This window comes from Diabrotica undecimpunctata, chromosome 2 (assembly GCF_040954645.1).
Source record: "Diabrotica undecimpunctata isolate CICGRU chromosome 2, icDiaUnde3, whole genome shotgun sequence".
Classification (NCBI taxonomy): domain Eukaryota; kingdom Metazoa; phylum Arthropoda; class Insecta; order Coleoptera; family Chrysomelidae; genus Diabrotica; species Diabrotica undecimpunctata.
This window is the reverse complement of record NC_092804.1, coordinates 121,151,226-121,223,314: the sequence shown is the minus strand read 5'-3', so window position 1 is coordinate 121,223,314 and position 72,089 is coordinate 121,151,226. Positions and strand designations below refer to the sequence as shown.

The following is a 72,089-nucleotide window of genomic DNA, read 5'->3' as shown; positions in this document are numbered from 1 at the left end:
AACCAGATTATACAAGCTCGACGGTATATAACTCCCTCCGAAAGAATTATTATCTCTAATGTTTGCCCATCCATTCCTCATGATGTATTAATTAAAGAAGTTAAAACCATGGGGCTTGTTATTCTATCTACAATGTCCTTTTTAAAAATTGGTGCACCGTTACCCGAATTTAATCATATAATGAGCTTTAGAAGACAAATCTTTATCAGTCCAACAGATCTCACAATTCCAGAATCGTTTTTAATTAATTACGATAATACTTCATATAGAATCTTTTTGTCAAGCGGCAACCTAACGTGTTACAACTGTAAACAAAATGGGCATACGGCAACTAACTGCAAAAACCCTATCAATCCAAACCCAAATCCTACTTCTCCAACCACAGCAGAAGAAATCTCAACATGTAGCCCTCCAAAAATATCAACCATCACACCGACATCTACTTCAAGTCAAACAGACACCCCAACTACAGAAAATCAACTAAATATTAAACAAACTGCGAACGAAACAACTACCTTACATATGAAAATTGAATCTTCGCAGAACAGTTCAAAAAGAACTATTAACGGTACCTTAAGTCCTTCTCCGCCTTCCAATGATACCACTAATAAACCGAAGTTTACCAGTCCAGCAGAAATACCATTTAATCCTAAGAAAAAACAAAATAAAGGTAAATCTCTAGAAGCATTCATAAACCAGCAGTCACCACCATTTATTTTAAGCTATGTTCAGATAAAAGACCTATTCGACAACATAAAGAATTCACCCGATCTACTTACTACCGTTGAAAATTATACAAACAACTTTACAGCTCTCATGGATATGTTAACCAAAATATATCCCTATACTCAAGACAGATCTACAAAAACACGAAATACCAAATTAAGAAAATTTCTTCTAAATCACTTACAGATGCAAATCCCACACGACCTAGTATCCGATACAGACAGTGACTGCTCACAAACCAATCATTAAATAAATTTATTTAATAAAATAGAGTTCAATAAATTAATACAGTGGAATATCAACGGCTATTACAATAATTTACCTATGCTACAGATTATTCTTTCAGAACAAAATCCAGATTTTGTATGTTTACAAGAGACCAATTTTAAACAAAATCAAAATATAAACTTAAGAAACTATTTGTGTGATGGCGTGGGAGCAGCAGTTATATCCTCTAATATGTGTCAAAAATATAAGTTGCCAATACACTATAGTACTCTTAATGCAGAATTATATGCCATATACGAGGCACTCACATATATTATATCGTCACCAAATCAGAAATACATAATTTTGACTGATTCACTAAACTCATTACAATCTATAGGAAGAATATACCTAGAGAATCATATTCTTGAAAAAATAAAACAAAATCTGATAGAGATAGAAAATTGTAATAAGGAGGTAATCTTTATTTGGATCCCATCACATAATGGTATTAGAGGTAATGAAGAAGCAGATAAGTGTGCGCGTGAAGCCGTCAATTCAACTGACTCTATTATTGTGAAATACGTAATAGCTAGTGATGTTTCAAGTGTTATCAAATCGCGGATCCTAAGTGAGTGGCAAAACCAGTGGGAACTTTCAGTGTCCAATCTTCGGAATATTAAACCGGTCATTAAACCATGGAGATGTTTCCCCACTAAAAGAAGGGATCAAGTGACAATAACTCGTCTTAGATTAGGTCATACCAGTGCCACGCACAAGTTCTTAATTACTAAAGAATCCGAACCAAAATGTGAGCAGTGTAACGTTAAACTCTGGGTAAAACATGTTGTTGTAGACTGTCCAGTTTTCTCTACAGCAAGAATCAATTATGGTATCTCAATATACTTAGAGAAAGCACTTGGTGCAAATTGTTCATTCACAAATATGTTAAACTACTTAAAAGCTATTAATTTTGTTAATATATAATATATTTAATATTGTAAATCTGATTCTTGCTAATAACCTTTTTGGTTGATGCGAATTTGTAAATAAAAAAAAAGATCAATTATTAAAAGTAAAAACATTAAAGAACTATTAAAACCATTGTCATCCGAGTTAAATTAAATGATCAAAAAATGATAGAAGACTTCTTAATACTTTATTAGTAAAAATAATATTTGGGTAACAAAAAATGTGTAAACTAAATAATTATATTGTTAGCTAATAAACAAAAAACAGTAAAGTTTCAGAAAATAAAGTGTTTTTTATTAATGCTATTAAAGTAAGATAAACACATCCCTAGTTGTCCAGGACATTCATTGCAGTAATTTATTGCTTTTGTTAGATATTACTTGCCTGTTTGCCTGAATTGCTCTCTTAATTTATGATAGAATCCTTGGCATTGTCTTCTTCTTTTCTTTTCAGGAGCTAACGGTTTACCAAAAGTATGTAGAACTCTTTTGGGAGTAGTGGTGTCTTCGTGTACAACTGAAGTAATAAGTAACTCCCGTGCCAATCTTCTTCTAAATTCCATTATAGATTATGGAACAACTAATCTTGTTATAAACAATCCGGGAATTTACAATAGCTGTTCCAAGCAAAAATTCAAAGGTAGTTTACAGTACCATTTTAAACTTTTTCTTAAAATGGAATTATAAGTACTCATCTCATTTACAAAGTCTACTCCTTTTATAGCTTGATTTTAATAAATAATTGCCTTTGGTTTTAATACAAGCTCACGTTGCCAGTTTCGCTTTTCTGTTGGTTCTAAGGTTGTTGTATGGGTTGGATCGGTACTTAACATCAGAACTTTCAGTTTGTCCATCCATGTTAGAATACGTAAGGAGTTGTTCTTGGTAGGTACCCCAAATTTCTCCCTTTTTCATTTTTTTAGGTGCCCTTTTGGGAATACCTCTTCTGTTGAATCTCAGGGTTCCACAATAAATTATTTGTTTTTTGAATAATGATTTGGCTAAAGGTTAGCTCGAGTAATAATTATCAGCATACAAGAAGCGATAGTAGCCATTTTCGAATTCAACATGTTCAAGAAGATTATACACTATCTGCTCTCTCAAATAAGTATATGCATTGGTAGTCGTATTTTTACTATGATAAACGATTATGTTGTTAGTATATCCATCCAATGTACATAACTTATATAATTTAATTTCATACGGGTTTTATTTGCAGTTTTCGTTGATAAAGTACTATACTTTCAAACCTTCACCTAACTTATAGAGCTAATCATCTTTATTACACTGCTCACTATTACAAAAATGAATGGAACGCATCAGCAAAATGAACCTGACTCATCTTATTGGATTCGTAATAAACTCATTTTTGAACATAGGATCTTTCGACCAATATAAATTTATTGCGGAACCATCAACTAAACAAACAAATATATATATATATATATATATATATATATATATATATATATATATATATATATATATATATATATATATATATATATATATTATATATATCGAAAAAAGAAGTACGACCGTTAATCCAATATAAATAAGGATCACTCGAAGAGTGGTCCTTACAGGTTTCTATTCAGTTTGAGAGCTATTTTTATACGTTTTTTTTAATGCTATTTAACCCTGCGGCAGTCCCGTCTTTAATTGTCGTTCGAGCGGTCGCGCTGCGGTCCTTAGGTCCGCATGATGAACTATCAGTTGTTTCGTGAGAATATGTTGCATGTCATACAAAACAATTAAAATAAAACAAACGTTAATAAAAATTAAAATTTTATATAAATGAATTGTATTGATTCAACAATTTAGAAAACAAAAACGAATTCTACTTTAGTATTATAACTGTTAATCTTCATCCGTTTCGGTTTCGAGGCAGGTAGCGCAGGTAACTTTTCTTTGGCAATGCTCTAGACTCTAGACATACAAATTTGTTACAGGAACCGCAAATAATTGTCGTTTTTCTGTTCTTGTGGGAACCACACTTGTGGCATGGTCCTTTCTTTCTTGTATTGTCTATGGTAATATTTTCTTGAACGTTCTGTCTGTATTTTTGTAAAATAGTTTGAATATCACTGGAAAGATTATTCAGTTGCGCTCTTTCTTTTTAGATGGGGGCCCATGAGTTCAAGTGCCAAATCGTTGAGGTATTTTCGACGTCTAATCAATTTTTGCGACTCATTATTGGCGTCATAGATAATTTTCGAATTAATACCGGCAATATCTAAGATTTTAAAAACTAAACCCAATGGTCGCATTCCTGTAATTCTTTGGGTAGTATATGATGAACACATTTGGTCAACTGTGTCGACAGCACCTTTGGTACTATTGTATCTAAGATTATTTCCGGTTTGTTAGTTTCAGGATCAATTTTTCCAGTGATGCATTGTTGACAGTAAAACACCCAACTTACTCTTTTAAGGAACATAGGATACAATAGTGGTATCATATTGATATCCAAAAAGGGAAGAAACAACTAGTCTACTTTCAGTTTGGAGAAATTCTATCGGTATGTCAGCTTTATTTTTTCTTAAAGTCCCAATAGTAGTAATTCTATTTTCTAGTAACTTTTGCGACAGTGGATGGCTTGAATAAAAATTGTCAGTAGTCAGATTTTTATTTGATTTTAGTAATGAATCAATTAGTCTCATTACTATGTCAAATGGTTTATTGGACGTCACATATGGTCCAGGTTTTTGTGTGCTGCAGTATAGTTCAAACGTCCAAGTATAAAATGTTTTGCTGTCAACCAATGCATAATATAATTTAAGCCCATATTTTGCCGGTTTCTTTGGCATGTATTGGATAAATCCACACCGTCCTCTAAAGGGATGTTACATTTCGTCTATGGTAATAAATTCTTTAACACAATAGTTTTTTTGGCATTTTTCGACAAATTTACTGTAGATGTCTCTAATGGCGGCAAGTTTGTCAGACGTTTCACAGTCTCTTCTTGTCCTAAAGTCGTCAAATTACAGAGACCGTAATAGAAATAAAAACCTTCTATAACTAAAGACGGCTCTAAGTATCATCATTCCTGTACCGTTTTTTGCCCATAGCTCTAAAACATTGACAGGTTTCCCTTTTTTTTATAGAAATTTAAAAAAGTACACCAAAAAGGGCTAGTATTTCATCTCGATTGGTAGGTTTGTCATCTCTCGGTCTTGAATACTTCATAACTACTTTTTCCTGAATAAATAAGTTAGTCGGTGTAACAATTTCGTTAATCATTTCAAGAGAAATGAATTTTTAAAATGCTTTCATCTTTGAATATGTCTCTTTGGCATGTATAGTTGGAATAGGTGATATTTTTACAAGATTTTTAGATTTAGTTTTAGTACCTGATACAAGCTCCTTACTACTCCATATTGTATCATTATTTTTACCTATATAAAATCTGTTGTTTTCATCTTCTACCTCATTCGATCTCATGTCCATATCTATCTCCATAACTTCCTCTTCAAATTCAATTTCAGGTAGCTTGCACTCGCTATCATCAGAAATATGATCACTGTGCTTCTCTTCGCCGTCGCTTTCATCACTAAAATCCACTATTTCTTCTTCGACATCACTCCATATATGTGCTGCTAACTTTACAATTTGTAGCATTTCTGTTCCTAAAAAATATCTATACGCAAATACCATTTGCTTTATTTCACGAAAAATACGGTCATATAAAAATAACTAAAATCACTTACATGATTAGTCGCACAAGGGCACAAAGGTCCGAAGAAACGTACTACTCTGTATCAAAGACTGATACATACTGAAGGTAATTTTCTAGTCAGGCGATATCGGTATAAAGTGTTGCCCACCATCATCAGGAAAACATACCTAGAGACATCATTCGATATAATGATGAATATGTAAACAATTTCAAAATGTATCAACAGTGCGAACTAAATATTTTATTAATTACCGTAGAAATTACAGTTTTAAAAACAGCCGTAGTCTGGTAGACTACGCGTCAGTACTTAAGGGTTACATAGTTTATTTAAAAATATAAATTGCTGAGTTGCAACTAAAGCATTTTAAAACAAAGTTAAGTTTTTATTAAAAATGACAAAGACGCTGTAAATAAGCGTTAAACGTAAACTAAGCACAAAACTTAAAAAAATCAAAATAAATATTAACACTGCCTTTTTGACACTTTTTCATTTAAATCATCAAAATCTCAAGTTGTTTTAACTAAATTTAAATAATTTAAATAATTATTTTAAATTAATAAATAATTAACTATTTTCTTTTAATATTTACAAAATGCATAATAACAATTTCGGTTAAATGTTTAGAAGTACTTATTATAATCGTTAAAAAAAAGAAAAATATTAATCTAAACATGCATAATTAATCGGCAATTGCATAAAAAATAAAAATAATACCCTAAACTATTAAATTTTACTTATATAAAGGGGTAACCCGATATCGATCAGTGCAGTTGTTACTGAAAAATATAAGTAGAATAGTAGAAACCTCGAAGTGAATAGTCTGTTGTCGAATTGGTCATAACCCCTAACAAAGTTTGTTCTAGATTATCGATCTTCCAAAAGTTTCTCCGACGCTGTGCAGTCGATGTTCCACTGAGAGACCTACGGCCCTGTCGTGTAGTAAGTAACCTTATGAACATTTCTAAGATCACCGTGATTTAGCGAAAGCTTTTTTTTTAATGAAATGTGTAAATAATTATTATTTATGTTAACTAAATACTAGTATTATAGCTGAACGAACTGTTGTAAATTGTTTTACATTGTAGATGTTTTATTTCAATACTATTGTAAAGACATTCTGTTCACCGATCAGTGTTTAATTATTGACTTCTGATCTGAAAGCGAAAATGCTGCTAAAGTTTTTTTTATTTTTGATTTAATTAACATTAAAATCCAACTGGTATCGTCATTTTTGTACTCGTAACTGGTATCAGTTACCAGTATTTTATATATTTATAAATTTATTCAAGTAAAAAAAATCTAACTAAATTAAGTTGAAGTTTTTATATATTTATTATTATATCATTATGAAAGAATATTTTGTATATAACGGGTTGGCTGCAAATGTTGAACATAAACGTGTATTATGCAAAAATAAAAAAGCAGTATATTTTATATCTAAAAATGTACAGGTTTAGAACAATGCCCTAAAACTAAAAAAAATAATTATTCAGAAAATTTGGTTTTAGGCTAAGAAAGAGTTAGAAAGGTTAAAGTCCCATTTTCATAAAACTAAAAACAAACAAAATCTGCAAGGACTTTTTGGGACATATTATTTTTCAACGCAATTTGAACATTGCATTAATTATATACTGTGATTTTTACAAATATGATTTTCAGATGTGTTACAAACAGTTTAATGTTCACTGTCTTTACTTAAGTGACAAATATAACATCTATGCCGTTTTATGGAAGGCTTCTGTTCCTACTGTGTAGTAAATTTTGGCTTTTCTGTCGGTGTTACAAATTCATCAACTTTGAGTTCTTAACCAATTATCACCGAAATTTCTCTAGGAAGCCTGTTTAGGGTTAGGCGGCGTTGCATATGTGCATTAATCATTTATGTTCCTAAAGTGATCAGGAATCTCTCCGAGTCATGTCACTGTCAGTACCAGTTTAAGAAAGGATAAACGAATTTACAGAGGCAATATTCATAATAGCATACCACATCGCACATGGCTATCTTCTTGTTCTTCTACCAGTATTATATGTAAAGCATTTCGGATCCAGACTATCTCCCCCCGATTTAGTGGAATTGTAAAAAAGCATAATATCAGATTGCTTTATAACGTGAACTATACTGTCATCATGATGCAATGAGAACAGAAGAAGTACAAATTTATTTTGATTCGTTACAGCAGAAACCATTGCTTTTGATGAAGTCAAAACAAATTTAGACGAACGAAGTGCATCTTTTTCATTTGGAATTATATACTATGTTGTTCGAACATAGGTTAGTTTTTGTGTGAGCAATTGGTCTACTAGTTTAATTAGGATAAACCAGTTATCTCTAGTTATGTTTGTTCCAGTTTGTTTTACCGGTTCAATAAGAGAAAATATTGATGATGTCGGAACATAAAGCTTCTGGGAATTGGGTACTTTCTTTGTACCTGCATAAATAAAGACATTTAACAAATAATATGTCTTGGCATCACAGAGACACATCACTTTTAGACCATATTTGTTAGGTTTACTTTTTATGTAAACAGAAAAGGAATAAGGGCCTCTAAAACCAACAAACATTTCATCGGAAGTTAAACAGTCGTCTATTATATAACACCTTTTACAGTTTTCTATAAATTTATTAAAAATTTCACTGATATACGCAATTGATGACGCAATTTGTCATTAAGTCTCTCATTCCTTGTAGTCGCGCTGTCAAACCGTAAGGCAGCTAACATAAATCAAAATCGTTTAAGTGACATCGTAGCACGAAATATTTCGTGTCCCTTACCGTCACTTGTAATTAGTCCTATAGCATCCTCATTATTATATTTAAAGACCGACGTGAGATATGATAGTCCAAAGAATACTTTTATTGCTAAAAAGTCCGATTTAAGAGGTTCCACACATTATACGGCGTTTTTTCGGCACAGACTTTCGCAGCAGACTTTAAACCAGAAGGATGTATTACAATGTTGTGATTTGGTGACTATTTTTGCAATAAACGTACCTTGACAATTCTTAAAAAACTTTCACTATCTTCATCATCACTACTTACTACTGAAAGTACAGGACACTGATCGCTGATATCTCAAATGGTCAGTGTTAAAGGACTTGAATAATCAATCTTTTTATTCTCTGGAATATGGCTTTCACACACAATATCATATTCTGGATGACTGTCATAATCACTGTCTATAGTTGGGAGGTCACTAATATCACCATCATTATTGTTTAAAAAAATTGCCTGTACCTGTTTACTTGTTTTCCATCAATAACAAGAGAATCCATGGTCATAAAAATATATACGCATCTAGTATGGTTGGGTCAGATTAAACCCCAGGCTGTGAAATCACATACTTAGGGCCGCTTTCTCATATGGAGTTCAACTCAAGTTTAACCTGAACTTTTATTGAACGATAATTAAAAGTCAAAATAGTCTTTCTTAATTCCCGTTCAACCAATTTTGACGATTTAAACTGCGTTCAGAAGCCAGTTCTGAATTAATTTACGCATGCGTAGTGTTATTGCAATTTGACATTGACAATCAAATAATATAACCTATTATTATCGATGTGTTTTGGTTAACATAACCAATATATTAACTTCATTTTATTATTTGTCATGTCCGTTTTTTTACATTCTAAATAGTCCTTATATTTAAAAACTAAATCTAATAAAACTTTTTCCTCAGTTTTTGAAAAATTTTAAACCATTTTCGCCATTTTATTGTTACAAAGACAAACTAAACAAACAATAACAAACATAACTTCTGACCTCTGTTAAAAACATTAATGTTTTTAACTGTCAAATATCACGTCATACCTTAACAATTTACCAATAGCTGAGAATCATATGCACCAATGTATCATCTTAAACTTACTAGAAACTAGGGATTTTTGCGTTGCCAACGATCATTACAATTAAAGTCAGAAAATTGCAATATCTGGGATATTTCATGAGGGGCGAGCGTTATAACTTGTTGCAATTAATAATGCAAGAAAGAATACAGGGTAGAAGGAGTTGCGGAAGAAGACGCATCTCCTGGTTGAATAAATTGAGAGCTTGGTTTAACTGCATTTCTGCTGACCTCTTTAGAGCAGCGGCGTCGAAAGTGCGAATTGCCATGATGGTTGCCAACCTTCTTAGAGGAGATGGCACGTGAAGAAGATGAACGATCATTAAGGTGTTGAACGTGAACTACACCTGAACTGCCAATGAGAAATGTATTTGCTGAAATAACGAAGTTCAACGTTTACTCGTTCTGAACCTTAGTCAATTGAACTATGGATTAACTTAGTTATGAGAATGGCTGGTATTTAACAGCTTGACGCCTGTGCATGATTTGGGAGAACTCCGTTAGATGCCGTTATTTGGCGCTTGTGCGAACAAAATACGAAGAAAAATTTATTCGGTTGGGTTGAAAATGACCCGACGTTACCAGTTAAGAGTTTTAATATAAAAAAATTTGAAATTTAATTTTCAATTCAAGTTTTGTATGTAAATAAACTACACGATACGTCTACACCAGGGATTGAATTTTGAAATTTTGCCCGTCGACGCATAGGGCAGATAGAGAAAGTATTCGGAGAGAAAGAGTTGACAAACGCCGAGACTCGGTTACGTCCTTTGATACATAGGTAACAGGTCGAGTTTACTTTTCCCTCTAAAATATTTCCTGTAATTGTGTTGCACATCAAATGGGCGTGCCAATTGTAGAATTTTTTAAGTCATTCCTAGTTTTGACAAAGTGTACATGAATCCAAGGAGTTTTGACAAAGTATATAAAATCGAAACAAAAACATGTTACTATTTAAACAAATTTTACTTCTAAAAAAGAATAAAATATACTGAGACAATAATTGTTATATTTTATCTAAGAGCTAAACAGTCCTATTATTTTTCTGTTCTTTTAGAGAATACTTTCAGTTTAACTTCGTATCATTCATGGGCCACTTTTGACTCTTCGTCTATGGTTATGTTTTCTAGGCACACTGTCATGTTACTCCTCATATTTTGGAAGGGCGACAAGCAAAACACTGACTGGATGACGGACGTAATCTTAAACTTATTGGATGAAAAAAAAATTAAATAAGCAAAATCCAGTTAAATACAAGGAAATAAACCAAATGAATAAAACGAATATAGAGTGGGCCAAACAAGATTAGATTCGCAGGATATGTAAAGGGATTGAACAATAGGGACGGAACTATGATAGCTTCAACCTTCAGAAATAAGTCAAAGATGAAGTATCAAGAGCTCAGAGGCAAACTAAAATTAAAAACAAAAATGGTTCAAGGAAACGAGGGAGAGCAAGCAAAATAGACCTGTTGAGCTACCAGTAGAGCTTCTTACACCCAGTGATAAAGATAATCATTTTAGTTGACTTTTTCAAATTAATATATTTAGCGGGAATTAATCCAAAAGACTGGTTATTATCGACAATCGTAACACTGCCTTAAAAACCGATTGTCTAAAAATGTTGCGACTATAATACAACTGCCCTCGTGAGCCACACTCTTAAGATTTTGCTTGTAGTTATTTACCAGATATTTGAGAGAAAAAGACTCTGAAAGCAGCGAGAATCAAATAGGGTTTAAAAGAGACATGGGTACTAGAAGGATGTTGTTTGATATTATTGTATTAGCGCAGAAGTGCTTTGGATATGAATAAGAACGTATATGGCATATAATGTATACTTAATAAACTTTAAAAAATAATTCCATAAAATCCAATCGCGAGTTTATAGAGATACTTATAGCAGCAACATTGACAGACGAGATATAAGAATCATAGACAGCTCTTTTATTATTATTATAAGTAAATAGCAGGAAATAAAGTAGTTATAGAAATGTCATGCTTACGAAAAATTCACAGAAATCTCTTAAAACGACAAATGAAAATTGAAATGGATACTCATAAAATGATTATAAACAATAAAATAATTAACAAGAAAGTTACACCAGTATTTAGTTGCATCAAGTGCAAAGTAAAAAAATAACTATAAATTAAAACATACAAAAAGGGTTGTTTAAAGTGTTGAAGCAATGTATTATTAATTTTATTTGGAAGTTACATTTAATAATTTTCAAGTCATTTAATTAATGTAAAAACGCTGTACTACTAACAAAAGGGATTTAGTAATTGCTTTTTACATAAATTTTTGCACGTTTGGTGTAAAAACGAGGTCTCAATTCCCAACATCAATAAAATCCCTGAAAACTCCCAAAACAAAGTTTCCATCTCCAGCATCGATCGCGAAAACTTTTCGCCGGAGCATACCTCTGGAAACTCTATACAGTCACCCTGTTCGTACAAAGTCCAGACCGATTCTGAGTCCAGAGAATATCTGAATTTTCTGAAGCACGGCGCAGGGCTACCAACCCTTCCATATACACGGTTTTCTCCACGCCCTGATGTGCAGGCTTACTAACTTATTTTTCTTTTTTTGCAAGCTTCAGAAAAAGTTTTAGAGGGAAAAGTACAGAGGTATTACACTTTAATATATTAAAATCGGGATCGTATGATGTTATTTATTAAAAAATATCTCAATACTGTACATTTTTGAGATCCTTTTGAGGGATTCCTCTTGAGACCTGTTTAATTATGTAAATGAAAAAAATAGAATTATGTGAAAGCGCATCGCATAGCACAGCAGACTGTAGTTTTTAATTAGTCAGATCATTGTATATATATATATATATATATATATAATAGTAATAATAATATATAAAAATAATTATCTCTGTATATACGACTTCTCTTTGTATACTCTGTATTTTCTTCTTCTGGTACGTTTTATTGATAATATTTTTGTAAAAACCCACGACCATGGTTTGTTGTAACTTATGTAAGGGTATGTTTGCTGCTATTAAAGTTGCATACAGTTCTTTTTTAAAGTTGTCTTCATTGTTTTTTGAGCTTTGGTGTTTAAAAAAAATTAAGGGACCGTTTAAAGATTACAATTTAATTTTAAACGCGAAATTTGATGCTTAAGAATTTAAATAGTGTATATATTCTAAAACTTTCTTAAAATCTAGTTTACATATACCTACATAAAACACAGTTTATGATAGAGCAACACAAATTATATAAATATTCGTATACCTTTATTTATTAATCTAAGGCACCAAATTAAATTAGGCAACACCAAAAATTTAATTTAAAGTTATTTTTAAACATTCAAAGATTAGTGGGTATAATTCATAAGTGAATAATAAAGTAAATTACATCAATATAATAAATTTAGGGACAATTTATTGAATATTTAAATGAATCTCTTGAGAATAACCGTAAGAACGTAAGATGTGTAAGCAAAACATTTGTACCAAGCACTTTTCTAGAAATCCTAAATTATTAGCAAAAAAGCAAAATGCCTATAATCAGTATAGGAGACGCTACTAACCTGGAGACGCTACTAAATACAATTTAAGTTACTTAAGTTAGTTAAGGTTTGGCAACAATTTGGTATAACAGTAAACATAAAGAAAAAAAACACTATGGTTATCAGTAAGAGGGGTAAACTCATCAAAAAATGGTGATATTAAACAAGTGGATAACATAAAATACTTAGCAATCAATAGTGGCCTTTTTGACGTTGAAGGAATTTCTCAATGTCGGATGGTAAAATATTATATGTCTATTATAAAGTCTATTCTTCTTTACGGCGCGAAGCTTGGACTGTTAATGTTGACTTAGTGAGAAAGTAGGAAGGTTTTGATAATGTGGCTTGTTGGGATACTTTTAACATCACAGATCAGATTTTAACAGAGCAGATCCTGTTACGAATGAAATGGTGTTGCACAGAATGGGAAGAGACAGAAAACTTTTAAGCACCATTAAAAAAAAAGAAGAAAAATTTAGAGATGAATTGGCAATGGTTATAGCCAAAATTTATATGTCGAGTCGGCACTAGAAGAAGAAGAGAAGAACAGTCTTTTAATAGTTTAGTTTAGTTTAGTTAATGGAATATCTCATTATGGTTACGGATGGCGATATAGAATTTGTGAAAGAGTGGATATCTCAAATTGCAGATTTTGTTAAGAGATTTGCTAGTTAGTGGCCAAACAAAGTAAGGCCATACAAGATAATCTGACTTAAAGCTGAAAATGTTTAAGAAAAAAAATAAAAAAAAAAGTTTTAGGAGCATTATGTTTTGCGTCTGCCTGGACGAAACAACTCAACAAGCTCTAGTTATTGGTAAACAGTTTTAGTACACTGGCTCTTAATAACAAAAATGCATTACTAAAATATATGTAATGTGCATTCGTTTATACATTCTTTTACTATTGGAATAGGCCGAATGTCATAGAAGGTCATTCCGATTGTTTTTTAACCCAAACCATTTTAATCCCAACACTGGCTATTAATCAAATAGTTATATAAAACGTAATAAATTAGATACAGCAAGTGCTTCAGTCCTTCATTGTAAATATACGGTTATCTGAATAGTTAGTAGATTTGGTTAAAACATAACAATTACAGATAAATTATTATATATATATATATATATATATATATATATATATATATATATATATATATATATATATTATACAATATATTAGCTAATACAATATAATGTATTAGATTATATTATAAAAATCTTGTGTCACAGTGTTTGTTATCAAACTCCTCCTAAACGGCTTGACCGATTTTTATCACATTTTTGTGTATATTTGGTAGAATTTGTAATAAGTAGCAGGCAATTTCTGATATTCCTAAGTAATAAAGGGGCCTTCTTCAATTTTTTTTATTTTTTCGACTTTTTTTTTACTTTTTTATGATTTGGAATAAAAAATACTGACAACCCCAAATTTTATACTTCTATCACCCATTCCTATTTTTTAATAGTAATTTTAGAATTTTACATTCATCCACAAACAATTCCTACACAGCTTTGTGCCATAAATATTGCTTTTATAGAAGTAATAGTGACGTTTATTCATGACATTTGTTTAAAAAAATATATACATGTCCTATGATTTTAACAGGTCAGTAATTTAATAAAAGAACAAATATATTATTAGTATACTGTTTTTCATCATTATGTTTTATAATTTCATCTATTTGTGTATATTGTGTATAGTAAACAAAGTCAGCAAGACGCTAGGGCGACAATTTGGACCGTCAAACGAGCACAGCTACAAACATGCTAAATAGGAGAATACAAAGAACATATAAACAAATCCAACAAAATTAGAAAAATGTGCGTGTGAGCATGACGTAATTGCGTAAATTACAATCACAAGAGGCATGGGCTGAACGAAATCAAGAACGACGATTCAATATTAGGCTCATTTGTCAGTGACGATTAGTGCTATGAACAAGAAATATTCTCATTTTTATACGGTAAAATTAAAAAATGAGTCAGCAGGGATGTGTTGTGCGTCAAGAAAAATTCAAGTACTAGAAATTGAAACGCCACCTGAACGATAGAACGGCTTACTTATCGGTACAGATACAGAATCGAACCTATTCCCAAAGTTCATTCATGCTTTTAAATTATTAGAAGCGACAGAAAGAGTTCAAACTATTGCGGTGGTCAACAATGAATGGTTGATGATTTGTTATTTTTATAGGTCGTCATTCTTTACATCGGTCCATTTCTCTTTCATTCGTGACTCCATATTTACATACTCACACGAAGTTAGTTATTTTTTATTTATTGAAATAATTATATTAAACCCAATTGCGTTAAAATATATTTTGTGCGTGGAATTAAGCAAAAAAAAAATCTTTAAATAATCTAAACCGACTGTCAACAGGAACTGAACGAGTTAAGTTCTGTGTGTGAAGTGCCGAAATTTTGTTAAAATTTGCGAAAATAAACAAAACTGTTATATCTAAAATTTGAACCATATAGTTGATGGAATACAGTGAACCGTGAAATGATGTTATTACTGCCTCAAAGTGAGTTGTACATTAGTTAATTTACTTCATAGTATCTTAACGACATAACCAACAAAGACACTAGTTCCCTCAATTTTAATAAATATTGTTATGTGATACTAACTAGCATATCAGAATAGTCGCTAACTTCCTGGTTCGTATAGGCAACCAGTTTTACGGTATGCCGCATTTAAATTTACCTATACCAAACACAACCCATAAATGTTAGCGATCAAGCTATTGACTACCTCTGACTACAGGGGCGAGATGAAATCGAATATAAGTTCTCCAACTGCAAATAACAGTATTACAACTGAAAGTAACAGCCCTCCAGTTTTATATGTTGCTGCTGCCAGATCTATACCTAAAACTACGTACCCAAAAAAATAGCAGGGTATAGTGTTCCATATAACTGATAACAATCTTAAATTATTTGACTACGTCAAATCAATTGGAAATATTATTGGGCCGAAAAACATCAGCTTCGCTTCCAGAATCTCGAACAACCGATTGAGCATTTACCTAAACAATATAGAATGTGTGGCCCTATTACTCACAAATAATCCTGTTGTTCGCGTAGGAGACATAGACCATAGTATTAGAAGACTAGTTACATCAGCTAAACGTCTAGTTTTATCAAATATATGTCCATCTATTCCACATGAGCTTATCGAGTCAGTACTTAAAGATTCTGGCCTGCAGATTGCTTCACCCATCTCATTCCTAAGGGCAGGAATTCCAGACGACGAATATAACCATACTCTTTCCTTCCGTAGACAGGTCTACATAGTCCCCCCGAATAATAACTACGAGATCCAAACTTCATTGGTCATTCTATTTGAAGGTGATGCACATCACATATTTCTGTCTACCTATAAAATGCTTTGTTTTTTATGCAAAAAATCTGGACATGTAGCTAACAATTGCCCAAATACGAACGTCCCTTCAGTTACTACAGAGAATTCATAAACAACTGAAGAAATACCATCCTCATCTGTCCCTGGAATGAAGAGAGCCTTTTCGAATTCAGTAGATTCCAACGTAATCAACTTATCAGAAACACAAGAAGTAATTTCACCTGCAATGCCTTCTCCTTATTAAGATACAAACAGAAAACAAATGAAACAAGCTAGGAAGAAGTTAAAAAAGCAAACTAAATCAGCTGCAGTTATCAGAAGATGCGAATGAAAATATTGGCGCTTTTAATAACTGTATAATCTCCGCTGCTGAAGCAAATATTGGACAAATAGCAATTTCTTCGTCTCGTAAAACAACACCTTGGTGGAATAAAAGATGCTCTCTGGCTTACAACAAAGTAAGGCAGCATTAAACAAATACCGCAGAGACAGTACTAAAGCAAATTTAATTACCTTAAAAAAACTAAGAGCCAAATCTAAGTATGTAATTAAACAAAGCAAAAAAGACTTTTGAAAAAAACACGTCTCATCCATAAATACTCACACTCCTTCTAACATAATTAAAAAAAAATTACAAACACATGACAGGAAAGAAAACTTATTCAGAAATTTCTGCAATACTTCCTCAAAAGAGCACAGTCAATTGTAGTAAACAAATTGTTAAGATATTGGGTGAAACTTTTCATAAGAAAGCAACAAATAGACTTACTTCAAATTCAAAGGCAGCTTCCCATGTCTACTAATCTAAACTCCAGTTTATCAGATAGCAGAAAATCCGATCAAATTTTTTTAAATATGCCATTTTCATTACAAGAATTATCAGACACATTGTACTGTTGCAAAAATTCAGCTGCAGGTCCATATAACATTCCCTTTATCTTTATTAAAAATCTTTCAAGGCCTAGCCTAACTAAACTGCTGGAAATTTACAATTTAATATGGACCAAAAAATCATTTCCATATTTGTGGCAAGAATCCATAATAATTCCTGTTAAAAAACAAGGCAAACTTTCAACTGATCTAAATCCCTACAGACCAATTTCTCTTACATGTACAATGTGTAAACTTATGGAGAAAATGGTCAATAAAAGACTCCTGTGGTTCCTAGAAAAATATAAAATAATAAATTTGGCACAATCAGGTTTTAGATCACAGCGAAGTACAGCAGACAATCTAGCAATCCTCAAATCATCAATCATTAACGCCTCTCAGTGCAAACAAGACCTAATAGCTGTTTCGTTTGATATCGAAAAACCATTCGATACTCTGTATAGGCCTCTTATTATAGCTAAACTCGACAGTTTAATCTCAATGGGAGTATCCACAACCATGATCTGGATTTCTTCTCATGTAGGAATCTCAGGTAACGAACTAGCCGACCTCTTTGCAAAACAAGCCTCGTGTTCTAATATGGAGACTGAAAACATACAACTACATACAGATTTACAGTCTTATTTTAAAAATATCATCCAAATGTCTTGGCAAGATCACTGGAATAAAATCCCTTCCAAGCTTCGTGACATCCATCCCAGCATTAAAAATCTTGAGTTTCCTTCCATGACACGAAAAAACAAAATAATAATTCGCCGACTTAGAATCGGCCATACAAGACTAACTCATAAACATTTAATGACTTTCCAAGATCCACCTTCATGTACACACTGTGGTAATATTCTATCTGTTAAACATATTCTCGTAGACTGTCCCCACTTTAACAACGAAAGAAAAAAGAATATTTTGAGTCAAAACCTACAAAATTATCGTACTTCGCCAGATCAATTCCAAAACCTTACCAATTTCCTCTATGAAACCAAGCTTTACCAGGAAATTTAGAAGAAGAAACGTAGTTTAGAATTTGATAATTAATAATTGTATCAATATTTATTGTATTAAATGTATTTCTTTATTGATTGTAATGTTACTGTATATTCTTGTAATGTAATGTAACAAAATTGTATCTGTGTACCTTAACAACAAAAGCTGAATTTAAATCCTTATAGGGACTGGTATAGAATTACTATATGTAGTTGTTTATCCATTCTTTGCAACTTTTTTATAGCTTTATATTATAATATACCGTCTGATTGGTAGTCCAAGTATACAATTTTTTATTTGAGTATTTCTTCTTGTGTAATTTACTAGATTCATTAAATTTATTTTTTTCGTTGTATAAACATTGTTCAAATTACCCTTTAAACTTTTAGTCCCTTGAGCGACAAGATAATTAACCGATGTGCTTTCAATAAAAATATGCAGAAGCTCACGATCTCCGAAAAAAGATTGGTGAGGGTGCTTAGGAAGTGGCAAAATAAAAAAGCCGTCTTTGTCTTACGTCTTACACTGTTTGTATTCAAGAGTCTTCTTACATAAATCTGAACGTAAGCGATCGGTTAACACCGACCCCAGTCTGGGGATTTTTTAAGCCCCCCAAGGCTCGATTCCAATCTCTCTTTTTCTAGATTTATTATTGAACTCAGTACCGGCCTCGCGCGACTAACAATTATAGAAAGTGTAGTAGACTTCAAGCCCTTGAGAGAATTTTAATGGGTCATTTGACCTAGCATGAATCACATATAAAACAATACTAATACATGTAGTATTGTAACTTAAGAAACTGTGCTGTCATATCTTATCGGTGCAGGTGAGTCTTAGGTGGGGGCAAAGGGGGGGGGGGTTTGGTTGGCCAAACATATTTGTACGTCATTTATAACTTAACAGTAGGTAATACAAACATAATGACCTACAACCTAATGCGATACAAAAATTTTGGTAAAACAGGGAAGTTTTTTTATTTTCGGAAAACTTTTTTCCGGTTTTTATACTGTAATATATTAATTTATATGTGACTCATGATTCATGACCCCATATTGTTGTATAGATTTATATGTGATTCATGTTGGATAAAAAAATGCGCTGAATGCTCATTTGTAAAAACTGTAAAATAGGCTTATAGTCTCTAGCCAACGTTTTAAGAGTCTAATTATTCCGATTTAGAACTATTGAATGCTTCCAGAATAAACAATTTTGCAATATCTAGATGGACACTAGTAAAAAAATCAAGTTTATGAATTTATATTACAGCAACAGAGCTGTATTATATATACAGAAGCAAATGGCTTTACTAAATATTTATATAAAAACTCATTCGAACATTTACATTGAAATGTATAGTGGTGGTACTCAAAATAACTCAGAGCGCATATTGGTAATGAGTATTTTGAATATTATGCACACTTCAAAACAGTTTGTTTCTTTTATTAAACAAAAACGAACTTTGCATGTAGAACTTTGGAATCCATGAATTGGTTGATTATCAGCTCGTGTTGTCGTGACATGTTTGGATATGAATAGCTCATGTTTTTGATTATAATTGGAAAGGATTTTGATGTCAAACTTCGCTTTCTTTCGGCTTTTTTAAAAGAAGATTAACTATTACTGATAATCCTAAGTCTTTTAGACGTAAATTTGTCCTACTAAAGTGTTTTATGAAGAAACAGGAATATCTTCTTTGTTCTCATCTTTATGTTTTCACTTTATTGATCCAATTTTTTCTGATTTGTGGCAATAAGAGAGTAAATGAAGAGTTCTCTTATATTTTCACTTCACAACTAAATGTCCGTTATTACTCGTAATTAATCTGACATGCCCTGTTTTAATTTCTGATCTTCAATAAACAAAAAGCAGATTTTTTCTTAAGGATCTACAATAATCTAAAATAATTATCCTCACATGTCACTTGTTTGCCTATACAATTATTAAATTTTAGACAATTACCACTATTGTATACTATTTTACTGTTTTTTAGAAAGATAATATTTTATGCCTGATCGATGCTTGAATGGAATCATTGATTCACGAATAATTGTTGTTTATTTTTTTGTAGAAAAATATTTTCTGTTTTTATATTATTGAAATTTTATTGAAAGGTCGATTAAGTGAAGTCTCGGTAATATTTGTCTGACTCACAAACAAAAAAAAAGTAGTATAAAATCTTTTATTGCATTATTTGTGTTTTGATGGACTTTTCTAAAAAATGTCTCTTTCATTATTTCCGACTTTATCAATGATTTAAAGCCAGCACTGGTTGTAATCGCGAGAGTAACAAGTAAAGAAGGCGCGGGAAAAATATGGTCTACGAGCAGACACTCGGGTGGACAGGATTTAGGATTTAAGAAGGGTGAGAGGGACGAGATTTAGAAAATTTACTGTTTCGTGCTACATTGAAGACAGATTATAGGGTAGTGGTAAATTGTAATCCTGGTCGATAATCCTTTAGAAACTGCGATGTCGTTGCTATATTAATTTCCTACGAGGCAATAATGTACAAGGCTTTATGGCCATAGCTTTCAACTGGAAAAATTGGTTTTGCATTATTGTCATTTTACGTATTTAAAATAAAAATATTATTTTAACCCTTTAAAATTACTAGCATATTTGGAAAATTATTTTTGTATTATATTTGTCAGAAATAACAACATAATGGTTTTTGATACAAACTACGTAGTTGAAACTTTTTTCTTATCTTAATATTTTTCCCTTAATATTTTTTTTCAACATACATAATATGTGATAAATGGTATATCTAATATTTTAAAAGTTATTTGGTGTTCAAGTAAATATGTTAAAGAATTGACGTAAATATGACGTCATGAGAAATCAAAAATTGCCACTCTACTAAGTTAATAGGCATTGACATCAACTGTTTTTGTCCAAAACCAACTGGTTACTCTTCTAGCAGAAGAAATTTATTATTCCAGAACTACACATTTATTTTTCTGATTACATAACTAACGAAAAAAAAAGTTTAAAAATAAAATTTGAGGTAGTTTGAAACAAATTTATTGAGTAAAAAATTATGAAAGGTTCTAAAAATCAGAATAACGAATTATGGTAAGTTACGACATTTTGTATAATCGACTCCGTCTGTTTTTAATTTAAACCTGCTTAGAGTAAATATACGATAAATAGAAAAACCTTCTTCTCGTGGCGCTAGTTCCGTGACGCTCGCCTCAGAAATAAACTATAGACAAAGAAGTAATAGTAAAAGTCAAGGCAAAACAGATAGTTGATAAAGATGTTATTAGGCATGGTGTAACGATATATTTTGCCTACCACACGGGGCATTAATACAAGGGGTAGAAAATTGGGGGAAGAAACTACTGGGGGTGGAGAAGGGCAAGCAAAATAATCGAAACATATGCGAACGGCACTCAGGGTTTTGGTAGGAGAGCTGGGGTCGTGGATAAGTAAAAGACAAGGGGGTTGGATTGGGGCAACTACAAAAAAATGAAATAAAGGGGTACTTATACAAATCTCTTGGGACAAACAAAACAGAAAGAAACAGGAAACACCTCTAGTAATTTATATAGAGCGCCACTTTGAGGTGCCTAATTATAACCATCACAACAGCTAGTTGTAACTGGAGATATAATTATTAAACATAAAAAATATATCTTTTTCAAATAAAACTCAAAAAGGGTTAGTTAAAAAGGAATAAACAAAATGTTAAAAAAACAAAATTTAACATTTATTGTGTCTTACCACAAACAGTTACAAAACATAGAGAACACAAGAATGCTCAAAAAAAAATACAAAATATTACCACAATAGTCGCAAAATACAAAAAACCTACATGCGTTCTACTGATTTACAAATTCATGAGATGCTACTAAAACTTACTAATGATACTGACGTATAAACTGTGGTAAATATGAAAATTTTTACACATAAAAAAATTATCCTTTTAAACAATGAAAGCAATTATTACTTTAACAAAAAGATGTCTGTCTTTACTTTAAAATTTAAAACATTAAATGTTACCTTGATTTTTCACTAGTAATTTTGCACTCAAACTTCTGAAAATTAAACAGGAACTTACTGGAACAACAGGAAACCATTTCCATAATCTGGAACGAAGATCTGACGTAGATGGAGTTGGATGAAACAGGAAAATGACAACAAAACTGGTGGGACATCCTATATACTGCTTCAAAATTTCATCAGTGTACTGCACAAATCCCTCAACTATTAGGATACACTAACTACTTAAGGCTTCACTGCTACATACTTCTACACAAAGGGGCCAAAAACAGGAAAACACAAATTCGACGGTGAATTTGCGGATCCATACTTGAGATCCACACAGCGAATCAAGTAAGAATTTGATCTACACTTGCACCTACAGCGACCCAAGTATGAATGACGAATTTAAAAATTCGTTCATATAAGTTGAAAATAAACAAACAGGAATTAAAACGCAGAAGATTCTATTTCTACGACGTACCAAAATTATAAGGTGACTTCGAATAAAACGTTAAAAGAAAATGCTGAGAAAGTACACATCTTTAAAATAATAAACAACTCTAAAATGATTTATATCACTTTTCGACGCTAAGAAAGAATTGAAAACATTTGGGTTCCAACACGTACGATAGGAACAAAATTACATCAAAAACATTCTTAGATCTCTCAAACATATATGAGGGGACCTCAATATATCACATATACGAGGGGACTTCAATATAAAATGCTACAATGGGGAATCTAAAAATTGCATTCCACAACATATCTCCTAAACTAACCAAAATTCTTAACGAATTGGTTTCTAGTACTCGTACAGATTATGTCGAAATAAAAGGAAAAAAACAGTTAAGATTTTATTTCACGTACAGTGCGTCTATGTATTCGCCTTCTACGTATTTCGCCCTAATAGGGATCTTCAGATACGGTTATTCACAGTCGCTCTGAAGAAAACAAATCTTTTCTGTCTTAGGACAGAAGAGATCTCTCCTCTTATAAGAGATTTATTTTTTTATTTGTCTTGGTTTGTTTTTTTTTACAAACAATTAAATTTATTATTTTTTCCAATTTGTTAATTTCTTGTTCAATAGAATATAAGTAAGTAAAATAATTCTATTCCAGTCATCAGAGACAAAAATGGCAATTTTGGCATCTCAAAAAAAATGGGTTCCCCTAAAAAACCCCCTTGAAGGTGGTAGGAAAACGAAACAATCGATTAACCAAGAATCTTTGTGCGTAGAACAAATGTTTTATATAAAACCTGTAGCTGCAATAATTTTAAACAAAAATATTTATTAGAACTGTTTCTCTCAGAAACAACGCTTGAATTGACCAGCGATTTTGAATATCATGCGATTTGAATATGCGCGCGATATCAATTTTAAATAAAATTTATATCAACCATATTAAAACCAACTGCGTTTTAAAGGTGAATTGTGCAGCTCTTGTATGCATACTTTGCATTTTGTACCAGATAAAGCCGGTTTCTGTAAAGTTCGTAAATAAACAGACGTTTCACATTTTTGCCATTTTTTACGATTCTTATGAGATCAATAAAATTTATCACTTTCACTGACCGGTCATCATAAAATTTTTATTGTTAGACCTTCGTCTTTAAAACTTATAGCATAAAATTTTGGTTTTGAGTTTTGGCAACAAATCTGAGGTATATGAAATATGCCTAAAAACTAAATATTTTCTGCTACAAATTTCACTTAATATTGTCTTTGTGGAAGCAGTTTTCGTGACGTGCTATCGTTTGTAATCTGCATGTTTAAATTCAGCGTTTTTTCGACATATTTCAAATGCCTAAAATTTGTTGCCAAAACATGAAATCGAAATTTCATGTCATAGATTTTAAAAACTAGGCTCTAACAATAAATGTCGTACTACCGTAGCATCCACGGAGTAGCATTTCGTGAGGTCACAAGTTTACTATTAACTTTTCTTTACCTCGGCGAAAGGATGACCAACAATTGCTACTCCGACTCCTACACCTTCTAGGGAATGCTTCGCAGTTAAATCGAGTTCGTTTGTAATCACTGTAAAAAGCCATCGGACTCTTCTTCGGAGCGAAAGGCCTCTTCTTTACAAAGGTTCAGCCTTGAGTAATAATAATAAACGTTGAATTTTTAAATAGCACTCGGCTAACAAGGTTTAGCGGGGCTAGTAGTGTAAGACGACTAGATCCCGATTGGAAGATGTGCTGCTATTTTATGTCACCTCGGGGGAACAAATAAGGGTCTAACCACCTTCTGTTGTCTCCGGGTGCTCTCTAGAGGGCTTCGAATATACTGTCGAGAGCTCCCCTACTTAAGTCCATTTTCGGGTTATGGACTTGGAAAATATTTATCTTCGGTGTCTTGCCTTGAAAAAGGCAAGATATTTCTTACATGACAATTTCTTTGTCGAAATAAAACACCAAATTAAGTTGAAACAATTCTCAGTCACAGAGTATGGTAAATAAATGCAGGAAGCAGAGCCCCGAGAGCACTAAGCTCTCGGAGAGCCCGTGAGGGACTGACCTGGCTGACCTGAAAATCGCCAATATTTATATGCGTTGTTCGAGCAATAAATAGGGATTTCCAGGTCAAGAGCCATTGGGAAAATTCGAGGCGGGGCGATGCGCATAGAAATGCGCACTAGTCCACAGACTATGGCATTCGATGACATTTATACACTTTATGTTTGCAATTTAGCTGCGATCTTTAGCCGGGAGGCCAATTACAACGCAGTTAATAAAACTGTCTGTGATTGGCCGGCCAGCGTGACAATTTGCGCCGTGATTGGTCAGTTATGGCGACATAAAAATCCCACAATGAAAGTAATAAATTTTATTGATCTCTTGAGAATCGTAAAAAATGGCAAAAATCCAGCAACCTTTATTTACATAAAATACAAAAATTGCACATGTAAAAACTCATTTTGTCATGTGTCGATAGAACACTTTGATCAGAAGATACCGATGATTTACCGTTAAGTTAATACAAATTTTATTTAAAATTATTGATTTTACGCGCGTAGATAACTGATATTCATAATCGCCGGTCATTTCAAGCAATCTTTCTGAAAGAATGGGACATTTTACATAAATAGTTCTAATAAACGTTTTTGTTTAAAACTTTTTCAGCTACATTTGTTATTTAAAATATTTTTTTGGGCATACAGATTTTTGGTAAATTAATTTTTTCTGTTTTTCCTTTTTTCGAGATGGGTTTTAGGGGAAGCCGCGGAGTATGATTGGTAAGCTGTATTGCATCTTTCTTGCGGTCACAAAATTAACATTTTTAGCAAAACTTAGCTTGTTCCTTTCGTTCTTAGGATAAAATTTTTGACGACTTGACTATCCGTACGACAATATACGATAATTTTAACAACGGAGCACGGTTTTCTAACTGCGATAACCTGGCAACGCTGACTTTTTTCCTCAATGCAAATGGCGAACTTGGCTTCGTTTATTATGTACCTTTTAGAAAGGAATTATGGATCTATTGGCTTAATCATAGACATATAATATGTCTATGGGTTTAATATCTTTGAAGTTTATATGACGTTTACTTGAAAATTTATTGACAGTGTCAAAGTTGTCAATGTTTGTCATATTTTTTTAATTTAGAGCAAAAACAAAGAGTTTTCAAGATTGTTGGCTGCAACTACTTATATACAATCATGTAAGTCAATCAAATTAGTTTTTTATTTTATTAAATACATTTTGTATATTTTCAGAAAATAACGTAAAAGGACATACCTTTTGGACTGGACTATGGATGCGCCTGTAGACAAATATTACCTAACGTATATAACGTTTTTAGTACATGGCATAGGAATACTAATGCCTTGGAATATGTTTATCACCGCTATTGGAGTAGGTATATTTTATTTATTCTAAATCCACTTGCACACTACTATCAATACATATTGAACACCAAAAAAAACTAAAAAGTGCTAAAACCTTTATTTAAAAATATTATAAGTTAATCCCTTATTTTAATTAACACTCATAAAGATGCAGAGATATTTTCATTGTTAATATATTTATTAAGATACATAGATCTCATGCATGGAGTTTCACGTAGATCGTACGTTAAATATATTTCTATACAATCCTCCCTTTTATCCCTCCATTTTTAAGCATCCTGTGTTTACAAAACAGATTCTAATATTAATTAAAAAAACACAAAGTCGCTCTTTTTTTGTATAATTTTTTTAGAAATTATATTTGTAGATAGATAAGTTATCAGTATTCAAATCTCTGTAAATTTTTTTAGACAACAAGAATGCAGAAAAAAAGTTTTTAAATATTACCTATTTATTTATTTTAACGCACAAAAGGCCTTGAAGGCCCAATGCAAAATTATATAATTTTAAGATATAATAATACAATATTTAATTATTACACATATTGCATTATTGCCTATTTAATATATTTATTTATTGCCAACGTCCCTAGGTGAGACGGCACTCTTAAGAAAAAGAAAAATTTCTTGTTTCCTGTCAATTTTCTTGGTTCCGGCTCATATATTTTCCTTTCTTCTTTTACCTTTATCACCACACCCAGGTACTTCAGTTTTTTTTATCCTTTCAAACTTATACTCTCCGCCACTGTCTTATTTTATTATTATATTTCTTGTCTGTTGCTCTCATAATCACATTTTTGGTTTTATTCTCATTTACGAGGCATGTTTTTTAAGTAAGTACCGTTTTGCGATTCCGCCGCCGCAGCGCTACGGTAGGCGTTCCGCGCATGAGCGCTGGTTACCTACATCTCTTGTCTACGCACTGACGCCATTACAGTCTTATTCTTCATTGTATACTTGTTTACTCCAGTGTTTAAGATACCTCCAACAATCGTGAGTCACGCTGATTGTGAAGTACGGGCTGTTATACGATTTCTTAGTGCTAAAGGCGTAAAACCGATCGATATTCATCGTGAGATCGTTGAAGTTTACGGATAAAACATTATGAGTGATGGAATGGTAAGGAAATGGGTTAGAGCATTTAAAGATGGCGGCACAAATGTGCATGATGAAGTACGGAGTGGGCGTCCTTCGGTCGTTAATGAAAATTTGGTGCAGAAAGTGGACGAAAAGATGAGAGAAAACAGACGCTTTACAATTTCATCATTGTCCGACTGCTTTCCTCATTATTCTCGTAGTGTTTTGTATCGGATTGTTACCGAGAACTTGAATTACCGGAAATTGTGTTCACGTTGGTTTCCAAAAATGTTGACGGATTTGCACAAAACCCAACGTTTAGGCAGTGCATTGACTTTCCTTGAGCGGTACCACAGTGAAGGTGAAGATTTTTTAGACCAAATTGTTACTGGTGACGAAACGTGGGTGGCCTACGTCACACCAGAATCGAAACAACAATCCATGGAATGGCGACATTCGTCATCACCCAAAAGAGTGAAGTTTAAGCAAACAATTTCTGCTCGGAAAATCATGTGCACAATTTTTTGGGACAGAAAAGGAGTATTGCTAGTGGAGTTTCTGCCTCTTAATGAGACAATCAATGCAGCGTCTTATTGTGAGACATTGAAAAATCTGCGTCGTGCAATCCAGAACAAAAGACTTGGCAAGTTGAGTAAGGGTATCGTTTTGCTGCATGACAATGCCCGCCCACATGTGGCTAATCAGACCAAAGATCTCATCAAATTATTTAAATGGGAAACTCTAGATCATCCTCCATACAGCCCTGATCTGGCGCCCAGCGACTACCATTTGTTCCAGCACTTGAAGAAACACCTGGGCGGTCAGCGTCTTCAAGACGATAACGAAGTCGAAACATTTGTGATGCAGTGGTTAACAAGTCAGGTGGCAGAATTTTATCAGGAGGGTATTCAAAAGCTGGTGCCACGTTATGACAAGTGCCTCAATATTCACGGAAATTATGTAGAAAAGTAGATTAAGGTACAGGCTTTCATGTAAAAATAAAATTATTGCCATATCTTTGCACGTCTTTTTTAAATTCCAAAACGGTACTTACTTAAAAAACACGCCTCGTACATTTAAACCGCACTTTAATCCTTCTTCGATAATATTCTTCGCTACCCTCTTTAGTTCTTTTATGCTCTTTGCTAGAAGTGTTTAGTCATCGACAAAGACTATACCGTCTTAATTTTACTGTTCCTGACTACAATGTCCAGAATAAGATTGAAAAATGAAGTGGTGAAGTGGATAAAGAGTCACCCTATCTCAGACCTTGGCTACCTAAAAACTCCTGTTAAGTCTGACCCTGCCAAGCAATTTCGCATGCCCTGTTTAGTAGGTTTATTTTTCTAATCAGCTAAATCAATATGATTTTGATAGTTATGTTGGAAATCTTAAGTTCTAAAAATATAATTTTCTGCAATCCAACTTGTCGTAAGCTTCCTGAAATCAATAAATAAAGCATACAGTAACACTTTACTTTCTGTTACTGTAAGATTTTAAATAACTGATGATGAAAATGTGTAAATAATTTTAGGCAAAATCTAAAATTACAATAGTATATACAGTGTTCTACTAAAAACATCATATAAGGTAATGGTGACTTCCAGCTGTAACCTAAATGAGAGCAACATATATTAAAGACGTATAGACCGGCTACAGTTATATGGAAATGCAAAGTTTAAGATTTCAAATACATATAATTATTTTCTGGGATAAGTCTAATGCCTGGTCTACGTGAAATACCTCGTACAACTTTGCTTTGAGTTATTTAAATTTTCAAAAATTAGAGTTAACTGTAGTATGTATTGAAAGAATCTACATAATAGTGAAATTGGCTTTGTGAGTTTTTGATTTGTTATATTACTTAAAATAACTAAATAAAATTGTATTTTTTAGTATTTTACACAGTACAAACTGTCATCATCATATATTGGATACGACTATCCGTTTTTATCGAAATTTATGCAATATTTAACATTTTGCTCACAAATACCTGCAGTCATATTAAGTTGGATGAATATTTTTGTGAGAATTAAAGGAAAATTGACAATTAGAATTGTTTGGAGTATAGGGGTTGTTATTGTAGTATTTATTTTTACTATATTTATGGCAATGCTTGATACAAGTCGTGCACCCAACTTCTTCTTTTGGTCAACGATGTTATGTGTCGTAATAATGAATAGTAAGTATAAAGAAATAAATAAAGTTTATTTAATTGAACAATTGATTTAAACAACTGAATAAACATTATCAATTATATTTATTTATTGGTTATTCATAGACTGTGTTCTAAATCTTGTATATAGTGGTTTTAAATCGGAGAGAAACGTCATTTTTATAAAAAAATCTCTTTTTGGTCAGATTGCTACTCATCCACAAAACCGTGTTTATTCATATGTAATAAGCAATTCTTTGGTATAGAAATCGACATTACAAGTAACAAGACAATTATTTACAACATATATTACAATATAAGCAATTGACAATAAGCCAGTTGGCTGAAAAACGACCAATTTATACCGGTATTACATAAAACATTGTGTTCATAATACAGAGATTTAAGATAGTATTGGATTATGGTTTATTCTTAGCGTTCTTTAAAATCTTTAAAGATCATAAGCGGATGTCGATAAGCAAAACTAAATCATTGCTTAAAATAATAAGATATACTTGACAATTTCATTTTTAAAACATCATTCAATGCAGTATAAAAACAGATATCTGCGTATCGATGAACAGCTTGTACCAGCGATAACCTACTAGACCAGGCGGTATCAATTTTGGGTTGCGTAAATCGTATATGATCCTATTTGTTGCTTTAATCGCTTCGAAATATTATTAGCAATAATAATTTTACCATGTTAATACTTCAAAATTTGTGAAAAAAATTAGAAAAATTAATTTTTTTTCTCCTTTTTGTTGCTATATCTCGGCGGGTATGCATTTTATAAAAAAATTGTAACGACAAAAAATTTTGGAATTAAATTTACTACATGATAAAGTTATTTAAAATTAAATAATTAATAATATTGCAAAATTACAAAAATCCATTTAAAAATGGTATAACATCAAACATTTTATAATGTTTTTCAGATATTTAAAAGCAACCTTCAAAATTTACCCAAAAAATATATTTTTAATATAAAAAAGCACTACACAATTTCAGCATAATCTTTACCCTTTACTGCATCATGTTGTTTAAAAACAACATACTAAAAATAAACATTTATTTTAATAACAGATAAAGATGAATCAGTTTGGGCATAACGTTGTTCACTAACAATGCAGTATTAATCAGCGTAGGAAGACTAAACAATCATAGATGGTGTTGGTTACCAATATTTTGTCTTCTTAGTTAGGTATTGTACACGATTAGACACTGACACGCGCTTCAGATTGTTTTTGTTTATTTTACCAAAGTAATTGGAGTAAATATATTTTATGTGTTATTAATAAGGTAAGTAAAATGCACGATTTCTTGCGGTATACAGCAATGAGCATATTTTTCTCATAATGATATTTTTTGTTAATGTTTCTTGTAATCTAAAATCTTTTAGATAAAAAATTATGAGTTGGAAAGATAAAAGGCCGCTAACTGACAAGGAGTTTGCCGATATAATAGATAGACTTTGGTATAGCGAAGATGAGTTTGATGATGATGATGATATTATCGATCCAAATTTCTTACCTGACTAGCAAGTTGGTACATATGATGAGTCTAATAATGAGGATTCTGAACCAGTAAACGAAATGGATGAGAATGCTGTAGACTCAAATATAATTAATAACACTGTAGAGGAGGAGCCTCCATAAACTCTGGTTTATTCCAAGGGCAAAGGTATACTCATTTTAAAATACTAGATGATTTTTATTTTTAGACATTATATGGAAAAAAATTTGAACTTATTCCGAACAGCAACTTAAAGTTAGAGGAAATCAGAGTCTTACAAGTTATAACAACTACAACTAAAAAGTCCCTATCAATATTTTAATTAATTCTTCACAGATAGCCTTTTAGACAAAATTGTAGGAGTCAGATTTATATGTCATACAGCAGAATCCTAACAAACTACTGAATATTACATGAAGTAACATACAGCAGTTTATTTAAGTTACAATATATATGTCCCTTGTTCATTTGCCCGATACAAGGGCATATTGGTCAAAAGGAATTGGCTTTGAGCAAATAAAAAGTGCTATGTCAGTCAACAGGTACGGAACAATTTTTACATTTCAGTAATAACGAGAATGCCTTATCCCGTGACAATGCAACCTACGACAGAGTTTATAAAATTAGACCAATAATTGACCACCTTAATGAAGCATTTTTAAACGGAATTCCATTGGAACAATATCTGTCCGTCGATGAGAAATTTTGTTCTACCAAAGCTAGGCACTACATGAAGCAGTACCTACCAAACAAGCCACATGAATAGGGTTTTAAATTTTTTGTCTTATGCAGTAACTCTGGATATGCATATCGTATAGAATTATATGCAGGATAAGAGAATGATCAAAAAACGAGACCTGTTTATGAACTTGACCTCGAAGCAACTGCAAATTATTTTGTGGTGAGGATGGCTAGAATTATTCCTAGAAATATGAGTCACATGCTTTATTTTGACAATTATTACTCTTCTATACCTCTCCTTGTATATCTTTCCAAACAAGGTATTCATAGTTTAGGAACCGTTAGAAGGAATAGGATTCCAAATTATAAGCTTCCCGATGAAATGGCTATGAAAAATGAAGAAAGTTGAACTAGTGTAGAGTTTGTTGGTAGTTGCGATGGTGTGGAAATAAGTAGCTTAGTGTGAACAGATAACAAATTGATCACGTTTCTATCGACTTTCGCTGGTGAAGTGCCTAAAACTACTGTCAAGAGATATGAAAGAAAGAAAAGAGAACAAAAGAAGTAAGTTAATATACAATACAACCGTCATATGGGCAGTTTTGATTTATTGGACAGCAATATGGGACGAAATAAAATAACTAAGAAGTAAAAAATGCTATTTTAGAATATTTTACCATCATACAAAAATTTAGCTGAACATAGAACTGGCGTAAAGCCTCAAATCACACACGCACAGTTTAGAACACAACTGGCAAAAGCATTATGCAGGATAGGAGAGCGATTCACCATTGCAAAAAGGGGAAGACCTTCAGCAAGTGAAACTGAGGAGACGCTACAAATAAAGAAGAGGAAAGGCTTAGCACAGGTTATGCCAGTAAAGGATTTTTGAATGGGTAGAATTCACATTTGGCCTATATGGTCCAAAAAACAAATAAGGTGCAAATTTCCACAGTGCAATGGCTATACACATGTGTTGTGCGAAAAGTATGTTGTAGCACTTTGATTTACCAAAACAAAGAACTGTTTTAAAAATTTTCATTTTTCCTAAATATTATTTTAGGTATATCGTTACTTGAATAATGTTGTTCATAAACAACACTTATATTTTTTCAAAATAAAAAAAATAGTTGTTCAGAATTTTTTTTATTATCTTTTTCCGCAAAAATAACGAAAATCCAGTCTGCAAACTTTTTGGTAACAAAAAAAAAAAAAAAATCATGCAGTAAAGGGTTAAAGTAGTTTTCAGCAAAAATATAGCAAAACAATTTTTTAATCGAAATATGATGCTACGGCATTACAGTAGAAAGTTTACCCAAAATATGTTATACACTTGAGTGCAAAACAATCGACTAAAAAGCGATATTTAAGATTACACCTTCAATTTTAATGTAAGAAGTATGAAAATAACAAGATGTAATGTGCAAACAGTAACTTTATTATTGAACTTACAAAAACCGCTATTTCATTATTTGGAAGACGCATTATAAAAACAATATGCTATATGACCAGAGTTTTTTAAATATTCATCATTGGAACTATCCCAAGAAAGACGTAATGAACAGAGAAATTATCAATTACGAAATGAATTTTTTTATTTTTCAATATCTGATATTACCACCCCTATTCCTAATTACACTTTCCAATCGATTTCGCATGGATTGGATGACTTTTCTAATAAATTCTTGAGGCACTGCTTCCCATTCATCATTAAGCGCAGCCCTCAATTCCATTATGCTCCTTGGTGCATGATTTCTGTTTCGAACCCTTCGTTTAAGCTCATCCCAAACATACTCTATTGGATTTATGTCCGGGCTCAACGCAGGCCAATTTATTGTAGGTATACCGATCTCAGTCAGATAGGTGGTGGTGACTCGTGCGGTATGACATCGTGCATTATCATGCAATAAAATAAAGGCATCACCAATAAATCCCACGTATGGAACCACATTTCCTCCAAAATATCTCTGATGTAAGGATCCGCCGTTAAACCTCCACCACGTCCTCCACCAGGCACGAAAACCAACTCGGTTTTCCCATCCATGGAAATGCCTGCCCAAAATATACAAGAACCGCCTCCATATGACACAATTTCTCGTATACAACATTGAGCAAATCGTTCTCCTGGCCTTCTATAGACTCGACGCCTCTTTTCGTTGCCATGTAGGCAGATCCTACTTTCGTCGGAGAATAATACCCGACTCCATTGATAGTCGTCCCAATCCAGATGTTCGCAAGCAAATTCTGTCGCCTTTACTTCTGAGCTGCAGTTAGCTTGGGACTCGTAGCTGCCCTTTTTGGTGTCAGGTTGGCAGCTTTAAGTCTCCTTCTGACTGTCCAAATGCTAGTAACCACACCTTGGACCTCTCTAAGCTCTTCTTTTAGATTAGCAGCAGTCAAATATCGATGTCTCAGAGATTTAGATACAAGAAATCGATCATCTCTATTTGTTGTTGTTCGTTTACGGCCTGCTCCTTGTCGGCAGACATAATCACCAGTATCTTGGTACCGACGATATACTCGGGATACAGCAGATTGGCTTAAATTTAGTCGATTTGCCACGGCCCTCTGGTTTAGGTCTTCTGTCAATAATGCTACTGCTTGAGTTGCTTTGACAGATGTGGTATCCATTCGTTATGCAGTTGCTAACTTAATTGACTCATGTTTTAGTGCATCGCTATGGAAATTGATGCCTACGATGTTAACCGAACGCGAAGTCGGTGCGTGTCGATTTCAATGAATCAATTTTTGACCCCCTCTCTACGTGTTGCATTATTTATTTGTAATACGTCACCCGATTTACCAAAAACCAGAACTTTTTTCAAACTCAATAATGAGGATAATAATTCTTCTTCTTCTCGTGCCACTCCTAGCGGAGATTGGAAATCATCATGGCCACTGCGACTTTGTTAGCAGCGCGCCTAAAAAGTTCAATCGAACTACACCCGAACCATTCACGTAGATTACGAAGCCACGATATTTTTCTTCTTCCCACACTTCTTTTGCCCTTAATTTTGCCCTGCATGATATTTCTTAAAAGTTCGTACTTTTCACCTCTCACAATGTGCCCCAAGTATTCAGGATAATAATTGTACAATAAATATTAATAAATTTACAACTTTTAGATTGAAACGGGAGATAGACTTTCGCAAAATAATTTTGAGTCGATTTTTTTGCACTCAAGTGTAGTATAAATAAATCAAGTTTATTTTAGTGTCACATCAAAAAACAATTTTTTTTTTTTAAATAATTAATTAAATAACACAACGATAGTAAAACGAAAGAATAAATAATTTTAATTTCAAATAAAAAAGACATTTTTTATTTGTTTAAAAACTATTATAAATAAGCGCAGGTTCCAGTGGTAAACTTTGAGTAAACTTTTTACTGTAATGTTATAGCATCGTATTCTTTTGAGTAAAATAAGATTCTGTGGGTGGGTAAAAAATAATCCATGTGTTTCGGACGTTAACGTTCAGATGTCCATATATCCCGAAACGCAACGGTACCTATATCATATTTGTTTATAGATTTTTTAAAGCGATTTTTGCAACATAAAATTAAAATGGAATGGCACATTTTGAAACTACTTGTCTTAGTCCTTCATCTTATATTATTTTTTTTAATTAGATGCTCCAAGTATTGAAAAACGACCTCAAAAAACGCTAAAATTGGCTTTTTAGGCATTTTTAATTATTTATATAAAAAATACTTAGTCTTAGAATAACACAAATTGTTAAAAAAAGTAGTTTTGTAGCGAAAAAAATAATTTGTTTCAAATTATTATAAATGAATAGGTTGTCAAGGAACATTCCAGGTAAACTTTTAAACATAGCATATTGAAATCATTTTTTATCGATTAAAACTTTCACTGCCGACGGCACACACCGTGCGCATACGTGACTTGTGACTTTCCTCAAGTATGGCTCTGGCCTTTGTTAGAGTCAGTTCTGTTTTTGTTGGCCGTTCAGATATATTCTAAAATATATACGTGCATTAGCAGTTTCGGAATTTTGTGTTTTTTATATAGTTATGGATGGTGACGTTGCAGAACCGTCTAGTTCGAAGCGTGTATGTAGAGAACGTGATGTGAAGATGCCATTGTAGAGTAAACAGCTGCAAGAATTAGCAGATTCATTGTGAGAAAGTTCAGAGGAAGATCTAGTAGTTTCATCAGATGATTCTTGGTCGGAGGAGGATGATAATGCTGACAGCAATAAAGTTGAGGCTGATATTGTGAATAATCCTGACAATGTTTTTAGCGACGACGATGATGATATCCATCAAACAAGATTATCATTTCCAGACTGGAACAACACTCCTGATTTGAAAACAATTGATTTCACTGGAATACCTGGATTTCGAGTACCACCACCTGTGAGTAATATTCCATATGATTTTTTCAGTTTGCTTGTAACTGATGAATTACTAAATCACATTGTAGATCAAACAAATATTTACGCAGAGGATTTTTTTTTAAGTCGTACCACTTCAGCTAAATCCAGAATAACCGATTGGAAACCACTTTTCCTAGCAGAGTTAAAGATTTTTTTTGGCATGTGGTCCCAAATGGGAAATGTACAACTCAGTCGGTTACAAGACTACTGGAAAAAAGATGAATTGTTTGCTATTCCTGGTTTTCAAAAATACATGAGTAGAAATAGATTCATAATCATTATGAGGTGCCTTCACTTTTCAACAAATGCACGTCATGAGGGAGATCCTGGTTATGGAGATCGTTTGCATAAAATCAGAAATCTTCAAGATTATTTTAATAAACTAATGGATGAAATCTATTACCCTGCAAAATCGTTATCATTAGATGAGTCCATGATGCTGTGGCGCGGAAAACTGTCTTTTCGCCAATTTTTAAAAGATAAAAGACACAAGTTCGGCATAAAATTGTATATATTAGCTGAACCTGATGGTATGGTGTTGCGATGCAATGTATACAGTGGTGCTCAAGGTGAAACTGGTGGTACAGGTCATACTGAAAAAGTGTTATTGTTACTGATTAAAGGGTTCGAGAACAAAGGACATTCTTTATATATGAACAACGTTTATAGTAGTGTTCCCTAATGTCGGAAATTGCTTGATCAAAAAACTTATGTTACCGGTACTCTCCGAAGAGGCAGAAAACAAAATCCAAAAGTCGTTATTGACGCAAAAATTAAGAAAGGCGAGATAGTTACCAAATATATTGAGGGAATTACAGTTAGTAAATGGCGAGATAAGAGAGAGGTCCTATTTCTGTCAACGGAGTTTGAGGAAGAAATGATAGAGACACAAACAAAAAGAGGAGACATTGCCCAGAAACCAAAGGCTATAACTAAATACAACGCAAATATGTCTGGCATTGATCGCCAGGATCAAATGCTTTCATACTATTCAAGTGAGAGGAAAACTTTGAGATGGTATAAGAAGCTCGGAATACATTTTTTGTCTATTATGTTTTTCAACAGTTTTGTTTTATTCAGAAGAGCTTCAAACGTAAAACTTACATATTATGATTACCGTTTGCAAGTTATAAGAACGTTGTTATCGGAAAAATCTTTACCGCCTACACGCAAGTTGGACACTACGCATTTACCGAGTAAGTTGGACAGAACGCATAGGAGAAGACGTAACGAATGCAGCAAACAGAAGATTCGAACGTGTACCCAATATTATTGTTCTTCATGCGAAGGAGAACCAGGGCTGTGTTTACAAAATTGCTTTGCAGAATATCACAAAAAATTATAGATATTGTATTTTTATATTATGTTTGTTTTTTTGTGTGAAATACCTGTTTTTTAAATAAATTTTCTGTCCAGTGTCTGTTGTATCATTTTAGTGTAAACATTTCAGTATATATGAACGACGCACTCCGTGTGCCACCGGCCTTTCATACAAAATTTTATTCGAACGGCCGACGGCACACACCGTGTTACACTATTCCAAAAGCCTATTTTAGTCTATGAAATGATAAACCAATGTTTAAAATATATAATACACTCTTACATTCAACTATTTAGCAATGTTATGTTACGGCCTCATGCGAACATCCAAACTAATTGGTTGGCACTGAATGTGTTAAACCGAGTTTCAGCATGTGGGAATAAAATTGATGTTTTTCGACAAAGCCACTTTCTGACGAAACAACTGACGACATGACAGTTTTTTAAGCTCGCACATTGCCTTCATTAAAATAAAGGAGCGATGCTTTCAATATTACAGATAATTTAGCCAAAACTATACAATACAAAGAAAGGCAAAGCACTGGCCAATGGTAATATTTTTTCCTCGTATCTATCGCAAATACTCATTCTTATGAACTGTGGCTACTGAAATATTCTGATTAAAATAAAAACATTTAAGTAATCTTAAATTGTTTGTTTTATTACTAGACTTACCATGAACAAATAACTTGTGAAATTAAATATTTTAAGCGTTTAATATAGTCCAAATTTCAAGTCCATACTTACACAATAAAAGTATATAGGAAGTTGGTGTCAATATAATACATTACTCGATAAGGACGCCATCGATTGCCATGCCGTTGCTGGCAAAATAGTGAGTAGCCAAAACTAATGGCATAAGTCAGCTTACATACCATTACACAAGAAGAGCTCACTTAAAATAAATCTTACTTCTATAGATACCTGATTAACAAATAGGGTTCTTGCCTGAAAAGGGAATGGAAGCGTAAACTATAAATGTCCTACAAATAAGAGAAAAAGCATAGAAATTTGATGTTAAAAGCTATTTATACACTAAATTGTTAGATTTCTTAAAGTAGAGAAGGATCTTGTTCGTCTTGGAAAATGTGGGAAACCCACAACATCTAATTGTTCTTTTTAAAACCCTATGAAAAAAGTTTTGTAAAAGTAAAAGTAAAAAATGTTTTTTCAAAACATTTAGACTAAAACCTGTAAACAAGAGAGGCTCATAGTCAATGTTTAAAAAACACAAATCGTTAACTTTACAAAAAAGACAGCCTTACAAGGCCAAAAAACGTCAGTGCTGGGAGGAACAGAGATTCCATTTGTCAAAGAAACAGAATACTTAGGGGTACTTTGATTATAGGCTTATATGGAATACTTACATACTGAAAACTGCAGAGCAAGCTATTATGTTCTGGGGAAGGATGTATGAAAAAAATTGGGAGCTATAACCTCAAAATAACCCTTTGGTTATACACAAGGGTTAATAGACAAATGATAACTTATAGGTCTGTGACGTAGTGGATAAATAGCAAGTGTGAGCAATAAGGCTGCTAAGTAATACACCAAGGTAAGCACGTCTGTGTATTATGGTGGCCATACAAATAACTCCTTTAGCGGCGTTGGAAGTCCTGCTGAACTTTCCACCACTCTATATCGTTATTAAGGGCGAAGCCAGATCTGTGATGCATGATGTGATGCTCTGACAATATAAAGTTAATCGAGGTGTTATAATCAGATGTAATGGGGCAACCTATCGATGCAACAGCTACGAGATATAGCTTTGAAGATAAATTTAAAATTTATAAACCAGGCAGAGAAGACTAAAGGAAGGTGTTACCATACAAGAAGAAGCTACCTGGTATCCTTATGGCTAAAAAATATCTAAGGGTGTAGGAGCCGGTATAGTAGGGACAAAGCATGGGATACGCTTTCCGGTAGTATAAGGAGTCACAATTTTCCAAGTTTAAATAACGGCAATCCATTACTGTGTGGAAAAAATAGAAAGGCCAAAAAGAACACAACATTCAATTTTTATCCTTGCAGATAGCCAGGCAGCGTTTAAGGCACTTAATTCTGTAGAGGTCACTATATTTTTAATACAGTGAGAGTTTTAATTTGTGAAACATTTTATAACATAAATAAGTTTATTAGGTTTTTTAAAGCTCTTATATTTTCCGTTTGACCGTCCATTTTTATGACCGTTTGTAAAATCTTTATATAAAAAGTTAATATTCCCATTGTTGTCTTAATCTCTGTTCTTTAGGTGCCAATGGAGTTTACCAAAACAGTATATTTGGGTTAATAGCAAAATTGCCCGGCAAATACACAGCAGCAGTCATACTGGGAAACAACATTAGTGGAACCTTTGCCTCTATCGTCAGCCTAATATCTAAACTAAGTACTCCAAATCTAAAACTGGCTGCAATATGGTATTTTATTATGGCTCTTTTTGTGCTTTTGTTATGCTTCGACACGTATTTTGCCCTTCCTTTAAATGTAAGTATCAATAAAAAAAGGTAAGTGAGCAAGGTTATATAACATTTCCTTATTTTTTTATATTCTCTATATATTTAAATTTTATGACAGAGTAAGGGTTTATACTGATTTAACAAATCTTTATTCAAGTAGTATATTCAGTGCCCCTTTTTAAACACAATTTTATGTTGAACGACAAAATATAAGCGTTTTCATGAGGATGCTAGTATAATATAACTTCAACCCTTTATATGTTATGTATTTATAACTTTAAACGTTTTTAGTATTTAAGTAACTTATACAGGCTTTACTTATATATCATTTTGCTTTAAATAAATCCATTGTTTAAATTATCTAATCACACAGCTTATTGAGCCAGGTCTTAAAACTCTTCTTAAAGATAATTCACACAGGAATATACAACAGATGTGAAAGAGACATTAGCGTCACACAGTTCCATTTCAGACAAAGATTTGGCACAAGAGAAGCACTATATAGCTTAACGGTCCTACTTCAGAAATGCAAAAATCAGCAAACAAATGTCTTCCTATGCTTTACAGATTACCAGAAAGCTTTCGATTCTGTTAATCATTCAGAATTAGTAAGATTGCTCCAGGAACATTCGATAGATGAGAATGACCTTAAAATCATAAAGAACCTTTATATGAATTAAGTGGCATCTGTGAAAGTAGGACTAAAATCTACATCATGTAGAATCATGGGGCTTGTGTTCTGTCACCTCTCCTTTTTAATCTTTACTCTGAAACGATTTTCGATAGTACCTTAAGTGACACTGAAGATAAAATCAAAATCAACAGACAGACTATTAGTTCTCTTCACTATGCTGATGATACAGTCATAATAGCTGATAGCCAAAAAGCGCTACAACGTCTAATAGATAGAATAAACACTGAGGAGAACGACTGGGCTTGAAGATTAATATAGACAAGACGAAGGTAATGGTGTTTTTTTTTTTTTTTTTTTTTGTGGCATTGACTTTCGTCATTCAGCCAGTCTCGAAAGGTATATTCCTTAAAAAAGTATACACAGATAAGTACAGATTATTTCTCTCAGACAAATGGACAGCGATATCCCTAAAACGAAATAGACGAATAATTTATAGAAGAACACGTCGAAGGAAAATACAAGGACACTCGCTTCTCGTCTAGGGGTCCGTCAAGACATTTATTTTAACAGACAAACAATACTGGACCACGGATAAGGTATTGTTACATATAGGATAAACAAAGGGTACAAGTCTAACCCTATACACGCTCATGAAAATGTTCATGAACGAGTACCAGATTTATAAAGCTATGCATGTGTCTGACAAAAATTCTATAATTAAATTATATATTGTTACAGAACCTATGGCTAACAAGGACTGTATATTATATGGAGCGTATGTATTGCATTTAGTTAATTTTGTACACAGGGAGTTTGAATGCTGAATAAATTTAGGACATTCAAAGAAGATGTGATCGAGGTCACCTAGCTTGCCGCAATGTTTGCAAATATCATCATCGATGACTTTAATTTTAAATAAATGGCATGGGTAGCATGCATGTCCAAAGCGTATTCGATTTATAGTAGTAATATATTTACGAAGAGCTTTGAAATTCTGAAACCAGGTTGTTTGAGGTAGAGTTGGTTGTAAAAAGGTATACCTTTTATGGTTTGTAGAACAGTAATGTTTCCATTGCTCTTTCCATCTAAGTTGCTGATTTTTTTTGAAAATCGTAGTAACATCTGATGTGTTAAGCATATATTTCAACGTAGAGCCAGTTGTTACACTCATTTTAGCCAAGTGATCTACATATTCATTGTGTTTGAGGCCAATATGTGCTTTGACCCAAATAAATTTTATGTTGACTCCAGTCGATGATAAATGATACAATCGGTCTTTTATTTCAAATATGTAGGGGTTGCTAAATGTTGAGGGCAATTCAATGTTTTTTATGCTCTACAAAACTGAAAGGCAATCTGACAGAATTAAGATATGTCTATTACAGGTGTTTTTAGCATATTTTAGAGCTTCAAGTATAGCTATTGATTCCGCTGAAAAGATTGAAAATTCATATGGTAGTTTATACTTGAATTCTACGTTTATAGCAGGTAAAAAATATGCGCATCCAGTCCCTTCTGTTGTTTTTGATGCGTCCGTGTATATTACTGTGGCTTCCCTATAATCCTGCAGTAGAGATATTAGAAGATTGCTACTCATAATGGTGTTCTCACTATAAGTAGGTATTATAACCTGAGTTCTGTGGAATAAAGATTAGTAGTCTAAGCTTCTGTCAACCATGTCCAATTTCTTGAAAAAAGTAGGATTTTCTTCCAATATTTGTTTGTAAGATCTGACTCGTTAAGTTGACGGACGCTCGAAAATAACTGGGAGTTAGTTAATAGAATTTTAAGAAGGCTTTTTTTACTTAAAAAATTTCTTCTATTTTCCAGGGGTAGCTCAGCGGCTTCAACATATAAGGGTTGTATAGGGGTTAATCTCTTAGCACCCAAACATACCCTCATAATAGAATTTTGAAACGTGTCGATTTTTCTTAAAAGGTTCTTAGAGGCGGAACCATAAAGTGTAGCACCGTAATCTAGAATAGATCGTTTATATGCGCGATAAAACAACAAGGATGTTTCTACATCGCAACCCCACCACGTTTTAGTTGTCATTCTGAGGAAATTGCTGCCTTTGTTACAACTATCAAGCATGTACTCTATGTGTTGTCTTCAAGTTAACTTCTTATCCAAAATAAGGCCTAGATATTTGACATGATTTTGAAGCTTAAATCATTGATCGTTCAGAATGATATTTTCATTTGTAGGAATGTTATGTCTTGTGAAGATAGATACTACTGACTTTTCTATAGATAAACTGAGACCATTCTCTAAGAACTATGAAAAAACGGATTCACATACTTTGCTAAGGCTTTTTATACAGGTTTCATATTTTTTGTTTTCTGTATAGATGCAGAAATCGTCGGCATACCGTACGATTTTGAATGAACTGTTATTTATTTGGATGTTATGTATGTCAGAGCTGTATATATTGAATAAGATTGGAGATAAAACTGAGCCTTGTGGTATACCTTGATAATTATATCGCGGTCCAATTAGCTTGTTATTATGATCTCTTACATAGATGATCCTCTTTGTGTAAAATCCAATTATTGTATCCACGAATGCGATTGGCATATGAAATAAATTAACCATTTTATTTCTTAAAGTGGACAAGCAAACTGATTCGTATACTCCCTCAATATCCAAGAATAGTCCTGTTAAATAGTTGTTTCTGGTTAAGGTATTTTGTACATCTACCAGAATGGTTGTTAGAGCATCTAGTGTTCCAAAGCTTCTTTTATAATCAAACTGATTTTCTGGTAGCAAATTATTTTTTTGTAACCACCAATCCAGTTTAAATTTTATGAGTCTCTCTAGAGTTTTAAAAACACAGGAAAGTAACGATATTGGTCTGTATGAATTTGCAATATTTGGATCTTTACCAGACTTTAGGATAGGAACCACAATGGCGTTTTTAAATGAATAAATAACGATGTTATTTTGAATGATGTCATTAAATACCTGTAACAGTAGATCTTTAGCGGCTCTTGGTAGGTTGATTAACATAGGGTATTTGATTTGATCAATCCCTGGGGAGGCATTATTGCAATTTTTGAGAGCGAAATCTAATTCAGATTTAGTGAAAGGTTTCAACAAAAAGTGATTGGATTGGTGGCTTTGTTCGGATTGGTTAGAGAAATATTGAACCCAGGGAGGAGAAACTTTATTAAAGAAGTCATCTAAAACTTCATTGCTGAAAGGTTTTATACTATTCTGCGGTTTTCGATTCATTTTGTTGGCCTGTGACCATATTTGCTTAGAAGAGGTATTTTTGTTTAAATTGGAGCACCATTTGATCCAACTGGATTTAGCTTACCAATTTACCAACTGGAATTAGCTTTAGTTACCAATTCCAACGGTAACTTAAATAGTTATTTTAAGGATACAAACAATTGTGTTTGTGTTTAGAATACAGCAAAAATTGAGTAGCAACTTTATGGAAACAAAGCTTTGTTAATCTCTTATTCGCCAATATCTATATTAGATAAGTCAGATTTTTTTTTGTTTTAGAAATACTACCGATTTTACGATGAACATGAAAAGCAAGTAGAACAGCAAGGTAAAAGTTCCAGTGGCGAAACAGAAAGACCTCCTTATTGGAAAATTACTAAGCAAGCATTTCCCCAGTTGGCAAACGTATTTTTAGTATTTTTTGTAACGCTTGCGGTTTTTCCAGCTCTTCAAGCAGGTAAGGATCTAGATTTAAATAAAAAACACAGGTCATATTCAATATACACATAACATAAAAACTTTTTTACGAATTTAAAATATAAAATAAGAAATAAAGAAATATGACGTCTTACAATTTTTTATAAAATTATTAATTAATTTAAGAATTATTCGATCAAACTTAATGAAACAGTTTTTATGTTTCACACATTTGCCGTCCACGTCTGCAACCAAAAAAAAGATCGTTAAAATATGACAGTCCAATATGATTTCCGAAGTGGAAATTGAAACTTCAATAAACTTATTTTAAACTTCAATTGTGGCTTATTCCCAATAAAAAAGCAATTAAAACTCAAAAGAAGTGCCCTGTAATTCGATCATGACTGCTAGTGAATTGAGACACATTTGAAAGGAAATTTTTTCTTTTACTACTCTAGTGCAATTTCCTGATCCAGACCTCCTGCAAAATGTTAAAGGACATGTAATAGAAAAAGCATCAGAAGCTGTAGGACATGAACTAATAGATACATAGTAATATATATATACATGGCGTTTGACCAACTTAAAAGAGAAAATAATGAAACGTGGATCAAATATACTGTATAGTAGTCTAGCTTACTCTCCCAAATTTTATTATTCTAACCTTTGGGGAAGGGGGAGTAGGATCAGTAGTAGTGAAAATTTAAAACCGCGACTAAATTCCACTGTTGTGTCAGCCGCTATCTTCATAAGCAATCAAAATTGTATAAAATATAAATACGAGGTAATTTAATAATCATACTAAGTCACTATTTTCCCCCTTAACTCGGAAAATATCGACCGCAAGAAATAATATTCTAAGAAGAATTTATAGGAAATCGTAATTGTAATAGTTTAAGTCGTTACGATTTTGTCCACAAGTTAAAAATGGCTAAAATATTGAATCAAACCAATCCCTGCAAGGTCTTAGGCTCCCGTATTTAACGCATACATACGACCTCCAATAATAATTTTAGCAAAAAAATTAAAGATCAAAATTAAAAAAAAGATCTTTCTCTTCATTTTTGTTTATATGCATTTATGTCGTTAGGGTAAGAATCAACGAGATAATTTAATAATTGTGCTTACCTCGGCCTTTCACTATTTTCCCCCATAACTCGAAAATATCGACGGCACGAAAAAATTTTCAGAAAAGAAATTGTACGAAATCCCAATTACAACAATTTAAGTCCATACCATTTTGTCGAAACGATTAAAATGGCCGAGATATTGAACAAAATTAATTCCTACATCATCAATTTTCGTAAGGTCTTACGTTCGCGCTTTTACCGCACAAGTACTTCAGATATTAATTTTAGCAAAAAAAAGTGAAAGAGGCCCAAATTGTATCAAACATAATTCTGTTCTTTTTTTATTTATTTCGCTGCAACCACAAGGGTAATTAGCGACTAAAAAATTTAATACAGGTAAAGTAAGAGAAAATTACAAAAATTGATACAGTCCTGAGTCTTTAACATAACTTATTGTGTTTTTTAATGTTTATGTTTTTTCCTAAGGCTTGCTTTATATTATTTGGGATAGTGTGCTTCCCTCTTGCTGCTTCATATATTTTGAACCGAGTTGGTATATGCTCCACGGAGAGTGTTACTTGACAATTCTCACACATTGGCGGCACAGTCCGCGCAAAGATGCGTTTATGTGTCAAATCACTGTCCAGCCGCAAACGCTCTATTCTCACTTGGTCGTGTCTATTCGCTGTAGATTGGAGCCACGGTTTTACTAATTTTTCGATTTTCTTGAATTTATCTTGCGATGTACTCCACTTATTCCACCACGCACTTATTACTTTATATTTTATTTCTAACTTGAAGTCACCAAAAGAAACCTCTTTAATAAGAATAGGGTTCTGTCTAAAGGATGCTAAGCGGGCTAGTTCATCTGCTACTTCATTTCCTTGTATACTTGAATATGATGGAACAAACATAAAGTCAACAGTGATCTTATTATTCTTTAGAGGAATTATATACCGACGAGTCGGAATCTTCTTCCGACCATGAAGTTTTCACTGCAGAGAGTAAACCTATGTGTTTGCCAAGTTTTCGTATTGATTCGGTGCTTTTGGTTTTCATTCTTTTGTCGATGTAGTATGGATGTAATTCCGTTAGAAACTTTATAATTGCATGGGAGTCTTCTGAGTACAATTTTGTTACGCTGATTATGTCTTTTGATCCCTGTATATTTTCGAATAGATCCACTAGTTGACCGAAGCTTAACAATTGCTTTTCCCTTTCTACATATTCTCTAAATGGTTCTAGTAATGTTTAAAAATTTGGTATCTCATCTCTTAAGTTTTTGTCATCAGTTTTGGTTTTTTTCTTTAATTGAAGCTTAAGTCTTTCAAAGTTTTCTTCGGCGGGTGGCGTGATTGTATCTTCTAGGGTTCTTTTTCCGGTTGCTTTGTTCGAAGTTATCTGGGGTTTGTGAGAATTCATATGTGTATTTTTATTTGGAGGTAAGTGTTGACGTGTTTCGGGTGAGGATGATTTATATTTTTGGGTATAAGAGGATGACTCAGACGATGTAGGTGTTGCGATTGTAGTGTTAACTGAAGAAGTGGTCTAATGTATAGATGTATTTTGTAGTGAGCATTGTTGGGTTTAGTTTATTCATAAATTTGAGATTGCAAATTTTTGTACTGCTGTTTGAGAAGACGTAGTAAGTGTGGAGGAAGTGGTATTTGAGATTATAGGAGTATTTTGTACATTATCTTGTTGAGTACGATTTACTGATGAATTTTGTCTCATTTCTGTTTGCATTGCACTATCATTGTGAGGATGGTTAGAAGTTAAAATATTTGGACAATTAGCTGCCAGTTAATTTGCATTTGAAACATGTTTCGTTTTGGGCTATAAATATGCGGTATGATGTTTGTTCCAACTCGATAATAAAAGATTCGGGTAGTACAAAGTTGTCTAGAAAAGGTGAAACGAAAATTTGTCTTTAAAAGCTTAGAATATGACTGAAGGCAGGATTAGTTGCTCCTATCCGTAGGTATGATATGTCTGAGAGAGGATTTAAACCTAGTTTTATTGATTCGTCAATTATTAAGTAAGAAGGTATGCTTCGACATGCATTTGACAGAATTAAGCGGACTGATGGAGTTATTAATCTTCTCGCTTCTAGTATATTTCCATTTACTATTATCTTCTTTGTTTCTTCTGTGAATTTATCTACTAGGTTTTTAGATAATAGATATATGCATATTCTACCGAATTATACAATTCTCTAGAGAGTTAAATAGAATAGCTTGATCTCTGTTTGGGATTAATATACTACGTGACTGACTAACTGGTTTTGAGTATCATGCATTTTGTGGTAGCTGACTGGAAGATGACATCTTTTAAATGGATTTAAAATCCGACTAAAACCGGTGCTGTTTTACAGCTTTCGCTGTGATACCAGCTCATGGAAATTGGATAATACTTATAACTAATTGCAGTAACTAATTTACTTAACTATCTTAATCCAAATAGATGAAAAAGTTAAATTTTATCTACTCAGGATTCCAATATTCAGTATACCAATCACTTTCACTTAGTTTTTTACTTAATTACTTTTAAATTTACTTCATTATTTACTATTTAACTACCACAATAAATGAGTGTCTAAAACACGTCTTTCTCGCTTGATGGTCAAATATCGACCTCTCTTTTCATTTGTGTTTAGATATATTCCTGTCTTAAAGTAAACAATAAACCAGATAATTGGATGCTTCCCCCCTTTCACTATTTTTCGCTTTAAAGCGGAGAATATCGACCGCACGAAAAAATTTGTAAAAAAGAAAGTGTGGGAATTCAATTTCAGTCCTCACCATTTTTGTCTAAAAATTGAAAATGGCAGAGATATTGAAAAAAAATGGTTCGCCTTTTTCATTTTAAAATTCAAGATGGCGGCTAACGCAACAGGTGGATTTAGTCGTGATTTTGAATTTACACTACTATTAACAACACCTCCTAAAGAGGAGTTAAGGAAAGAACAATAAAATTTCAGGCTAGGTTAAGCTTGTAACTTGTACATTTGACTATATGTCTGACTATATGTCAAATGTAGCAAGAATTATTTGTAGTTATAGAGTCACCACCTAGATTACTGGGTGCAAATTGCTTAACAATAGAACGACACCTCAGTCGTGTAACTATAAAACAACACTTGAGATTGTTGATTTTCTAAACAGCTATGACCTTGAAAATATCTGCGAGCCGGATCGTCCAGTATTATGAAAATTTGTATATACAATAGAAGCGTTCTACTTTGTGCATGCATGGCCATAGCCAGATAGATAATCCAATACCTCTACTAATTTTATTGCTAGGGCTTCGAATAGCTCTTTCTTAGGTGTAGATACGTGAATGCAAATTGTACAATGAGAAATTAGAAAAATAAAAGTCTTATCCATATTATCCCATTACTAAATGGGGTAATATGGGATAGAAAGATTCATCTACATAAGACAATACTTAACAGGAACATAGTAAGAAGTATCCTTACTCACAGCTCAGATATATAGCCAATAGAATACAAACAAAAAAATGCGAGAAGCTACTGAAATGGACTACCGAAAAGGGACAGTAGAAATGTCAAAAATGGAAAAAGATGCAACGATTAAAAGAAAAGAAAGTATGTGAGTAATGCAAACAGTAATAGATGATGAAATAAAACAACATGTATGGTTTGGTTATGTACGAAGAATGCATAATAAAATACCAAGAAAAATAAGATATTAAGCAGTATTATAGTTAAGTTTTTTTAACTTTTAGGTATTCAGAAAAGTAACAAAAACTTCTTTGTTTCTGACTATGTTTACGTAGATGTTATGTGCTTCTTGACATTTAATGTATTTGCAATGATTGGTTCTTGGTTGCCTACATATGTTATATGGGTAAGTTTTTTAACGTAGTTATAATAGATTACAGTCATTACATGAAAGATGTATTAAAAATTATTTTTAAAAGTGTTATTATAGGTTAATAGTAGATATTATACAAAATGGTTGATATTCTGTTAACACTTTCATTACTGATTTTACTGTAGCTAAATTAAACTGTTTAAAATAACTTTAATGATATTCGTTGATACTTGAGACCTAACAAAACGATTGATTTTTTTTACGTTGTTGCGTGTCCTTGTATCCTTAGAAAGGACATGGGACACATATGTCTCATTAATGTTAAATGGTGGTATAAATAAATCCCATCAGTAAAGAAACAAACTTGTATTCAAAATAAAAAAAAAGTAAAATAAACAAAGGACAATATTTCTTATGAATGATGTGGTAAAAAACAATTTTTATAGAGTACAATGTGCCTCTATAGTTGCATAGAGGCACATTGCACGCTGTACAAACAGTCGTAGTTTAAGTTTCTGATTTATTTTGTGAATTTTCTCTAGAATCTAAACATCTAAAGCATCTTCTCCTAGTAGGTATTTGTTGTGGCAAATGGTATTTAACGTTGATCATCTGTTTTTGTCGTTTAGATAGTTTTTCAGAACTGCCACTTATTTGTCTTTTCACATTCATTTTCGATCTTCCTTATTTAATTAGCTGTTCTGCTGGTGGCACCAAAAAATTCAAAAGTGAAAATTTTGTATTATCTTGTTGTACACTTTTTTTATGCAAATCCTTGTAAATAGTCCAAGAATTTACAGTAGCGTACATAGCTAATGTATACAAAACTTTTCTCCACCATTTCGCAGATTTTCAGTCTATATCGTATGTGCTAACGATCGGCGAGATCTCCCATAAAATTTTTGTAAAAAATAATTGCTTCTGGAAAAGAGAACTCAGTTTTTCTCCAGTTTCCATCTTTCTGTTGATAATTTCAACAGTTTTGTACTGTGACAATTGGACATCAGCATCACTTCTTTCGCATCTGTATATTTAGTCCCTAAAATTCCTTCGGATGAAACTAAAAACTCCATATCACTCCTTAACATTTTGTTATTTTCAAATTTGGCTACATTTATCTGATTAGCCATATATATTTCTTAACATGGAAAATTTAGAATGTTTAGTAATTTAAACAAAGCGAAAAATCTATCAAAGCATAGAAACACATCTGGTCACCGTATGGTGTTGGCTAGAGTTTGAACAACTCGTTCTCCTACAGTTCCAGTAGTTGGTGTGGATTCTTTTCCCAAGTAAATATTGGAATCATATATTATATCCTGTGAAAGAATTTCTTCGTTGCCGCATTTTTATACCTCTTTTTACTAACTTCATAGAAAGATACTGCTTTAGGGCAGATCTTTTCCTTTGAACTTAGTCATTGATTCATCGATGGACTAATGGGAACTCTCCGTCCTCGCCTTTACAAAAGTTTGTTTCAAACAAGAAACCACTTCATTTATATAGTATGTTTTTGATGTATTACCATTTCTTTCAGGATTTTCTCTTGAAATAGCTTTTTCATGAGGGAATTCGAAAGTAATTCGTTTTGTAACCAGTATTGTGAGATGATCAAGATCCCAAATCGCCAGCTACGACAAAGAACAGGAGTGGCTGATGCAGTAGAGAGAGTAGCAACACTAAAATGGAACTGGGCAGGTCACGTGGCTCGAATGACAGACAATAGATGGACAAAGCGGATATTGGAATGGAGACCAAGAGATGATGCCTACCGAAGTAGAGGTCGTCCACCAACACGTTGGACTGACGATCTAAAACGTTGTCATAGGAATTGGATGCAAGAGGCACAAGATCGAAATAGATGGAAAATTATGAGGGAGATCTATGTCCAGCAGTGGATAAGCGAAGATTGAATGATGATGATGATTGTGAGATAGATGGTACTTTATTGTAACACATAACCATAGTACAACCAATCATTGTCATCATTTCGTATATTAATGTTTTTTGCGTGCTCAATTATATATTTCTCTTTTTTAAAAGTGCTGCTGTTCTTTTGTTTGTGCAGGAAGCAAGATGCATAAAAATAAACTACGCGCAAATAATTTTAGAAAAATATCAACAGAACGAGAACTTTTATCAATATTTAGTACTGTTATCCCATTAATCTCGGTAGGAATTTCTTTTTTCGGGCAAAGGTTTGTATTTTGTATATTCCATCGTGCAGGCAATTTATTTCATTTAAACTCATCTTCAGATATTTCTGCGTTAACAGGACTTTCTTCGTCGGAAGCAGTGATGTGTACATTCACATGGCCAGGAGTATTCTCATTTACTTTAGCAGAATCTCAGGCAGAATCGTCACCAAGTACATAATCAGACTCTGAGGCTGCGGACTCGGATTTATTTTCAGATATATTTGAGAGGTTTTGAATTTCTTCTTAAAGCTCTTTTTGTGTTAGAAAAGTCTACGTGCCATAGTAAATCAACAACCCAACAATACGAATGGGATAAAGTCGATCCGTTATAAACTACTACTGGGACGCTACAGTCCCGTTTAGAAATTATAGTAAAATCGATGAAAACAATATCAAAAATAAACAATACATATCACTAACCTGTGTGAATCATCAACTAAATTATTTATAATCTGTTAAAAAAACAGAGCAGCCACTTGTTATTTACTAAAATTATATTATTTACGAGTTGTGGATTGTGTTTAATTAACATCAATTTATAAGTTACATACGTGATATGTAGGTTGCATACTACTAGGTAATGAGTAAGGAACGTCTAAAAATACGGATGCGTCCAAATAACATGAGCTTTGCGGACAAACAATTATCAGCAACATAATGACGGTATTAGATTTTTGTTTTGATACAGGGCAGCGACAACCGCTTATACGTATTTCGACCTCTTTAGGTCTCGTCAGAACGGTATAGCCACTGTTCTGAACCAAAACAAAAATCTCTCCCGTCCTAGACAATAGTTATCAAAATAACTATATACGGACGTAACTACGCCATCTAAAAACAAAAAGAGAAATCAAACGATTTCTACCTAGCGAAACCGAATTCAAATTTTTACCACTGTGTTTCCTAAAACTTGCGAAACAAACAGCTGGATAAATTACTACCGTTCTGACGAGACCTAAAGAGGTCGAAATACGTATAAGCGGTTGTCGCTGCCCTGTATCAAAACAAAAATCTAGATTCTTAGATTCCCTTGCCGAGTAATTTATCCAGCTGTTTGTTTCGCAAGTTTAAGGGAACACTGTGGTAAAAATTTGAATTCGGTTTCGCTAGGTAGAAATCGTTTGATTTTTCTTTTTGTTTTTAGATGGCGTAGTTACGTCCGTATATAGTTATTCTGATAACTATTGTCTAGGATGGGAGAGATTTTTGTTTTGGTTCAGAACAGTGGCTATACCGTTCTGACGAGACCTAAAGAGATCAAAATACGTATAAGCGGTTGTCGCTGCCCTGTATCAAAACAAAAATCTAATACCGTCATTATGTTTTATTACTTACTTCGTTTGGAGTACCAGAAACTGAATTCACTACGAATTTTGACCAGGATGAACGGCATGTGGAATGCAATTTTAGATTCCCTTGCCGAGTAATTTATCCAGCTGTTTGTTTCGCAAGTTTTAGGAAACAGTGGTAAAAATTTGAATTCGGTTTCGCTAGGTAGAAATCGTTTGATTTCTCTTTTTGTTTTTAATTATCAGCAAATTTTTTGAACTCCGCTGGGACATATGTTCCTACAGTAATGAAAGGGTGAATTTGTGCAATACTTAATATTAAAAATTTATTTTAATAAAAGAATAGAAAATACTGCTGTCTTCTGATCTAAAACAAAGTGATAAAAATACCTTGAAGTCAAAATATGTTTATGAAAGTATAGAAAAGTATAGAAATTATTTATACTTTATTTATTTGCAAGTAGTAGCTCATTACAAATGTAAATCTTTTCTAGTCTGCAAACAACAGAAAAATTGGTCAAACTGAAATCACTCAAAATAATATCCCCTCCTGTTGAAATGTAGATGTAGATATTACTTTTAAAGAGTACAGCCTGTTCACATACAAATAACAATACAAACCCTAACTATAACTGGACGGCGTTATGCATCACTAGATCAAGCGCCAAAAATTGATTTTTGAGATATTTGACTTCAAGTTTTCACTCTGTTAAAATTCAGTATATGTTACAATAGTCGTAATTAGTAGTGAAATAGTAACTTGATAATGTTAAAGAAAAACGAAAAAAAATTAAAAGGCCTTTGGTCGACTTACGATTATCTCCCACATTGTGTAATTGTGTTATACATCAACAGATCAAGCGACATGGAGGTCGTTTGGTCTAGTAATGCGTAACTAAAATATCACTTTTAGTAAATGATTAGTAGGCCATAAGCTATTTGTTCTTTTTGGGTATGACAATAAAAGTCGTTGTTTTGAATATTTTATATATTACTTAAGAAATTAACCAACAATATAAAAAAAAACTTGAACTCAGTGTTTACAGTAGGTACAATTTTCTGAATATTATGAAAATAGTAAATAAACATTACTCATCTCATTACTATGTCAAAGTCTAAGTCTCTATCAAATCCGTCAATATCAGCTTTTTCTGTATTGTTACTGAAAAGGGAGCGATACAGAGGTTTTGCATCATTTGGTATTAGGTGCATTAAAGATCATAAGTCGTTAAGCTTAGGCACAGAAAGTGGCTTGCCTATGGGCCAAAGAGGAATCAAGTGGTTATTTAGGGATTGCATTGCAACGGGCCATCCTTTTTGAAGTTTCTTGTGAAGATCTACTTCAACTTCACTAGTGGTAAAATCAGTTTTCATAAAAATACTCAGTGGTTTATCCTTTCTTATTTCAATTACTCTTGTTTTAAGCCAGCTTACCTTACTGTTTTCTATGTCTCATTTACGGTTTCTAATCATAGTTTTCAACTTCTTTGTTCCAACGAATTCTTCTTTTTCTATTCTGTGAACTACTAGTGGGTTCTTTTTACGAGACTTCTTTATCACGCTTAGGTAATCATCGATGGTATATAAACGTTGTTGAAATTTTGGGGCATTTTCAATATCTCCAAAATCACTATCATTGGGTAAAAACCTATGACCAGAAAATAGATGCGTAATGTAATTTTTTCAATGGTAGGATGAGTTTCCAAAATCGTTTTCAGAATCGAAACTATTTTGACGTTGCGGTTTTGGCCGCCACAAGAGTCTGACCACAAAGTTACATGTTTTGCAGAAGTAACATTTTCTTCAATGTATTTCTTAAGACAACTGCCTACTTTCTGGGTTCCCCAACCAGCTTCATCTGCTATCCAAACATAACAATGACCTTTGTTGTCCTTGTCGCTATGGATAAAAAGGTTGTAAATACATAATTAACGCTTATCATTAAAAGATATTTGTTGAAATTCTCGGAAGAAGAAGAGTTTTTTCTAAATCAAAACAAAAGTTTTCCACTTCTGGTTGATCGTTGCTCATCTTCATGTCCAGCTTTCTTCCAAAATGATGCATTTTCTGCTTCTTCTAAGTGCACAATTTTTCTTCTTTTAACTTGCTTAATTTTTCGTTATCTGCGCAATTTTTAATTTCTAATTTAAAACAGTCACATCTACTACAAGTATCTTTTTTCAACTTTTTTCTTTGAAGAATAAATCATGTTAAAAATATTTTTTTGTAAAACGAAAATTTAACAGAATCATTGTCTACCTCTTCAATATATAATTCATACATTTTACTTCATACATGTTCATACATGTTTCTTCTGTTAGGTATTCCCTTTCTGTGTTAGCTCTTCTGTAATGTGAATTGTACTTAGGGAATCTCGTTATGTGCTCAATTACTTTTTGTAGACGATTATCGTTAATTTTATTATGATTTCCACTTTGACCACGACCATCCCGAACACCCATTGGACGGTTCATAGCTTTCGATGCTGCATTGACTTTGCAACTTGATATTCTCAAGGTATGTGAAAAGAAAGGTTTACACACTGTCACAGCGGATATTGTGTATATCCTTGTAGTATTTCTTTTGTTACTGGTTTTTGTTCTTTTACGCTTTATTGGGACTTCCGAAATATTTGAACAAATTATAGCTCTCTTAATTTTATAAAAAAATTTAAGCAATACCTGACAGTACTTCTTAACCTAAACGCCTTAACAAGTTATTTTCAACAACGTTTATGTACGAATGTTGCCAAATATTCGATTTACAATCATTAAAACGCTCGCAAGGGGCGCTTGGTCTACTGATGAAAAACTAATACAGAAAATTAGTCGCTTGGTCTAGTTATGCAAAATTAAAAATCCAGAATAAGAAGAAAGACACTTGGTCTTTTTAAATATATCTGGTTAACCGTCACTAACAGACTAATGGGATTTATTCTGTAGATAGTTTATGCTATTTCCCACCAGAAAGTGCCATAATCCACAATTTGAGGAAATGGCGCTTGGTCTAGTGATGCATAACGCCGTCCAACTATATAAATTATATACCTAACAGGTATAAAAATCATGGGCCAGTGTTTTAGAATCAAAAGTGAGCTAGTGTTGGAGATTTATATGTTAAATAAAATTAATGTTTAAGCGGATACATCGTATTGATACCGAACATTTAAGCAACGTGCCCAAATAAAAAACTTTAATAAATAATTTGCTTACAAATTATGGATCTCTATCTGTTCTGTGTCAGATTTATTGTCCGGTCCGATTGGAATCATGTTCTTGATTCTCATGTGAAATATGTTCTTCAATATTATTATCAATAGTCCACAATTTTTCTTCCTCGTTTTTTACGTGGTTTACGGCATTGGTCAATTCATATTTCGTTACGTTTTTTTATGGAATTTAGTATAAGTTAGACATTCTTCAATAAAAAAGTTATATTTTATCTGACCACTTCAACTTTTACTTGAGCCCATAATAAACTCTATTGAATTTAGTTAACAATGATAAGGCGGCAAATGTAATACTGTTACTAATTTTATTTTTGTTATTTCGTCAATGACATATTTCTTATAGTACGATTTATGTTGCCTTGCAATTTATAATATTTCCGTTTTAAGCATAGTCTGATCATACAGAAATGTTTTGCGTTAGAGCCAGTTAATTGTGACTACATTTTTCCATAAGACCGTGAGTAATTTTTCAACTTATTTTGAAATCAACGACAGCCAACAAACAATGTCTTGCGGATCATATAATATAGATTTTTTTCTTTAATTTTCATAGCAAAAATGCGATTTCTTCAAGTAATTTCTATAACTTATTTAGACCAAAATAAGGAAAATTAGTATCTCTTATTGCCTTTAACGAGAGAGGCTCTCTTTAGTATACAAGTGCTATTTCAACGATATAAAGATGTGAATTGCGATATTTATGCATGCTTCATTAATAACCATGCAGTAATGAATGAATTTCAGTAAAACTAATAATAATAAACGTACAATTTTACCAACTATTCCTAAAGTCATACCATTAATTTGTTTAGGTTGGAAAACATATCAAAATTTAAAATAAATTGGTAATGCTTACTTAATGTAGGCGGAGGGGGCGTTACATGAAAATGCGTTTATACTATGTATGCCTCTGTTTGTAATAATATAGTTATATGCAACAAATATTTTTGTTTCAGCCTGGTCCAAAGTTACTGTGGATACCTGTTACAGTAAGACTAATATACATACCTCTGTTTTTATTCTGCAACTATCAAGTGGAAGGAGTCACTCGAAATTTACCCGTGCTTATTAAAAACGACTATATTTACTTTCTCATTGGAGCAACAATGGCTATTTCAAGCGGTTATTTAAGTTCATTGGCTATGATGTATGCTCCTGGGTAAGGAGGACAAATAATAATAATTTTTATTGTTTAATTTGTCAGGTTCCAGTAAATGATACTTTATTTTAATTACAGGAAAAAGTTATCCTTTATAAAAATTGTGTATGTTTTAAAACCCAAAATACAATCATCAAATATTACATTTTTTTAGTCATAAATACGGTTTGTCAAAAACTATGGATGTTTATATACATACAATTTTTTGACAAACCGAGTATATAAAAAAATTTAATATCGTATTATTGTCTTCTAGGTTTTAGATCATTCATAACTTTTTCTAAAGAATAACTTTTTTCATAAAATTAAAAATAAATTCCATATGGTCCTATCTCCACCATATTGTAAACTTTTTTATAATTAGTTTTATAAAAAACATGTATTCTTTATAAAAAGTTATAAATACATAGGCGGTTTGTCAAAAAATATAGATTGAATGTAAGAGTTAACAATATGCACAATTTATATTTTTTGACAAACCGCATAATATATACCTGAAATAATTTAATATCTGATGATTGTATTCTAAGTTTTAGATCACTAATACTTTTGTATAAAGAATAACGTTTTTTATTTTTAATTTGATAAAAAAAAGTTATTCTTCATAAAAAGTTCTTGTCGTATTATCTGGCCTGACATCTCAGGATGACTCTTAGCCACAGCCATAATTGATGACCAAGACAAAGGTTGGGTTGGATAACAAATGAATTTGTTACATATGGTGTATTTTATATATTTTGGTATGAAAATTGGTGGGCTCCTCACAATGTATGTTATGTTTGTGTTGAGGATTTAAGGAAGTGGTCGAAGAAAGAAAAAAAGCTTTTAAGATTTGCATTGCCTATAGTATGAAGAGAGCAAAAAAATAATTTAAATGTTTGTTATTTTTGTACTGTCGATGTTTCTGGATATAACTAAAAAATAAAGAAACTGATTGTTCTGAACTGAACCCGATCTGAACTGCCAGTCCCTGAGCCTCCTATACATATTGATTATATTTTAAATACTTTTGAATCAGAATCTGATGGAAGTGGTCCAGGAAGTGATGGCGAATTTTAGTGTCCTTTAGAAAATTTACAACCACAGTTGTTTACACAAGCTAGATTAGACTTGGTAAGAGATTTGGGTTCAACAAAGGAAAAATCAGAACTGATTAGCTCAAGATTAAAATAAAAGAAGTTTTTGTCGCCTGGTTTATCTATTTACAAGTACAGGTACAGGAATCAACAGTTTGCTTATATTTTAATGCAGCAAGGGGATTTGATATACTGTCATAATATTGGTGGTCTGATGAATAAGTTTGTTATTAAGTAAACCATAAGGATGATTCGTGGCTTTTTATAGACTCTTCACAAACAAGTTTAAAAGCCGTACTGGCTTCACTTTTTATTGCTCATTTATTCCATATGAAAGAGACATATGAAAATCTTAACAAAATTCTACAGAAAATCAGTTATTCAGCTCACAATTGAATGATCTGTGGAGATTTAAAAGTTTTTTGTATGCTACTTGGCCAACAAAAGAAATTAACAAAGTTTACATGTTTTATTTGTGAATGAGACCGTGGAGCAAGAGATAAATACTGGTCCACAAAACAATGGCCCACAAGAAAACACCTGGCGAGAAGAAAATTTTATACAAAATTTTGTAAGATCCAAAAAAGATCTTCGTTTTACCTCTCACATCAAGTTAGGCTTAATGAAACAGTTTGTCAAGGCCCTGCCTAAAGATGCAGAATGTTTTAAGTACATGAGTGGATAGTTTTCCCAACTATTAGAAGCGAAGTTGAAAGAATGGAACACATATTCGTAAAATGATGTTCAACTATACCTATGAAACCAATATGACTACTACGAAAACAGCAGCCTGGATTGCATTCAAAAATATATTGGTCATTTCATCGGGAACAACAGAGTGCCTCGCATAGGAGAAAAAGCTACTTGAGAAGTTTTGAAGAAAAAAAAAGAAAGAAAATAGAGTACAGACCTATACTATTACAAGATAAGAAGTAGATATAAGGTATTATTCTAATATTGTATCATTTTAATGTATTTCGGTAAGCTTTATAAATCTTTTTTCCCGTTGGCCTGTGTAATTTTTAGATTAAACGTATCCACATTTTAAATATATTATGTATTTTTTTTTAATAAAATTTTTCTTTTATCAACTTAAAGCCGAAATGAAGTTAACAAAGCATATTATATCATATTATTATTTATGACGATATCAATAGTTCTAACCAATTTTTTATTTATAATCTTTTTTACGGTGTATTATTAAGTTTTTGTTTTTTTTTAGTACGGTGGAAGAACGTTATGCTCAAACAGCAGCAATGATTGCAGCAGCAGCTCTACTGTCTGGGATATTCACCGGCATTCTTATTGCTTTTATATGGCCAGGAATAATCTAGTAGTACCGAGGAAGAACGTTATGCTCAAACAGCAGCAATGATTGCAGCAGCAGCTCTACTGTCTGGGATATTCACCGGCATTATTATTGCTTTTATATGGCCAGGAATAATCCATCATATTGGCCAGAAATAAATAAATTAAATTAAACGTCTTTTATTACAAAGTGGAGAAAATACTTCTTAAGTAACAATTCACTTAAAAAAGTATTAGGCACAAATGACATAGTATATTAGAAAATCAATGTTCTGATATACTAATTAGGTTTTTAAAAAATAGGTTTTTACAACACAAAATTTACTGATGTAAAGTCGTAGATTAGAGCTTGAAGGTCAGATAATAGAACAAGTGATGGGGTCCAAATATCTATGTAGGCATCACATTATCTAGCTACGGAAAGCTCGAAACTGAAGTGGAAGATCAAGTAAATAAAGCAAATAGAGCCGCAGGCCATCTGAATGAAACAATATAAAGAAATTTTATTTCTTTATATTATAAATACATAGGCGGTTTGTCAAAAAATATAGATTGAATGTAAGAGTTAACAATATGCACAATTTATATTTTTTGACAAACCGCATAATATATAACTGAAATAATTTAATATCTGATGATTGTTTTCTAAGTTTTAGATCACTAATACTTTTGTATAAAGAATAACGTTTTTTATTTTTAATTTGATAAAAAAAAGTTATTCTTCATAAAAAGTTCTTGTCGTATTATCTGGCCTGACATCTCAGGATGAGTCTTAGCCACAGCCACTATCGCTCTTCATTCTGTATAATTTTGTTCTTTCATTTTCTATCGTTGTACCTAAATCCTAGACAAAGCTACTTAGATTTCATCCTTCTATCTTTTCCCTAAATGGCCAATCGATCTTCTATTAATAATCTCATAAATATATCTACGACAAATAGTAAAATAGCAACTAAGTAAAGGAAATCAGACTGAAGCAATAAAAGAAGGGGACAGCTTAGGCAGCATTTGGCCTTCTCTTTTCTGAAAAATGGGATATATCGTTAGTATTCAAAACAAATAGTCTTCAATCAGTATACATTACCTGTTCTTACCAACCACTTTATGATAAATGTTTACCTAGAAAATATATCAAAAGCACAACGATCTAGCAAAAGGTAAATGCTAAACGCTAAAAAGACAGGCAAAAAAAGCTGGATTTGTAAAAAAAAAACAAAAGTAAAACTTAACTCAAGTAGCAAAATGTAAATAAAAATTTGGTGGCAATATTGCAGTGGGATATAAAAACGACATGAAAAAAATATACATTGTCGAGTCCATTATACATATGAGTCCATTTAATTACAAATAAGACGTAAACTTAAGAAGTGAGAACACAAAATAGTATGGCTAGTCGCGGTTGTAAAAGCTGTCCAAATACATTTTGTTATATAATTGATGACCAAGACAAAGGTTGGGTTGGATAACAAATGAATTTGTTACATATGGTGTATTTTATATATTTTGGTATGAAAATTGGTGGGCTCCTCACAATGTATGTTATGTTTGTGTTGAGGATTTAAGGAAGTGGTCGAAGAAAGAAAAAAAGCTTTTAAGATTTGCATTGCCTATAGTATGAAGAGAGCAAAAAAATATTTTAAATGTTTGTTATTTTTGTACTGTCGATGTTTCTGGATATAACTAAAAAATAAAGAAACTGATTGTTCTGAACTGAATCCGATCTGAACTGCCAGTCCCTGAGCCTCCTATACATATTGATTATATTTTAAATACTTTTGAATCAGAATCTAATGGAAGTGGTCCAGGAAGTGATGGCGAATTTTAGTGTCCTTTAGAAAATTTACAACCACAGTTGTTTACACAAGCTAGATTAGACTTGGTAAGAGATTTGGGTTCAACAAAGGAAAAATCAGAACTGATTAGCTCAAGATTAAAATAAAAGAAGTTTTTGTCGCCTGGTACACCTATTTACAAGTACAGGTATAGGAATCAACAGTTTGCTTAGTTTTTTAGGCAGCAAGGGGATTTGATATACCGTCATAATATTGGTGGTCTGATGAATAAGTTTGTTATTAAGTAAACCATAAGGATTATTCGTGGCTTTTTATAGACTCTTCAAAAACAAGTTTAAAAGCCGTACTGGCTTCACTTTTCATTGCTCATTTATTCCATATGAAAGAGACATATGAAAATATTGACAAAATTCTACAGAAAATCAGTTCAAAGTCAGTACAGAAATTCAGCTCACAATTGAATGATCTGTGGAGATTTAAAAGTTGTTTGTATGCTACTTGGCCAACAAAAGAAATTAACAAAGTTTACATGTTTTATTTGTGAATGAGACCGTGGAGCAAGTGATAAATACTGGTAAACAAAACAATGGCCCACAAGAAAACACCTGGCGAGAAGAAAACTATATACAAAATTTTGTAAGATCCAAAAAAGATCTTCGTTTTACCTCTCACATCAAGTTAGGCTTAATGAAACAGTTTGTCAAGGCCCTGCCTAAAGATGCAGAATGTTTTAAGTACATGAGTGGATAGTTTTCCCAACTATTAGAAGCAAAGTTGAAAGAATGGAGCAGATATTCGTAAAATGATGTTCAACTATACCAATGAAACCAATATGACTACTACGAAAACAGCAGCCTGGATTGCATTCAAAAATATATTATTCATTTCATCGGGAACAACAGAGTGCCTCGCATAGGAGAAAAAGCTACTTGAGAAGTTTTGAAGAAAAAAAAAGAAATAAAATACAGTACAGACCTATACTATTACAAGATAAGAAGTAGATATAAGGTATTATTCTAATATTGTATCATTTTAATGTATTTCGGTAAGCTTTATAAATCTTTTTTCCCGTTGGCCTGTGTAATTTTTAGATTAAACGTATCCACATTTTAAATATATTATGTAAATTTTTTTTTAATAAAATTTTTCTTTTATCAACTTAAAGCCTAAATGAACTTAACAAGGCATATTTTATCATATTATTATTTATGACGATATCAATAGTTCTAACCAATTTTTTATTTATAATCTCTTTTACGGTGTATTATTAAGTTTTTGTTTTTTTTTTTAGTACGGTGGAAGAACGTTATGCTCAAACAGCAGCAATGATTGCAGCAGCAGCTCTACTGTCTGGGATATTCACCGGCATTCTTATTGCTTTTATATGGCCAGGAATAATCTAGTAGTACCGAGGAAGAACGTTATGCTCAAACAGCAGCAATGATTGCAGCAGCAGCTCTACTGTCTGGAATATTCACCGGCATTATTATTGCTTTAATATGTCCAGGAATAATCCATCATATAGGCCAGAAATAAATAAATTAAATTAAACGTCTTTTATTACAAAGTGGAGAAAATACTTCTTAAGTAACAATTCACTTAAAAAAGTATTAGGCACAAATGATATAGTATATTAGAAAATCAATGTTCTGATATACTAATTCTTCTTCTTCTTCTGGTTCCTATCCGTTTCGGATGTTGGAAATCATATTGGCAATCATGACCTTGCTCGCTGCGGCTCGAAACAGCTCCGTTGAGGTTTTCTTAAACCATGTTCTTAAATCCCGCAGCCATGATATTCTCCTTCTACCGGGATATACTAATTAGATTTTTAAAATATAGGTTTTTACAACAGAAAATTTACTGATGTAAAGTCGTAGATTGGAGCTTGAAGGTCAGATAATAGAACAAGTGATGGGGTTTAAATATCTATGTAGGCATCACATTATCTAGCTACGGAAAGCTCGAAAGTGAAGTGGAAGATCAAGTAAATAAAGCAAATAGAACCGCAGGCCACCTGAATGTAACAATATAAAGAAATAAAAATATAGGGAAAAAAATGACAGACAGAATTTACAAAACAGTCATCAGACCAATAATGACATACGCGGCAGAAAGACGACCTGACACAGAGAGGACAAAAAGGATGTTAGAAACAGCAGAGATAAAAACACTTGAAAAATTGATGGCAAGATACTATGGGACAGAGCTAGAAGTACAGATATACGACGTAGATGCAAGGTGGAGAACATCAAGAACTGGGTAAAAAATAGAAGAGTAGAATGGAATGATCATGTAAGCCGAATGACAAGAAATAGAGTAGTAAAAACAGCAAGAGACGGTTCCGCAATAGGAACACGATCAGTAAAAAGACTACGAAAACGATGGAACGACAACTTACTGAATGCACATTGAAAAACAGACATAGTCATGTGTATATAAAAAAAAAGAAGACTAAGAAGAAGAAAAATAGATTTAAATTAGTTTAATTATGTAGGTAAGCGAGTAAACTATATGGGATAATTTCATATACTTGATCTATGTTGCTTTAAAAATAATTGAACCCAATTTAGAGCGACTTGTATCTTATAATCAGACAGATCGCAAATATTAGTAATCCTGCAATAACAGTACAAAATAATGAAATATTTCATTTTATAGTGAAGAAGGGACTTGCAAATCCGTAAGCACTTTATACATTGAAAAGACTAGATTAACCTTATGGTTTCTGTATGGAGGCAAGTCGTTCAAGTAAATTACTTTCACAGCTTCTCTTGTTTGTTGTAAAAGGCGATTAATTAAACCTGTCCCTTTGTGATAGTGCATAATCTACTATACCAACTACTATACAACGCTCGCCCCTACTTAGTATTACCCTCATGAATAAAAAACCTCGACTTTTATCAAAAATAAATTTAAGAAAACCTCTTTGTTCTTTACGTGCCGTCTCTAATGGAGGTTGGCGATGACTTCTGCAAATTCGACTCTATCTTGTGGTTCCCTTATTAGGTCTAGTTCTGTACTATTCTTAATGTTACGCAGCAAGATCACTTGTCGTCTAGTCTGCCAGGTCCACGCTTTTCTTTTATTTTTCCAATATTAGTTAAGGGAAATTATATCTTTCGTGCCTAAATATATAAAAAAATAAGATGGGTTTCTTTTTTTAAGAAGTTCTATAAGCTCACGATATATATTTATACTTTTTAAAACTTCTTGGCTTTCGATATGGTCAACCCATTTAATTTTTAGAATGTGGCGGAATATCCAAGTTTTCCAGGCATCGTAACGAGACAATTGTCAGCATCCAGGCTTCCGTGCCATGTAGTAGAATATCGTTGATATAGCATTTTATCATGCGATATCGCAGTGTAACATCATGATCTCGGTTGGTGAAAAAAATTGTTTTTATTTTTGGAAATGCGTTTTTAGTCTGTTCCGTTCTACATTTTACTTCTGGTTGTCAGCCTTAAATCTCTTGTATCTAGGAAACCACTAAGAAGAAATGAATGTGTCTACAGCAGGCGGATGTGCATCATCTTATTACACAGCCACACCAAGCTTAAGGGATAACACCATCGTGCCAAACGGAAAGTACCCAGGATTGCCTGTCAAAGAAGATGAAAATGAAGAAAGATGAAAAATATCATGGAGGAGATAATGTCAAAAAATATGTGCAATAACTAAAACAGAGTAGAGCAGAAGAGCCAATGATTGTTAATTTCTGGTAATAGTAAGAAAACTATTCGGTCAAATGAAAACATATGCGAAAGAACTGGACAGGGTAAAGGAGGAACGGTAGAACTGGCAGCGCCAAAAGCAGAAAAATCAAGAAAAGTGCTAGATTGACAGAAAGAAAAAATATTGGAATAGTCCATGTCACAGTGGAGGCTATGATTAAGATAGGATATTATAGATGGCAATTACATGCCCACACAGTCAGTAATTGCGAGGAATGAGCAAAGTGAGATGCTGAAAGTGCGAGGAAGGAGATTCATATACGATTCTAGTGCCAAAGTAACATGGCAAGATGCTTTAACTGTGGCTAGTATATTCACAGATCAACATGTACTTAGTGTCCTAAGTTTAGGGGAATTATCAGAAGTGTAAAAGGTAAAGTTGGACAAAGGATAGGGGATATTGAGAATGGTAAACAAGCATACCTGGAAGTAAGTACTTAGGACATGAAATTCGGTTGGGCAGAGATAACCAGACATCTGAGTTTCCACGTCGCATAGCATAGGATTAGCCTGGGCAGCTTCTGATAAATTAAACTATATTTAAATCGGATCTACCCATATGCCCCAAAAGGAAAATTTTTTACCAATGTGTGTTACCTGTACTCGCTTATGGAGCGGAAACATTAACACTTACAAAACAGATAGTTAATAAGATTCGCGTGACTCAGATGGCTATGGAGCGCCAGATGTTGAGTGTCTCTCTGGGAGACCGAATCCCAAACGAAGAAATACATCGTAGAACAAAAACAACAGACGCCATCATAAAAATCGCATCGGTAAAATGGAATTGGGCAGGACAAGTCGCCAGATTATCAGACAATCGATGGACAAAACGTATTTTAGAGTAGAGATCAAGGCAAGAAGCAATACGGAGCAGAGGACGCCCCCCAACTAGATGGACTGACGACCTGAAGCGTGTTAGCAATAAATGGATGCAAGCCGCATAAGACAGAGACAGATGGAAAGAGCTGAAATAGACCTATGTCCAGCAGATGATAATAAAATAAGCGTGAAAGAAAGCGTGTGTTAAGAGTGCTCACACAAATAAGAGGACGGCTAAATTAGTTAAAAGCGACAAAGTGTGGTTCCTTAGTAAAGAACGTTCGTGAGTAAAAACCTATGGAATGAATTGGAAACTCAACACCTGGTTTTCATAAAAACTGCTTGGTAGCCAACGTTTGTGAGAAGAAATTTGCTATCGTATATCTGTCAACTGCGTCACATGGATGACACATCTAAGTAAACACCACAAAATTGGCTTTTAGATGGTTGGTGTGGGGACTTTCACACGGGATCATTAGCAGACACGTCGGAAAGCAGATGTGGAGATTATAAAGATTGGCTAGCATACGATCAGAAGTTTAAATGGCAGATAAAAAGGAAATAAGCCAACCACCATTAGCTGAAGGACTCAAATCAATACTAGGAGAAATTTTAACGAACTGAACAAACAGTTTAAATAGGGCAGAAAAAAATCATTACTGGTCATTTAAAAGGAACGCCAATAAGAGAAAATAATGCATTGCCTATAGAAGATAGGCCACGAAGGAAAGGAAAAGAGGTGAAGTAATCGAAGCTAGTTATTTAGACTTAGTATATATTGCACAAAAGAAGCAACTAAAAACTCAAGAAAGAGAAAGATCCGTGAAGCCACGAAAAAGCACTGGAGAGAACTAAGACAAGTTGAATGAAGATGTATGTAGTAGAAAATCGATATTAAGCATTTCAAGACGTACTCTTTGTATAAAACACCAATGGACAAAAAACTTAAGGTAAATACATAGCTATTTTCACTCAGTAACTGGCACGGAGTACATTAGGATATTAAAACTAAGCGAGCTGTAGCTTTTACACAAAATCGATATAGTGTTAAGTGTTCTAAAGGCATAAAGAGCTCCTGAACTCGATGAAACACTTTCAGAAAGGTTGAAATGCATCCCTAGTTTGTATCCTGCATGGCTTTGGGAATACATGCAGTGCATAGTATATAGCGATTTCTGAAGAAATAAAGGATTTCGACTCTCGTGCTACTCCCAAAATATAAAAGCTGGATAAAACCTTTATAGGTATATTATACAAAAAAACGCTACAAGGACGACTCAATACAGTAATTTAAGAGTCAAAGGTTGTTACCAGGAAGTATTCTACCAGTTTTCTATAATGAATGTGATCTCCAACTATTTGACTAAAAAAGTTGCGGTAGTAAAATGAGTGGTGGTAGACGTAGCGGCGGGAGTGGGATAAGAGTCGGTCCTAGGACCTTATGGAAGCTTAAAGTCAACCAAAGAGACAACGTCTAACTCCTTTCTAGTACTGATCAATTATTATATTGCCGATAAACTGCCGATACCAAATACTAAGTTAGGCGTCTTGTCGCCCCCATACAATGCCCTTGCCTTTTTTTAAAATAATCTTTTAGTTAAATGAAATCGTAGGCTTCCACGGCCAGAGTCAGAATTATAGTTTATTCGTCTTCCGGGTTTGGACCGTGTCATTTGTGAGTGACCCAAAAGTGGGTTCATCTCGACGTTTCGCTACAATTGTATGTAGCTTCTTCAGGAGAACAAAAAAAGTAAAAGAAAACAAAAGACAGGAAGATGGGTAGTTAGCAACGGTAACACAGTTACTCAACGCAACCAGAGGCGAATACTAACTACCAAGATGGGCGTTTGGTCACAGTAACTCAACTACTTAACGCAGCCAGAGGTGAAAACCAAATGCCAGGACAGGGATTCACGTCCAACAGCTCAGAACACTAACGCGTCGAGAGGCGGGGAGTGAATCCGACGATTACTCCGCTACCGCTCTATTTATAGTCGCGGTGACCTGTCGTGTCACCAATTCGAGAAGAAGATGAAGAGAAAATGTGATGTTTTAGAACAAGAAAATTGGGAACCAAGTTATTATCACGACATCTAGAGAGGAAGGTGAGCGAAGAAAGTAGAGATGAAACTTTAGAGCGAAGATTGGAGAACTCTGAGGTTTTGCGGAATATAACCTCCCCGTAGGTCACCGCGACTATAAATAGAGCGGTAGCGGAGTAATCGTCGGATTCACTCCCCGCCTCTCGACGCGTTAGTGTTCTGAGCTGTTGGACGTGAATCCCTGTCCTGGCATTTGGTTTTCACCTCTGGCTGCGTTAAGTAGTTGAGTTACTGTGACCAAATGCCCATCTTGGTAGTTAGTATTCGCCTCTGGTTGCGTTGAGTAACTGAGTTACCGTTGCTTACTACCCATCTTCCTGTCTTTTGTTTTCTTTTTCTTTTTTTGTTCTCCTAAAGAAGCTACATAAAATTGTAGCGAAACGTCGAGATAAACCCACTTTTGGGTCACTCACAAATGACACGGTCCAAACCCGGAAGACGAATAAACTATAATTCTGACTCTGGCCGTGGAAGCTTACGATTTCATTTGACCAACCTCTACGGGGAGGTTATATTCCGCAAAACCTCAGAGTTCTCCAATCTTCGCTCTAAAGTTTCATCTCTACTTTCTTCGCTCACCTTCCTCTCTAGATGTCGTGATAATAACTTGGTTCCCAATTTTCTTGTTCTAAAACATCACATTTCCTCTTCATCTTCTTCCCGAATTCTACATCGAGCCAGCCTATCTCTACTTCGTGAACGGATTCAACATATTCGAAAAACCCTTAATTTTCAATCCCAAAAACTTTTTAAGCTGCATCTTGAACTCTCCAGTATTCTTAGTGTCGATGATTGGTCACTTTTAGACCGCATTTCCTATCATCAAGCCGATAAAATCCTTCTTCTAAGCAACGAAACTCACAAAAAGAAATTCCAATCATTTGTATCTAAGAAAAAATCACATTCCACCACTTCTACTTCTCATTCACCTCTTACTAACACCGTCGTTAATCTTTCTTCTCACCAATTAACAAGTGCAGAAAGCAGTCTTCTATCTAAAGGTCTTAATTTTGCTATCACTCGTTCCAGAATTCCTACCGAAGAAATAGTTTCAAATGTGGAAGCGGCACTCCGCACAATTCCCAAAATTCCAGCCGACCGTATCCGCTTTGACGTCGCTAAATGTCTTGATACAGCCAAAATCCCTACTTCCAATATATCTCGTGAGGAATTCATAGCTCTCAAAAATCTCCGTTCTCTTTCTGAGATAATAATCCTTCCTGCAGACAAAGGTAATGCCACAGTCATCCTGGATACTCCTTCCTACATAGAGAAAGTAAACGACTTACTTAGGGATACATCCTGTTACAATACAATTTCTCGAGACCCCACTCCTAGAGTCGAACGCGAAATTTCCCATGCCATCAAACAATCCGATCTTTCCAATGATGTTAAGAAGTCCATAGTTCCGAAAAACTCCATCTGCCCCAGAATTTACGGTCTTCCCAAAATCCATAAAGACAACGTACCTCTTCGTCCCATTGTGACTACGATTAACTCTCCTACCTACAAACTCGCAAAGTACTTGTCGAATCAGTTTAAGACCTATACTGGTCGTACCTCTTCTTATGTCCGAAATTCCACACATTTCATCACCTTAATCTCCTCCCTCACGGTCGATCCCCAAGACATTCTCGTCAGTTTCGATGTATCATCCCTATTTACCAATATCCCCATACATGACTCTCTAGTTGTTCTGCGAGATCACTTGACCAATGATAACAAGTCTTTGGTTTTGGCAGATCTTGCGGAAAAATGCCTCCTTTCAACATATTTTTCTTTTAGAGGCAATTTCTACAAACAAATATCTGGAACACCAATGGGTTCTCCCCTTTCCCCTGTCATTGCTGACATTTTCATGGAAGCCTTTGAGTCTTTAGCCCTAGAATTTTACCCCTTAAAACCAAAAGTCTGGTTCCGCTACGTTGATGATACATTTATCATCTGGCCCCATGGTCAACATACCCTTTCTCCCTTCCTAGATCATCTTAACTCACAACATCCGAGTATAAAATTCACAATGGAAGTAGAAAATAATCGGTCCCTTTCCTTTCTCGATGTGTTAGTCACCTCCAAGCCCAATGGCCGATTGGGTCACTCTGTTTATAGAAAAAAGACTCACACGAATCGTTACCTACATGCTTCATCACACCACCATCCCGCCCAAAAGAATTCTGTGATCAACTCTCTCATCCATCGGGCCATTTCGATTTCTGAACCTGACAACCTTAGAGAAGAACTTGGCCATCTGCAAAAAACCCTTGTCGCCAACGGTTACTCCAAGTCCACAATTCAAAATATTACACACCGACATCTACATCCCCCTTTACACCCTAGGACGACAAATTCAGAATCTTCGGGTAATACTCCTGTGGCTTTTCTTCCGTATATTTGAAGTGTCACTGATAGGATTGGCAAAATTCTTCGCAAAGAAGGTATCAGGACTACTTTTCGACCACCCAAGAAAATCTCACAATATCTACCCTCTCCTAAGGACCCATTACCGCCCCTATCTTCCTGTGGTGTCTATTCTATTCCTTGTTCATGTGGACAAGTGTATATTGGCGAAACTGGTCGTTCCGTCAAAACTCGGATTCAAGAGCATCAAAGATGCATTCGATCAGGTCTTTTCTCCCATTCTGCAGTTGCAAAACACTGCCAAGAAACGAGTCATTCCATATTGTTCGAAAAAACCCATATTATTTCTAAGAGCCCCTTCTTTTATTCCAGGAAAATCCGCGAATCTCTAGTAATCCGAAAAAATCCACATAATATCAATCGAGAGGACGGATACTACTTGTCTCCCATCTGGAATCTCAGTCTAGAGCCGCCGTCCGGTCCCGCTACCACGATGCAGCCACATGATTGGCCAGCACCAAAATTTAATATTTGTAAAGTTTCCAGTGTATTCCATTTAAAAAAATTATTAATATTTGTAAAATCGCGTTCCAAATCAAATTATTTCAATAGTAGAATAACTAGCGAAGCTATTTTTAAAGATGTGCGATGAATAACATTTCCAAAATTACGTATTCGTATCACTATCCTCGTCGCCAATTGTTTAGGTAACTAATATTCAATTTAAACCCCTCTCCCTATCCTCATGTTCTATTTGGATCCTTTTACACCCACACACGGTACACACAGTCTGTGTCGCCAACGCTGCCATCTAGACGGACGCAAAGATACATTATTCATGAAAAGTGCACGGTTATATCGCCGTAAGTCTCAAGAATCTCTCAGGAAGGACGTCGATCATCAATCATGGCATCCTGCTACTGCTTATGTATCGCTTAATATAAATAGTATGAAAAATGCTTTTTAAGAATCCTGATTATAATTTTTATCTATAAATATGATAAGAAAATCTATTCCTTAAGGCAACTATATATATAAGAAATATAATTATATTAGTGTTAAAAACAGAATTGTATGTTTAATGAAGTAAAATGGTGTCATGAATTATAAATATAAAAAACTGCGTTCACTTACTTTTATCTATCCATAGCCGTAGTTTTTCAGATCATTTTGCTTATATTTCCCGAGACCCTAGACATTCTTGGATTCACTTTTTTGTTTTTGAAGTCTTGTGTTCTGTATTTCGCTTGCAAGCTTCATGTATCCTTGATATTGTTATTTTATCTACTGCTTCTACCTTATTCCACTAAAGATATTTCTTTAAATTTCTTAAGGATATTAGCCTTTATTTCGTTTACTTTTTCTTATATAATTATATGTTATAGCGCATATTTATCGCCTCGTATTACATGTTCAAAGTATTAAGATTTACTCTAGTTATCACAAATTCTTAATCACCCGTTTTTTCTTTATCTCGATATTGATTTTTCTCTCATTCCATGATATCCTTAACGTTCTTCTCCTTTGTTCTTTCAACCTGTACATCTCAACCCTTTGTGTAACGACGGGACTTATAACTCACATTAAATTTTAACATTACTTTATATTCAATTATGTCTTTGATGTTGGTTTTGTTTAATGGAAACTCATTAAATCACAATAAAATTATTTTAACCTTCAATTGTGGCTTATTTCCATTAAAATAGTATCTACTTTAAAATGACACAAAAAAATAGCTTCAGAACAATATTGATATTTTTCAAGTAATTAAACACATTTGTAAATTTACAATGTGCTCCTAAGACTGCTTTTATATTGTTAGGTAGTGAATATTTTTGTCTTTTAGTTTCAAAAGTCACAAATTTGGCGATTGGACTTGGAGATTAGGTAGCTATGAATTTGATAGTAGTTTGATGTAAACTATAAGTAAACGGGTTAAGTTAACAAAGAGCTGGCAATTGAAATTTATCGCGCAGCAAGATTCGGTTAAGGGCTTTACGATGTGTAGAGTTGATTGTAAAAGATTCCAATCGTTTTTCCATTCATTTGTCACTTTTTCTTTAAGGAACGTTTTGTAGTCAGAAATAGATACTAAGTTTACTAACACTGTAACTGAAAAGGCACTGTGTATTGTTTCCCTGGCATGAAAATCTGCTTGTTAGTTTGCTTGAAGTCCAATGTGTGATGGAACCCATA

At 33.2% G+C, this 72,089-nt stretch overlaps 1 protein-coding gene across 1 annotated transcript; it reads left to right on the top strand.

Annotated features, from left to right (window-relative positions):
• Positions 1–25,725: 25,725 nt before the first annotated feature.
• On the top strand, positions 25,726–59,250 carry LOC140433434 (equilibrative nucleoside transporter 1-like). Its single transcript, XM_072521439.1, has 8 exons — positions 25,726–25,844; positions 25,900–26,038; positions 29,004–29,289; positions 39,427–39,659; positions 43,779–43,956; positions 48,734–48,855; positions 56,495–56,697; positions 58,996–59,250. Exons 2-8 carry the CDS (start codon positions 25,937–25,939, stop codon positions 59,105–59,107), a joined length of 1,236 nt encoding a protein of 411 aa, XP_072377540.1. The 5' UTR covers positions 25,726–25,844; positions 25,900–25,936; the 3' UTR covers positions 59,108–59,250.
• Positions 59,251–72,089: the final 12,839 nt, after the last annotated feature.

What these genes read in the sequence shown, in the direction of transcription:
- LOC140433434 (XM_072521439.1), top strand. Translation starts at nt 25,937, where the DNA reads ATGGATGCGCCTGTAGACAAATATTACCTAACGTATATAACGTTTTTA. An exon ending in ATGTGTCGTAATAATGAATA is followed by an intron (nt 29,290 to 39,426) that starts GTAAGTATAAAG and finishes TCTGTTCTTTAG; the next exon opens with GTGCCAATGGAGTTTACCAA. An exon ending in ATTTTGCCCTTCCTTTAAAT is followed by an intron (nt 39,660 to 43,778) that starts GTAAGTATCAAT and finishes TTTTTGTTTTAG; the next exon opens with AAATACTACCGATTTTACGA.